Genomic DNA, 72,089 nt, shown 5'->3' with positions numbered 1-72,089 from the left:
CCAAATTCATTGATTAGCTCTAGTAGTTTTCTGGTAACATCTTTAGGATTCTCTGTATGGTATCATGTCATCTGCAAACAGTGACAGCTTTACTTCTTTTCTGGTTTGGATTCCTTTTATTTCCTTTTCTTCTCTGATTGCTCTGGCTAAAATTTCCAAAACTATGTTGAATAATAGTGGTGAGAGTGGGCAGCCTTGTCTTGTTCCTGATCTTAGTGGAAATGATTTCAGTTTTTCACCATTGAGGACGATGTTGGCTGTCGGTTTGTTTGGCCTTTATTATGTTGAGGTAAGTTCCCTCTATGCCCACTTTCTGGAGGGTTTTTGTCATAAATGGGTGTTGAATTTTGTCAAAAGCTTTCTCTGCATCTACTGAGATGATCATACCATTCTCCTTCAATTTGTTAATATGCTGTATCACATTGATTGATTTGTGTATATTGAAGAATCCTTGCACTCCTGGGATAAACCTCACTTGATCATGGTGTATGATCTTTTTAATGTGCTGTTGGATTCTGTTTGCTAGTATTTTATTCAGGATTTTTGCATCTATGTTCATCTGTGATATTGGCCTGTAGTTTTCTTTCATTGTGACTTCTTTGGTTTTGGTAGCAGGGTGATGGTGCCCTCATAGAATGAGTTTGGGAGTGTCCTGCCTCTGCTATATTTTGGAAGTGTTTGAGAAGGATAGGTGTTAGCTCTTCTCTACATGTTTGATAGAATTCGCCTGTGAAGCCATCTGGTCCTGGACTTTTGTTTGTTGGAAGATTTTTAATCACACTTTCAATTTCAGTGCTTGTGATTGGTCTGTTCATATTTTCTATTTCTTCCTGATTCAGTCTTGGCAGGTTGTGCATTTCTAAGAATTTGTCCATTTCTTCCAGGTTGTCCATTTTATTGGCATATAGCTGCTTGTAGTAATCTCTCATGATCCTTTGTATTTTGGCCATGTCAGCTGTTACTTCCCTTTTTTCATTTCTAATTCTATTGATTTGAGTCTTCTCCCTTTTTTTTCTTGATGAGTCTGGCTGATGGTTTATCAATTTTGTTTATCTTCTCAAAGAACCAGCTTTTAGTTTTATTTATCTTTGCTATCATTTCTTTTCTTTTTTTTTTTTTTTCGGTACACGTGTCTCTTACTGTTGTGGCCTCTCCCATTGCGGAGCACAGGCTCCAAACGCACAGGCTCAGCGGCCGTGGCTCACGGACACAGCTGCTCCGCAGCATGTGGGATCTTCCCAGACCGGGGCACGAACCTGTCCCCTGCATCGGCAGGCGGACTCTCCACCACTGCGCCACCAGGGAAGTCCCTCCTTCATTTCTTTTTCATTTATTTCTGATCTGATCTTTATGATTTCTTTCCTTTTGCTAACTTTGTGGTTTTTTTGTTCTTCTTTCCCTATTTGCTTTAGGTGTAAGGTTAGATTATTTATTTGAGATGTTTCTTGTTTCTTGAGATAGCATTGTATTGCTATAAACTTCCCTCTTAGCACTGCTTTTGCTTCATCCCATAGGTTTTGGGTCGCTGTGTTTTCATTGTCATTTGTTTCTAGGTATCTTTTGATTTTCTCTTTGATTTCTTCAGTGATCTCTTGGTTATTAAGTAGTGTATTGTTTAGCCTCCATATGTTTGTATTTGTTACTGATTTTTCCTGTAATTTATATTTAGTCTCATAGCGTTGTGGTCAGAAAAGATACTTGATACAATTTCAATTTTCTTAAATTTACCAAGGCTTGGTTTGTGACCCAAGATATGATCTATCCTGGAGAATGTTCCATGAGCACTTGAGAAGAAAGTGTATTATGTTGTTTTTGGATGGAATATCCTATAAATATCACTTAAGTCCATCTTGTTTAATGTATCATTTAAAACGTATTTCCTCATTTATTTTCATTTTGGGTGATCTGTCCATTGGTGAAAGTGGGGTGTTAAAGTCCCCTCGTATGATTGTGTTATTGTTGATTTCCCCGTTTATGGCTGTTAGTATTTGTCTTATATATTGAGGTGCTCCTACGTTGGGTGCCTAAATATTTACAATTGTTATATCTTCTTCTTGGATCGATCCCTTGTTCATTATGTAATGTCCTTCTTTGTCTCTTGTAATAGTCTTTGTTTTAAAGTCATTTTGTTTGATATAAGAATTGTTACTCCAGCTTTCTTTTGATTTCCATTTGCATGGAATATCTTTTTCCACCCCCTCACTTTCAGTCTGTATGTGTCCCTAGGTCTGTAGTGGGTCTCTTGTAGACAGCACATATACAGGTCTTGTTTTTGTATCCATTCAGCCAGTCTGTGTCTTTTGGTTGGAGCATTTAATCCATTTACATTTAAGGTAATTATTGATATGTATGTTCCTCTTACCATTTTCTTAATTGTTTTGGGTTTGTTATTGTAGGTCTTTTCCTACTTTTGTGTTTCCTGACTAGAGAAGTTCCTTTAGCATTTGTTGTAAATTTGGTTTGGTTGGGGTGAATTCTCTTAGCTTTTGCTTGTCTGTAAAGGTTTTAATTTCTCCGTCGAATCTGAGTGAGATCCTTGCTGGATAGAGTAAACTTGATTTAGGTTTTTCCCTTTCATCACTTTAAATATGTCCTGCCACTCCCTTATGGCTTGCAGAGTTTCTCCTGAAACACCAGCTGTTAACCTTATGGGGATTCCCTTGTATGTTATTTGTTATTTTTCCCTTGCTGCTTTTAATATTTTTTCTTTGTATTTAATTTTTCATAGTTCGACTAATATGTGTCTTGGCATGTTTCTCCTTGGATTTATCCTATATGGGGCTCTCTGTGCTTCCTGGACTTGACTGACTATTTCCTTTCCCATATTAGGGAAGTTTTCAACTATAATCTCTTCAAATATTTTCTCAGTCCCTTTCTTTATCTCTTCTTCTTCTGGGACCCCTATAATCTGAATGTTGGTGCGTTTAATATTGTCCCAGAGGTCTCTGAGACTGTCCTCAATTCTTTTCATTCTTTTTTCTTTATTCTGCTCTGCAGTAGTTATTTCCACTATTTTATCTTCCAGGTCACTTATCCATTCTTTTGCCTCAGTTATTCTGCTATTGATCCCTTCTAGAGAATTTTTAATTTCATTTATTGGGTTGTTCATGATTGTTTGTTTGCTCTTTAATTCTTCTAGGTCCTTGTTAAACATTTCTTTTATTTTCTCCATTCTATTTCCAAGATTTTGGATCATCTTTACTATCATTATTCTGAATTCTTTTTCAGGTAGACTGCCTATTTCCTCTTCATTTGTTAGGTCTGGTGGGTTTTTACGTTGCTCCTTCATCTGCTGTGTGTTTCTCTGTCTTCTCATTTTGCTTAACTTACTGTGTTTGGGGTCTCCTTTTCGCAGGCTACAGGTTCATAGTGCCCATTGTTTCTGGTGTCTGTCCCCAGTGGCTAAGGTTGGTTCAGTTGGTTATCTAGGCTTCCTGGTGGAGAGGACTAGTGCCTGTGTTCTGGTGGATGAGGCTGGATCTTGTCTTTCTGGTGGGCAGGTCCACGTCTGGTGGTGTGTTTTGGGGCGTCTGTGACCTTATTATGATTTTAGGCAGCCTCTCTGATAATGCATGGGGTTGTGTTCCTGTCTTACTAGCTGTTTGGCATAGGGTGTCGAGCACTGTAGCTTGCTGGTCGTTGAGTGGAGCTGGATCTTGGCGTTGAGATGGAGATCTCTGGGAGGTTTTCACTGTTTGATATTATGTGGGGCTGGGAGGTCTCTGGTGGACCAATGTCCTGAACTTGTCTCTCCCACCTCAGAGGCACAGACCTGATGCATGGCTGGGGCACCAAGAGCCTGTCATCCACACATCTAAGAATAAAAGGGAGAAAGAAAGAAAGAAAGAAAAAGATAAAATTAAATTAAATTAAATGAAAAAAGTTATTAAAATAAAAAACAAAAAATAATTATTAAAAATTTTTAAAAAAATATTTTTAAAAAAGAAAGAACAACAAGCCAAAAAAACAAATCCACCAATGATAACAAGTGCTGAAAACTATACTAAAAAACAAATAAAAAATTGACAGACAGAGCCCTAAGACAAATGGTAAAAGCAAAGCTATGCAGAGAAAATCACACACAGAAGCATACGCATGCACGCTCACAAAAAGAGAAAAAGGGAAAAAAAAAAATATCGTTGCTCCCAAAGTCCACCTCCTCAATTTGGGATGATTCGTTTTCTATTCAGGTATTCCACAGATGCAGAGTACATCAAGTTGACTGTGGAGATTTAATCCACTGCTCCTGAAACTGCTGGGGGAGATTTCCCTTTGTATACTTTGTTCGCACAGCTCCCGGGGTTCACCTTTGGATTTGGCCCCGCCTCTGCGTGTAGGTCACCTGAGGGCGTCTGTTCTTCACTCAGACAGGACAGGGTTAAAGGAGCCGCTGATTCAGGGGTCTGGCTCACTCAGGCCGGGGGGAGGGAGGGGTACGGATGCCGGGCGAGCCTGTGGCGGCAGAGGGCAGCGTGACGTTGCACCAGCTTGATGCGCACCGTGCGTTCTCCTGGGGAAGTTGTCCCTGCATCACGGGATTCTGGCAGTGGCGGGCTGCACAGGCTCCCGGGAGGGGAGGTGTGGATAGCGACCTGTGCTCGCACACAGGCTTCTTGGTGGTGGCAGCAGCAGCTTTAGCGTCCCATGCCCGTCTCTGGGGTCTGCGCTGATAGCCGCGGCTCGCGCCTGTCTCTGGAGCTCCTTTAAGCGTTGCTCTTAATCCCCTCTCCTGGCGCACCAGGAAACAAAGAGGGAATAAAAAGTCTCTTGTCTCTTCGGCAGCTCCAGCCTTTTTCTCGGACTCCCTCCGGGCTAGCTGTGGTGCACTAACCCCTTCAGGCTGTGTTCACTCAGCCAACCCCAGTCCTCTCCCTGGGATCCGACCTCCGAAGCCCGAGCCTCAGCTCCCAGCCCCCGCCTGCCCCAGCAGGTGAGCAGACAAGCCTCTCGCTCTGGTGAGTGCTGGTCGGCACCGATCCTCCGTGTGGGAATCCCCGCGCTTTGCCCTCCACACCCCTGTTGCTGCGCTCTCCTTCGTGGCTCTGAAGCTTCCCCCCCCCACCCCCTGCCACCCGCAGTCTCCATCCGCGAAGGGGCTTCCTAGTGTGTGGAAACCTTTCCTCCTTCACAGCTCCCTCCTACTGGTGCAGGTCCCGTCCCTATTCTTTTGTCTCTGTTTTTTCTTTTGCCCTACCCAGGTACGTGAGGTTTCTTGCCTTTTGGGAGGTCTGAGGTCTTCTGCCAGCGTTCAGTAAGTGTTCTGTAGGAGTTGTTCCACATGTAAATGTATTTCTGATGTATTTGTGGGGAGGAAGGTGATCTCCACGTCTTACTCTTCAGCCATCTTGAAGGTCCTCTCCTCTCTTGTTGATTTTATACCAAGTAGTTTATATCTCTTAATCCCCTTCCTCTATCTTGCCCCTCCTCCTTCCCTCTCCACATTGGTAACCACTAGTTTGTTCTCTAAATCTATGAGTCTTTTTCTGTTTTGTTATATTCATTCATTTTTATTTTTTAGATTCCACATATAAGTGAAAACATACAGTATTTTGTCTTTCTTTGTCAGACTTACTTCATTAGACATAATGCTCTCCAGGTCAAATCGTGCCATTGCAAATGGCTAAATTTCATGCTTTTTTATGGCAGAGTAATATTCCATTATATCTTCATTTTCCATTCATTTGTTCATGGACACTTAGGTTGCTTCCATATCTTGACTGTTGTAAATAATGCTGTCATGAGCATCGGGATGCATATATATATTTAAAATTTGTTTAGTTTTGGCTGCACTAGGTCTTCATTGCTGTGCCCAGGCTTTCTCTAGTTGAGGCAAGCAGGGGCTACTCTTTGTTGCAGTGCACGGACTTCTCATTGCAGTGGCTTCTCTTGTTGTGGAGTATGGGCTCTAGGCATTCAGGCTTCAGTAGTTGTGGCACATGGACTTAGTTGCTCCGCAGCATGTGGGATCTTCCTGGATCAGGGCATGAACCTGTGTCTCCTGCATTGGCAGGTGGATTCTTAACCACTGCGCCTCTGGGGAAGTCCACATATATTTTTTTGAATTAGTGTTTTTGTTTTCTGTTGGAACTCTGTAGATGGACCATGTTATGCATGTTTGCCTCAGTTCTCACTTTGTCCCTTTAGCCTTCTAGATTACCTGCCTGACCCAGGTAGAAGCAAATATTAGAGGCGTAAATCCGGATTACAAAATTCTGAAATTCTCATCTCTCTACGTATATATGCCTTTAAACGTCAAGTTTTAGTTCCCTCTGTCCCTGTTATCCAATAAAATGGGCATAGACAGCTAATTAATAACTGAGAAAAACCATTAGAGTTAAGAGTTTTCAAATCTCCCGATAAGGAGAGCCATAGCTTTCCTTTGCAAAGGTGATAGGAAAGTATTAAAAAATTGCTTTGACCTGCTTTTTACACTCATGATTTTGATGGGCAAACCATATTAGATCCATTGTAAAGAGCTTAAGCAGATCTTTGCCTTCAGATGCTTCTTCCGTTTATGCACATATTTTTCTATAGATATATTAAAATATTAAAAATTTTGGAAAATGTATGCCAACCATCTAGAGGGCCTATTTGTTCTTTAAAAATATATATAATAGCCAGAAAACCTTTACAAATGTGTCCTGGCCATGATAGAGCTTACTATGGTGTAGAACTTGTTCTTCCACCATAAACAACTAAAAGCTTGGACAAAATAAACAAATCTTTTCAAACCATGCAGAATTGGGACAACAAGCCACTCAGGACTGTGATCACTGAAAGAATAGAAAAATATGAGCCCTATGAATAGTCCAGTCTCTAGAGGCAATTTTCAAACAGTGGCAGAGGGAGGGGGAACTCAAGCACAGCACATTACACTCACTGAATTGAGGAGATAGAAACTGTAGTGCTGAGGCAACTTGAATTTTAAAACAAAGTGCCAGTGTAGAAAAAGCTGTGCAGAGAGAGAGCAAGCGAGCTTCGTGAACCTGCATGGGGGGTCCCTCAAGTCTTTGAATGAATACCTATCTGTGCATTTGCTCATGAAGCCAGGAAAAGAACATGTGTCATAAGAGAGCTATAAGGTGAACAATTCCATTAACTCATGTAGGACAGAGAGTTAACCAGATTCCATCTAGCCAGACTAGAGAGACCTCCTGGAACACTTGGGGTAATTAGTAGATACTTCAGAAGAATCATGCTTCAATAACAGGACTAAATTAGTCTCAGAGTAAAATTCCTGTTTTACTTGCCCTAAGTTTTTAAAAAGTCTTAGAAGGATTAAGCTGTAACTTATCTGATAATTAAAACTAATTGCAAAAACAAAAATATCCAACAGTCAATAGTATAACATCCACAATGTCCAGCAACAAAATCATTAGATATGTGAAAAAACATATGTGACTCATAACCATGACGGGAAAGTTAGTCAACAGAAGCAGAGCCAGAAATAGCAGAATTAATGGAAATAACAGATGAGGACTTTAAAATCACTACTACAAATATTTTCAAGGATTTAAAAGAAAACATGAACATAACGAGGAGAGAAATGGAAGATATAAAAAGAACAAAGTGGAACTTTTAAACATTAAAGATATATATCTAAAATGAAAAAATCACTGGATAGGTTTGAAAGGAGCCTATAAGCTACAGGTGAAAAACAAGTGACCTTGAAAACTTAGAAATAGAAAATATTCAAGCTGAAAAACAGAGAGAAAAAAATACTGAACAGAGTTTTAGTGAGCTATGGGACAATATTAAGAAATTTAATGTGCATGTAATTGGAGTCCAAGAAGAAAAGAATGGAGCAGAAGAAAAATATGGAGAAACAATGGTAAAGAACTTTCCAAGTTTGATAAAATATATAGACTTGCAGATATAAGATAGTCAAAAATGGCAAGCAAAATAAACATGAACAAAACCATGTTGAGGCATATCATAATTAAAATGCTGAAAACCAGTGTCAAACAGCGAATTTTAAGAGGAACTAAAGAAAAAGATCATATTCTGTACAGTGAAACAAAGATTAAAAAAAACACAAATACATACCACTACCAAGTAGGATTAATTCCAGGTATGCAAATCCATCCTTCTTCAAGCCACCATGACTGGGGTTTTCTCATTAAAGTTTTAGCACTTCTGTTTAGTGCAGATTGGGCTTGCTCTGAAGTTAAAAAAATAAAAAATGGGAAATGTCTGTCAGTCCTTTCTTCTAATTGATTCTTTTCCTGTTTCTGCCTGTTTTGGTTCACTCTTCATTGCCTTCAGATACGTGTTTTTTGAAAATACTTTCCCATAATTTATAGGTGTTATTTATAGAGGGTTCTGATAGTAGCTATTCATCAGTATCAGAAGAAATCATTGATAATTGTCTACAGCAAAAGTAGTAATTACTTATTGTGGAATTTATAACATCAAATTAAAGTCTCAACTGTAGAATAAAGGATAGGGTAGGAGAATTGTAAGATTCTTTATATGTGAAGTATAACATTATTTGAAAGGGGACTATGGTTAAGTTAAAGACACATTTTGTAAGTCATATAGCAACAACTAAAATGATAAAACAAACAGGTATAACTAATAAGCCAATGGTGGAGATAAGATGAAGTCCTAAAAAATACTCAATTCATCTAAAAATAAGAAAAGAGTAAAGAAGGAACAAAGAGGAGAAGGAACAAGTAGAATGAAAATGGCAAGAGGGTTGACTTAAATCCAACCATATGATAATTAACATAAATGTAAATGGCTTAAATGCTCCAAATAAAAGGCAGAGATTATCAAGATGGAAAAAATCAAGACCCAATTATATGCTATTTGCAGGAAACACACTTTATTAAATATGAAAACATGGATAGGAAAAAGTAAAAGGATACCATCAAACATGAATCATAAGTAAGCTGAGGTGACTATATTAATGTCAGAAAAAGAAGACATCAAGACAAGGAATATTACCTGAGATAAAGGTTATTTCATAATGATGAAAGGCTCAGTTCATCAAGAAGACAGCAAATGTGTGTCTAACTGCAGAGCTAAAAGGAGAAATAAGCTATTCATAATTACAGTTGATAAAGGAGCAGACAGAATATCAGTAAAGGGGTAGGGGGGAAGTCTTGTAGGACTGAACCCGTAACCTGTGGAATTTGATGCTATCTCTGGGTAGATAGTGAGCTGAATTGTAGGACACCCAGCTGGTGCCTGAGAATTGCTTGTTGGTGTGGGGAAAACCTTCCCCCCAACCACATTGGAATTGGTACCAAAACCTATTTAACATGGTTCAAAACTGTGTTAGGAGTTAATGAGATGAGTTAGTATAGTATATCCCCAGCTTGTTTCACAGTATACCAAAGTTGTGGTTGTACTGTGAAAAAGTGGTTCCTTAGGCAAACATTTTGAGAAATGGTGCATATGTAATCCCTATCTGGAAATCCCTCCCCAGGCTTTACTAAGTTTTGCAGAAAAGAACTTGTTTAACTTCATTTAAACCAGTGTTTTCTAAGCTTAGTTAACCTCTAACATGGAATCCTCCATCCGTACCAAATACTCATCAACATATTCTGAGAGTGTCTTACAGAATCCACTTTGCAAAACCTGCACTTAAATATTGTTGAGTTGAATAGAGGGCCCTTCAAAGTTAGACAAAGTGGATTTATGATAGATTCTGTTAGTGTCATTTCCTCATATCTCCTAGCAATACTCTGCCATCCAGGAGTCAGAGATGGGGAACATTGGGGCAGCCTAATGTGAGCAAGATCTGAGGTGGAAGTGGTCAACTGTAAAACGAATGTCACTAACCCTTAGTGCCCGTGGTATTGAAACTGAGAAGAAAGATGAAAGAAGCTAGATAGTGATGGGAACTAGGAAAACAGGGAGGCTGGTGGCTTTTATGAAGATGGAGAGCAAGTTTGGTAGAAAGGAGGGAGAGGGAAAGGCAGAAGGTGGTGGACAGAGGGAATTTTGAGAACTTGAGATAATAAGGTGGTGACAGCCTGAGCCCATTCTTCAGATTCTTTAGGGATTCGTGAAATGTAGAAGTTGTTTATTTGGAATACACAATCAAAAATCATCTCTAGTCATAGAGATGACTGGAAGTTTACTGCAGAGACAGTAGATCAGGTGGTTTTCAATGTGTGTTCATATTTGCCATATCTTTAGCAAAGACCAAATGACATCTAGTCTGAGAAAGCTGACAGCCAACCTTAAATTATTTTGCAATGTAGGATCTGTGTATCTATAGACTGTGGACAATTGCTCATTACTCATATTGATTTATATCAGGCAGTGCAGTGAACATACAATTAATAGTTGACTTCATTGGCAGCCAGCTGTTAGTACCATAATTTACTATGAGAATGGTTTGGTCTGGGGATGAACAAGAATTATATGGGGAACTGTATTTTTTAACATTTTAAAGGTCAAACTCAACTCTTATTAATTTAGTCAGAGGTTTAGGTTGATTAAAAAAAAGATTTTTGCTGATGCAGGATCTCTCACATGCTAATGTGAGGCTAAACTTAGGTAAAGTCTCTTTTATTCTTTGATTTAAAGTTGCCTTTGAATTTAATGGTTAATGAAATCCGGATTTGGACTGGGTGCAAAATATCTGAAGATACTCTTGGAGAAGTTTTCAGAGTCTCAGAGAATCTGAAGTCAGAACATAGCAGTTATTTGGCAGCAATAAATATTTTTTGCTTCTTGGAAGAAATACTTAAAGTTACATCAAAGAGATAATCATAACACAGTTGTGGCTTCAGTTAAAAATCATAAGCAGAGGTTTGTCTATAACCATATTAGTATTTAAAAAAACATTTATTGTGTGTCTACTATGTGCCAAGTTGCCATGCCGAGTGCTCTACTTGTTGCTCCCTTTCAATTCCCAGAATAGTTCTGTGAAGTGTTCTCGTTACCACCTCTCTTTTAGAAGGGAAGAAACTGAAGCCTTGAAGGCAAAGTCATACTGCTTATGAATGGAAGAGCATGAATCATAATCTAGGCAGCCTCACTCTAGAATCTGCTCTCAAGTCCTACATTAGACTGATCTAAATGCAGAAGGAACTCTGAGGAAGTCGACATTTGGGTGTTTACCAAGTATGGTCTCTCTCTACCCTATAGGAATCTAAGATCAAAGCGTAGCTGAAGAATAAAATCTTTGGAGGCAGACGACTTGGGTTCAAACTTTAGCTTCCCATTTCTTGGCTGTTATTTAACCTCTATAAGGCTTAGTTGCCCCAGTTGTAAAATAGGTTATTATAAAAATAATATCTGTCCTAGGTTTTTTTTTTTTTAAGATTAAATGAAATAATACATGAGAAGTGCTTAGCAAGTATGAGTAGCACATCGTAAGTTCTTAATAGATTTAGCCTGTGATTTATTATTAATTTTGATGAGTGCACAACAATGACAAACATCAGAAAAAATGCCAGAGATACGGTCCCATAGTAAGCTCTTTCAAAGCTAACATGGAACAGGATATTAATGAGGGCTTACTCATTATACCATTTGGGGGGGTTCATTATTTTATAAAAGTACTATATGGCCCCTACGGGGACAGTTTGAACATCGAAATGATCATAATGGCTTTTTACCCAGTGAATAAAACAGGAATTTCTAAGACCACACTGATAGAAATAAATGTTAAAACTTGGTAAAAATTTGATGAAGAACAGGATATTTATATAGTTCCATAGTATCTTTCTACAAAGCATTTATTAATTACAAAGGAAAAATAGTAACTTTATAGTGGAGAAACCAAGTGATGAAAGTTAATATCATAGTAATGGTGCAGACCAACACATTCCTCTTAATATGATGCACTGAAATGGACATAACACTACTTCTATGTTAATACTGCCAAAAATGCATAACGATAATCTAATAATGAGAAATTCCCTGATAAAACCAAATTGAAGACCTTCTACAAAATAACTTGGCCAGTTTTCTTAAGAATGGTCAAGATAATGAAAGAAAAATATAGACGGAGGAACTGTTCCAGATTAAATGAGACTAAAGAGACATGGCAGCTAAATGCAATGTATGATATGTGATCAGAGATTTTTTTCCTATAAAGAGCATTATTGGGATAACTTTTGCAGATTAGATAATAACATTAAATCAGTGTTACTTTCTGGATTTTGGTGATTGCTTATGGTAGAGAATGTCTTTTTTCTTAGGAAAAGCATATATTTATTGGTGAAAAGATATCATGTCTGCAACTTACTTTCAAATGGTTCAGAAAAAATCACACCTCCCCACCACATCCATACACAAAATAGCAAAGCAAATGTGGTGTAACATGTTGACAATTGATGCATCTGGGTGAAGCGTGTATGGAAGTTCTTTGTACTGTTTCTAAGCTTGAAACTATTTCAAGCTTATCTGTAAATTTGAAATTATTTCAAAATAAAAAGTTAAAATTATTTCAAAAAGTACAAAATAGGAAGTGAGTTATAGTGAGTTTTGCTTCAGTTAGCAAACCAGATTACCACAGTCAATTTTTTTCATTAAAACTTTTAAATTTCCCTAGGTGCCTTTCTCTGTTTTGATATACTTAATTTTTCTGATTTTCCCTTCTTTTCTAGGTAAGAATTCATAGTGAGTCACTTATGACTTCATTGTGCTCTAATTTAATAAATTTCTTTTCCTGGAACATTTTACACTGGATTATACTAGTATTTTTCATATGGTCAGGTTTATTTTCCATATGAAGACATGAAGTCTGCTTTGGTTATTTTGGAACATTTAAAAAATGTACATGTGGTAGATTGAATTGTTGCTCCATTTCTTCAACTCTCTGTGTATCCGCACTCTTTGCCATGTGACTCTGGAGTGCTTGCCAGTAGAGATAAAGTGTACTTCCTGCCTCTTGATTTTGGTCTTGATCACGTGACTTGCTTTTTGCCAATGTGATGTTATCAGGTGTGATGCAAACAGACACTTGTTGTTGCAAATGGCAGGATTTCCTTCTTTTTCATGGTTGAATAATGTTCCATTGCATATATGCACTGCATCTTTATCCATTCATCTGTTGATAGACATTTCAGTTCTTTACATATCTTGGCTAATCTTGAATAATGCTGCAATGAACATGGGGGTGCAGATATCTCTTTGAGATCCTTTTTTCATTTCCTTTCATTTCCTTTGTATATATGCTCAGAAGTGGAATTTCTGGATTATATGGTATTCTGTTTTTAATTTTTTTGAGGAACATCCACACTGTTTTTCACAGTGGCTGTACTAATTTACATTACTACTAATAGTGCACAAGGTTCCTCTTTTTCCACATCCTTGCCAACACTTGTTATCTCTTGTCTTTTTGATGATTACCACCAGGGCACTTTGAAGACAGCAACATGACATCACAGAATGAGGAGTTGGAGAGAGATTTGCACAAATACCTTTTGCAAGTTGATGGGAACTGGTTTTGGCTTCTCCACTGGAATGGAGGAATCTATGGTAGTGTTTAGGTTTCTGGTTTCAACAAATGAGTGGATGTAATGCCATTCACTGAGAGGGTGACACTTTTTTGAGAAGCAAATTTGAAAGGGACAATGATAAGTTACATTTAGGACATGTGTCTAAGTTACAATTTTCTATTAGAATTAGTTAAATGGATCTTGAGCTTAGAAAAAAGTTCCAACACAGAATTTGGAGTCATTGGAATATAAATGGTTTTGGAAACCATGAAAGTGGCTGAGACTTTCTGGATAGCAAGACTGAGTGTGTAAAGAAAATAAAACTGGGGATTTCATTGCCCTCAAAGTTGCCAACTAGATACATTCTGTTCTGTTCTTCCTTTGCTCCATTTTAGGCCTTGAGGATTATTTATAAGAGAACCAGGTTGTGGGACTGCAAATCCAGCCTCCCAAACTAGAGCTGTGTGTCTGCTTTGATCTGTGTTTTAGAAAATGTAGTAGTTACTGTGAAGACATCTAGAATGATACTCTGTTTCTTGTTTTCAGATTGAAGGCTGCCAAGATCAGGTAATAAAAGGTCAGAGCTTTTAAAATTTTACTACATTTTAGAAGAGGCAAGCTGTTTTTATTGAGTAGGTAGAAAAATCACATGAGAAGATGGATCGGTCTACACTGTGGTTCAAAAATTGCTGCAACTAAGAACGTAACAACAGCCTGGCTCAGCAAGAACAGAATGGGGCCAATACAAATATCATCATTCCCTTGCCTTTTTTTCCAACTGCGGGAGGAATTGAGGCAAGAAGGTGATATTATGCAAAAAGGAAGATTCTGGTTTTACTCATCTAGAAATAGTTATGATACCAGGCAAAAGTTGTTTTAACCTCCATCAGTTTAAAATTCTAAATCCCCTTCCTCGTTCCACATCAGCTTCCTTTCCATTACACTGCCCTTCAGGCATTTTTGATAAGGGCAAGTTGAATTGGGAAATCATTTAGTTGAGTTTAAGGCAATACACATTGAAGTTCAGAGTAACTTCCATATAGTTACGTTATTCTTAGCAGTCCCTGGATGGGAAAGTCTTCCAGGGATACTCTTACAGCCTATGGCATGGATATCCTTTGTAATGGGAAAGTACAAAGCCAGAGATCATATCTCAGTATGAATACATCCTTCAGTCCCTGTTTCTGGAAATATGTGGGTAGTGGAGGAGAAAGAAGGATTAAAATGTGCAAAGTCAGAAGCCAGTCTATGGAAGATTTTTCCAGTCATCAATCATGTACAAGTTCTAAGTGAGGAATTTCATTCTCATCAAAGTGGAAGTTTTTTCTTGTCAGAAATATATTCAATAAGACAGTGTTTACAATTATAAACCCCTCATGATACATATATTTTTCTCTTTTGATGAGAATGATAAAAATAGTGTTTCTCAGAATTCTTGTGTTATACAGACATAAACTTTAGCAGAACCACAAATAGCAGATACCTCTGTGTGAAGTGGCTGGTTCTATGCACCTCCATTGATTACATCATGTCTCAGCATAAGTCATGCATCTTGTTTTGACAAATTCTGTTGGTTCCAGATTAAATGGTACACAGAATTGCCACCAGTAAAAAAGCTTGTTGCTTTCTAAATATTGTCTCAGAAAAATATGTAGTTTTAAAAAATAGAGGACCAGCAGATTGTATTAGTGTGATTTCTAAATATTTAATACCTTGGGTTACTGTGTATGTGTTGGTTTGTAAATTGGCCCCCATATGCAGAGGGCAAGGAGGGACCAAAGAAAGAGAGGCAGCCACCCGATTGGGAGGTGGCATATTTAAATAGTAAGGGAACCTAAACAGGAGGCTTGTCATTGGCGGCCGCAAGACAAGTAAGTCTCCACACCTGCCCAACAGAATCTTAAAAGTTTATATATAGAGGCCTTAATGGGGTTCAGTCACACATACCATCCAGATGGTCTCAACATCACATTGCTCTCTCAAGGCTGTGTCCTTGAAAACGGCTCCAACTGTGCAACCAGTGGGTGTAACGTTCACTCCAAGGACAGGGGAGCGGGTGAGGAGCCTCCGATTGCCCCAGTCCACCTTGTGGGTCAATTAGAGGTCACCCCTTCTCAATAACCTCCATCAACAGTATGCTAACTTTTTCCATTATATTTACCAGCAGTTTATTGTTAGTACAATAAACACTAGTAATAATTAGTAGGCGATACTAATTTTTAAAAACATCTAGTTACTTCACTGAGCTCTCATACTGATGGATCATTTTTTTCAATTGATTTTCTTAGGTTTTGTAAGTACTCACACTATCGTTATTTGCAAATAGCAGTAATTTTGCTTCCCACCCCCAATTTTCAAATAGCACTTGTTTCTCTTTCAGACACAACTCAATTATTTGTGGTGACAAGGGATAGAATTTATATGGCTAAAAGGAATAGATAATTAAAATCTAAAAGTCATTTTAACCTAATATTTAAAGCTCTTCTATTAAAATCTTTTATAACAAATACACAAACAATTAATGTTGCCTGTGTTTCACCCTAATTCTTTTTCTCAGCCTAGGATAGGTTTTGTCTTTAAAGTTTTGAACAGAAGAGACAAAGAGTTGTGATCAAATTCATTTGGAGGGAAACAGATTTGGTCATGCAGTGACACTTTTTACCTTTCTTGTAGCCCATAAATTTTCTTCATTGTATTGGTGTTATTCGTGAATATGTCTTCCCTTTTTTACTGCACTATAAGATTTTTCAAAGACTGGATCCTTATCATGTTCTTCCTGTATTTCATGCTATGTCCAGTGTTTTGTGCAAATCATGAGTGTACTGATGGGCTTTGTTTTCTTCCAACTACTGCCATTCACCATGTTCTTCCTTCCCCGCCCCTTGACATCTTGGGTATATCTCATATCTTTCTTTTTTAAAAAATTATAAGCACACTGATTTTTAGTAATCAGGATATTTTTCAGTTTTTAAAAAGTCTGGTCTGGTATAAACTAAAACTTTCATTTCACATCCAATCCCAAGCTCACCCATTTCTTCTAGCTCAGACTTGACTTGTGGCACAGGAACCTGAGTGAGGAAGGGAGACTGGCATGTTATTTCACTTTTCCTCCTGGCTGTGTCACACCACTATCTCTAATTCTGGTGCTTCTGCTCCTTTCAGGGCTGGATGGGGGAGGAGGGAAGAAAGAAGGAGGGGTGTGGATTAGGGTCCCCTGGTATAATTCTGCCATGGTGTCCTGGAGTGCCAGGTACCCACATGGTAGGGCTCTCAAAGGGGACATTTATGGGCTCTTTGGAACCCTTCTGTGGGGATCTGCCCATTTCTTTGATCAGTACCATGTACTTTCAGGCATATTTCTGATGACTTTCCCTTCAATTCTTGCTCTTAAATTCAACTTCTACCGCAGACATTTACTTCTGGGATCTGCTCTCTCCAGGAGGCCATGATTGAACCCTATTTCATTTGACGGCATCCACTTGGCTCATAGGAAACATATCATCTTTGCCATGTGAAACCCTAGGGGTGTGGTTTGCCCAGTTGCTCCTTTCCTTCCTTTCCTTGCCATAGTTGGCATAAGTAGATTGCCTTCTGTCTTCCGAATTCACCAGGTAAGAAGCAGATACCAGTCTTCAAATTCATAATTCCTCAAGCTCTAGGAGACACGCTGATTTCTTCTTAGAACTTTCTCACTGGGCCTTCTTTTGGTCCTGTGGCAGCACTGGGGTTAAATATTATGTAGCCGGTAAACAACGCTCTGGGGAGTGAGAGTAGGGTTGTTCTAGTGATAGGGGTTGATAGTGCTGGTTGATAGCCATTTAGTAAGGCTGGCATTGATGTGACTATTTCCCCTTTTTAGATTATGAGGGTACTTATTGCCTATTGTTTTTAGCTTTGGTGTTTCAGCTAAGATTTCATGACTACAGAGATTAACCTGTCTAATGTTCTCTTATATACAGTATTCACTCAATCAATATATGTCATTTAATTACGGATTAATTGTGAATCTGTAGGCAAATTATGGTAATATCTAAATTAAAACTAAAGTTATGTTATGGAATTTGATTTCCTTGAGTGATATGTCTAGAGACTTTTACAGTCCTAATTTGTATTAGAACAGAAAACCTTAAGTGACTCCTTAAGGGATTTCGGTTCTGTTTTGAGAATACTGAAAGGTAAACTGAGGCATATAACTCTTTGACATAAATCTCAGCAATACTTTTTTTGATCTGTCTCCTAGAGTAATGGAAATAAAAACAAAAATAAACAAATGGGGCCTAATTAAACTTAAAAGCTTTTTCACAGCAAAGGAAACCATAAACAAAACAAAAAGACAACCTACAGAAATATTTGCAAACAATACCACTGACAAGGGATTAATCTTCAAAATATATAAACAGCTTTTGCAGCTCAATATCAAACAACCTAATCAAAAAATGGGCAGAAGGTCTAAATAGACATTTCTCCAAAGAAGAGATACAGATGGGCAAAAGGCACATGAAAAGATGCTCAACATTGCTAATTATTAGAGAAATGCAAATCAAAACTACAATGAGATATCACCTCACACTGGTCAGAATGGCCATCATCAAAAAGTCTACAAACAATAAATGCTGGAGAAGGTGTGGAGAAAAGGGAACCCTCCTACACTGTTGGTGGGAATGTAAATTGGTACAGCCACTATAGAGAACAGTACGGAGATTCCTTAAGAAACTAATAATAGAGCTGCCATATGATCCAGCAATCCCACTCCTGGGCATATATCCAGAGAAAGCCATAATTTGTAAAGATACATGCACCTTGATGTTCACTGTAGTGCTATTTACAATAGCCAAGACATGGAAGCAACCTAAGTGTCCACTGACAGATGAATGGATAAAGAGGATGGGGTATATATATATATATATATATATACACACATACATATACACAATGGAATACTACTCAGACATAAAAAAGAATGAAATAATGCCATTTGCAGCAACATGGATGGACCTAGAGATTATCATACTAAGTAAGCCAATCAGAGAAAGACAAATATCACATGATATTGCTTATATGTGGAAACTAAAAAAATGATACAAATGAACTGATTTACAAAACAGAAATAGACTCACAGACATACAAAACAAACTTATAGTTACCAAAGGAGAAAGGGGGAGGGAGGGATAAATTAGGAGTTTGGAATTAAAATATAAACACTACTATATATAAAGTAGATAACCAACAAGGACCTACTGTATAGCACAGGGAGCTCTACTCAGTATTTTGTAATAACCTATAAGGGAAAAGAATCTGAAAAAAATATAAAACTGAATCACTGTGCTATACGCCTGAACCTATCACAACATTGTGAATCAACTATTGCAATAAAATTAAAAAAAAATTTTTAAAAAGCAAAAAAAAGAGTTTTTTGAAAATACATTGATGCAGAATTTCGGCACCAAACCAAAGGTGTTTAGGAGCGTGCCACTGATAGGAGCTAGGGGAAGCAAAGCAAGGAAATTATTTGATTGGCTACAGCTTGTTGACTTATTTAGGGAAGTCTAGTTGTCTGTTTTTGATTGGTTGTTCTGAAGTTTCATTTTCTCCAGTTCAGTTGCGTTGAATCTGGCTTAGGTTTTGGTCTGCTTATGTAGGCTGCCAAGGTACCAGAGCCACTCCAGTCTAATGGCCTCCTTGTTTAATTACTTTTATAAGAATCTCTGTACATGTGAAAACAAGTAAGGAACAAAGCTCCACCATGAGTCTCATAGTCTGCTTAAGCTAAGTGAGTTGATACCACCTTACTGCTTTGACAAAGTTTGATTCAAGTGCTTGCTTTAGCAAAATTTAAAATCTTTACACATCTTAGACTTGTGACAGTGCTAAAAAATAGTTAAAGCCACAAATATCAAATTCACCACTGCTAAAGTGAATTTTAGTTGGTGGGTCTACTTTTTATTAACCTTGTATTATAAAGACATAGAAAACTTTTGATCTGAATTTGTAATTCCTCTCTAAAAGACAGTGTAGTACACCATTCATTACAATAATATAATTTGCAGTGTTTAGAATGATAGATATTTGCTATAGTTAAAGTAAACTGCTCCTCAAACAATCCTATATTCTATCTTAATATGAATAGCCAATTGGTCAAAAATTAAGAAAATAGGAAAATGTGTATGATTTAGAAAGCTTGTTAGCAATGAATCCAATGAAATATTAGAATAATCCTTTGAAGGAAATACTTAGATTTAGCTTTTTTTTTTTTTTTAATTTATTTTTGGCTGTATTGGGTCTTCGTTGCTGGGCGCGGGCTTTCTCTAGTTGCGGTGAGCGGGGTCTACTCTCCGTTGCGGTGCGTGGGCTTCTCATTGCGGTGGCTTCTCTTGTTGCGGAGCATGGGCTCTAGGGCGCCCAGGCTTCAGTGGTTGCGGTGCACAGGCTTCAGTAGTTGTGGCTCGCGGGCTCTAGAGCGCAGGCTCAGTAGTTGTGGCGCACAGCTTAGTTGCTCTGTGACATGTGAGATCTTCTTGGACCAGGGCTCGAACCCATGTCTCCTGCATTGGCAGGCGGATTCTTAACCACTGTGCCACCAGGGAAGCCCTAGATTTAGCTTTTTAACATTCATCAAATCATATTAAGTTTTCATGGGCTCTGTGGATTTTGCTACCCCTTGGGGCCTTCAGGCCATAGACTATATATATATTTTTGTCTGAAACTATTGTTTTTCTTAGTAGCTCAAAATTCAATCATTTTCTCTATGGGAGCTTTACCCATGGTTACCTCCCAATAGTCATTAAGACTAGAAAATGCCAAATACATTAGAAAATAAGGATCTTATGAAGAAGATCCAATCCTTAAGGAAGGTTTGGCTCTTTAGGCCCATCATTCAACGCATTCAGCAAGTAGTATATTTACTGCGTGCCTATAAATGTTAGTATTTTTATCAATTCCTAGGACAAAACATGGATATAATCTTGACTACTGCTAGGCTTATCATATTTTATAATTTGGTACGAAGGCTTTTTTAGCCTTACATGCCGATTTTCCAAAATTACCCACTTATCACTCAATGTTTCCATTGGCGTGATTGATATTCCCATTTCTTCCTACAAAAATAGAGAACAACTATTGCCACCTTAGTCACTGTCTCACTTCATTTTTTTATAGATTTATTTTATTATTTATTTATTTATTCATTGGCTTTGTTGGGTCTTTGCTGCTGCACACGGGCCTTCTCTAGTTGCGGCGAGGGGTTGCTACTCTTAGTTGTGGTGCGAGGGCTTCTCATTGCGGTGGCTTCTCTTGTTGCAGAGCATAGGCTTGAGGTGTGCAGGCTTCAGTAGTTGTGGCATGTGGGCTTCAGTAGTTGTGGCTCGTGGGCTCTAGAGTGCAGGCTCAGTAGTTGTGGTGCACAGGCTTAGTTGCTCCGCGGCATGTGGGATCTTCCCGGACCAGGGCTCGAACCCATGTCGCCTGCATTGGCAGGTGGATTCTTAACCACTGTGCCACCAGAGAAGCCCTCACTTCAATTTTTTTTTTTTTGCGGTACGAGGGCCTCTCACTGTTGTGGCCTCTCCCATTGCGGAGCACAGGCTCCGGACGCTCAGGCTCAGCGGCCATGGCTCATGGGCCCAGCCACTCCGCGGCACGTGGGATCTTCCTGGACCGGGGCATGAACCCACGTCCCCTGCATCGGCAGGTGGACTCTCAACCACTGTGCCACCAGGGAAGCCCCCTTCACTTCATTTTTGATGTCTCTTTCTTATACCCTCAATTTTGTTGCCTTTCAAATATTTCTAAATGAACAAGTGAAAACAGCAAAGTTAGGACTTTATTTTTGAACCTGATGGCTCCATATTCCCAACATTTTTATACACACACAAGACACACACACACATCAAAAGAAACACAATTAAATGTAATTTTTAGTAGGAAGGCTAAAAGTATTACAAATAAAATTAAATGTAGGGTGTGCACTCTCCTTGGACCTTTCTTTGAAGTTCTCTTTTCTCTTAGCCCCATGAAACCTGTGGTTTAAGTTAGAGCTTCTAGGCATCTTACACTTGGCAGATGCCTCCACTTTTGGGACGCTAAGCTAGGCCGGGCTGGGGCTCAGAGAGAGGGAAGCATTGAGAAGAAGCTTAGACATCCTCCACACTAGACCTTTGGAAGACGGGATGGTACTGTTTTGTTTACCTACTTCTCATAATGTTACATCTGGATGGCTAAGATCAGCTATATGGTATGGGTGAAATTGGGCAACAAGATGGTTCTTTGTTCTGTTTCTAGTTTAGATCTTAAGCTAAAGTAGCAGAATGAATCCACAGGCTTCTACATGGTCTAGCCCAGTTAATATCATGCATGTACTTAGACTGTCCCTTGTGCTTTACATCTCTCCTCAACCTACTGCAATAGGAGACAACTGTTAAGTCCTGGAGGGTTCTAGCCTAGCCTTTGTTATCATGAGGAGACCCAAATAACAGACCTCCTCAGCATTTGATTGAGAAATGATGTTCAATCATATAGGTGTCTTTGCATAGAAGGTCTAGTTTATGTTGGCAATATGATATCAGGACTTAAAAGGGATGAAAAGCTCATAATAAATAATAATAAATGCCTGATAACACATAACTATTAAACACTGGGGCTTGCTCCTTTATTATTTATTTTTGTTGCAAAGATAAAAACACATGCTATAAATAATTTAGACAATTTAGAAATGTTTTAAAAAGTGACTCCCATACTTTTAATTTTCACAGATAACCATTGTTCAAAATTTCGTATCTATGTGTCTGTATATATATGTATATGCACATATGTATTAAATATGTAACAACATAAAGAATATACCTTAAGCATCTTTTCATATCAGTACTCATAGGCCTTTTCATATCAGTATACATTCTTTCTAACAGCTGCAGAAGATTCAGTTATGTGTAATTAATATCCTATTCATTAGTTTTAAAATATTTTTATTACAAATTTTGGTGTATTGAATATTGTTGCTTATATTGGGTTGGCCAAAAAGTGCCTTCAGTTTTTAAGTAAAAATAAAAGACACATTTTTCATTTTCACCAAGAACTTTATTGAACAACATATTCACCCTTTTGTTCCACTACCTTCTGCCATTTTTCAGGCAACTTCATAATTCCATCTTCCCAAAACTTTTTATCTTTTTGAGCAAAGAACTGTTCCAGGTGGCTTTCACAGTCTCCCAGGGAATTGAAATTTTTTCCATTAAGAGAATTTTGTAAAGACCGAAATAAATGGAAATCTGAAGGTGCAGTGTCTGGTGAATACAGCGGATGAATCAGAACTTCCCAGCCAAGCTGTAACAGTTTTTGCCTGGTCATCAAAGAAACATATGGTCTTGCATTATGCTGATGGAAGATTATGCATTTTCTGTTGACTAATTCCGGATGCTTTTCCTCGAGTGGTGCTTTCAGTTGGTCTAATTGGGAGCAGTACTTGTTGGAATTAATGGTTTGGTTTTCCAGAAGGAGCTCATAATAGAGGACTCCCAAACCCACCATATACACATCACCATCTTTGGATGAACCGGCCTTTGGTGTGGTTGGTGGTGGTTCATTTCACTTGCCCCATGATCTCTTCCATTCCACATTATTGTACTGTATCCACTTTTCATCGTCTTGTCACAATTTGTTTTAAATATGGAACGTTTTCATTATGTTTAAGTAGAGAATCGCATGTGGAAATACAGTCAAGAAGGTTTTTTTCGCTTAACTTATGTGGAGCCCAAACATCAAAGTGATGAACATAAACAAACTGGTGCAAAGGATTTTCAGTGCTTGATTTAGATATTTTGAATATGTCAGCTATCTCCCGCGTGGTGTAATGTTAATTGTTCTCAATTAATGTCTTGATTTGATCACTGTCAACTTCAACTGGTCTACCTGACCATGGAGCGTTGTCCAGCGAGAAATCTTCAGCACGAAACTTCGCAACCCACTTTTGACGTGTTTGATCAGTCACAGCACCTTCTCCATACACTGCACAAATCTATTCTTGTGTTTCAATTGCATTTTCACCTTTCTTGAAATAATAAAGCATAATATGCCAAAAATGTTGCTGTTTTTCTTCTATCTTCAATGTTAAAAAGGCTACACAAAAATTCACCAATTTTGATAACTTTTTTTTTTTTTTGCGGTACGAGGGCCTCTCACTGTTGTGGCCTCTCCCGTTGCGGAGCACAGGCTCCGGATGCGCAGGCTCAGCGGCCATGGCTCACGGGCCTAGCCGCTCCACGGCATGTGGGATCTTCCCGGACCGGGGCACGAACCCACGTCCCCTGCATCGGCAGGCGGACTCTCAACCACTGCGCCACCAGGGAAGCCCCTGATAACTTTTTTTAAATGCACGCTGATACGACAGCTGTCACCATACAGTCTAACAGAATTGTTTCAAATGAATTTAAAGATAACTAAGTGCTACTAGAGCCATCTTATGGAAGAAAATGAACGAACCTTTTGTCCAACCCAATATATGTGTACACACATCTTTAATTATACTTATGATTATTGGAAGTAAAATCACTGGGGGCAGGGATCAAAGGGTTAGCACATTTAAGACTTTAATAGATTTTACCAAATTTCTTTCCAAAAGGAAATGTAAGAATGTGTACTTTTCTGATAATATGTGAATATTTCCCCACACCCTTGGACATTTTAAAACTTAAAATCTTTAAAATAAAATCTCCATTATTTGTTTTAATTTATATTTTAAATAAGGTCGAGCCATGCTAATTGACTACTTTTAGTTCTTCTTCTATGAGTTTCCTGGTCATGTCCTTTGCCCATTTTCTCATTTTGTTTTACCTTATTATTGTTGCTTTGAAATAACTCTTTGTGAATTAAGAGGTTTACTTTCTGACTTGTGTGTTACTTTTTCTTTTTTTTTAACAATTTGTCATTTATCCTTTGGCTTTGTTTATTTTGTTGTCATTATTTTGCAGTCAATTTAAAAATTTTACTCTGTTCTTAAATCTGTCATTCTTTTATGATTTTTTATGATAAATGAGTCAGTCTTTTGTTATTTTTAGTTTTCATAAAATGTGCAAACAAAAGCTTCCCTATCACCCTAAGATTATAAAGAAGTTCACTCGCATATTATCCTAGTACTTTTATGACTTCATTTTTTTACATTTCCATCTTTGATTCAGTCTAGACACTAAGTTCCAGGAGGGCAAGACCCTGTTTCTTTTGTTTGTTTCTACATCTGCAGTGCCTAGTTTCTAAGTGATGCATGAATGAGTTTAGTGGAAAAACAAAGTGAATTGGCTTTTGGAAAATGAACTTTATGGAAATGTGAAAGGTTTAGAGACGTTCTACCTTTATGTTTCTGCAAAAAACAAACAAACAAACCAAAAAAAACCTATGTAACCAAAACAGTTCAGGTTCTAAAGAGAAGAGAAGATAGGGTAAACTATTGGTAGTTTGAGGGGGAGGGACACCAAAAACACAGACCCTTTGCATTTCTCTGGAGAAGGACTGCGTACGGGTTTTGAAGTCTTACGATTTCCTGATCACAGTACCCATGACTCCTTCTGAGGTGTTCCTTGACAGTTGTGTAAATGGTGAGAATAACTTTACAATTTTGAAACTAGGACTGCTGTACCTATTTCCAGAGTTTATTGTTCATTCTTGGATATGCATTAATGTAAAATATTTGTGTGAAGGAATATGAACCCAAAGTTGAAGTTTGACTATTCAGCCTTTGGTCCATTATCCGGGGGATTAGGTCACTTCTGTTTCCCCCTTTGGAAGCTTACTTTCAGAAATTCAGGCATATTTCTATGTCTCAGGGGGAAAAGGCTGGCTACTCAGTTTCCTAGTGAGAGCTGTATATTGGTATTCTGTCATATAAACTGATTTTAGAACTTGGAATATTACCCAGGAACAAAAATCAAGGTGTAGTTGTTAATTATATTTTCTATTCCATCTGTACTGAAATTGGGAAAGACCTACAACCTGGACAGTGGACTTGATACAGCTATAGGTGGCCTAAACAAAAAGGAGTGCTTTATTTTTCTCTCTGTTTTCTCTAGTTTTGCTGGTGCTCCAGGAGTTACACAGTGATCTTTTTTGCCAACACTTTTCTTTTTTGTTGTTGTAGATCTCATAGTTATTATTTCTCCTAATTTTTCACAAAGTAAACTTTTTCAACGTTTCTTGTATCTTCTTCACCCCTCCCCCCCCCCCAAAAAGCTATCATCAGCTATCTCCTCACATTCATTTTTGTTGTCTTTATCTTCATTTGTTAGTTGAAAGGCAGGAAAAATTGCCTCTTTGCTGGGACATGGGTGTCAGGATGTTTTAGGAGGATGAGCTAGGCAGGAAGGCCTCCTAGCTGTCGTAAACCAGAGGGCAAGCAATTGGTCCTAAAAGAGTGAATGGAGCTAGAGTGGATTAAGTATACAAGTAAGAGATTCAGTTGAGGGAAATCAACTAAATTGGAAAGGCTATTCATATTTGTAGGGTTCAAAGTTCAGGAGATCAGAGTTTCAAAAGCAGTGATATTAGTCTTCTTCAAATATTCCCACAGCTCATTCTTTCACACCATTTGGGTTTCTGTTGGGAGATCTCCCTGCCCACTTATCTAAAATTGCTCTCCTCATCTCTTGTAACTCTGAATCTTTCATTCCTGATTTATTTTTCGTTATCGCTGATCACTATTAGAAATGATTTAATGAATTGATTTTCTTATTCATTGTCCCACTAAACATAAGATACATGAAGATAGCAACTTTGTTTTGTTCACTTCTGTAGTCACAGCACATACCTGCCCAAGAGTAGACTTGGACGAATATACATTGCATGCATGAATGAATGAGTGAATGAGGGAGTGAATAAAACATAATCCTGTTTGTCTTCTTATAAAGGAAGTTGCCTAATCTGTGATAAATCTGTATCATATATTATCTTCAAAGCAGAGAACAGTAATTGTTTTGAAAAATAGGCTTATGGACAACAGCTTTTTGTATTCAGTATAACTATTCTACCCTGTTGGTCATAGATTGGCAGAAAGGTGAGAATGGATGATACAAATTCAGGAGTCCTTCATGCTGAGGAAACCCCTAGAGTTATCTGGGAATGGTTAACCAGTTAAACCTAAGAAGAAGTTTCCTTTGAATTGACTGAAAAGCCTTATAAGGTTAGGTCCAAAAGGTCTTGGTAGGTAATGACATAAGGGACAATACATGAAAGGTGCTTGAGCCAGCTGACAGACTAGAGGAACAAATTTTCTCTGAAAGGGATTGTGGGTAGTTTCCTCTGCATTGCCATAGTTACCTTTTGGTAACACCTCAGCCGTGAGTAATATGATGAAGCAGTAATACGATGAGATCTCTGCCATTTCTGGTTATTTCTTTAGGGTAGATTGTGGAATTACTACATCAAAGGGATTAAATATTTTAAACTGAATTAAAAGTTTTTTCTCCATAATTTCTTCAGCTGAAAATAAAGGATGCTAATATTTGTCCTGTTGACTTAACCAATGTTGCCAGATGGTTTAAACTCATGTATGTAAGAGTGCTTTATAAACATATGGTGCTGAGCAAATACCAAATATGTTTTTTTATTGTAATGTATATAGATTTTGCTCTCAGAAGTACCATAAGACACTTCTTAGAGCTTAGGCATATTTGGTTTATGTGGAGGAAAATAGCAAATTTTCATTAGGTGTGCAACTCTGAAATAGGAAAGTATGGATGTTTTGTTCAGAGTGTTAAAACGTTGATAGTATGTTATATGATGATGTTCAAAAGTGCATACCTTCTCCAGAATTATTTTTCCCACTTAGTCTTTCTAGTGCATCTATAACTGATTACAAGCTCCCTCAAGGTTTTAGCAAGTGAATCACTAGCTACTTGGCAGGCATTTGGAGGGCTCTGGAGTGAAGGAGTGTGGAGTTGCCAAAGTGAGCTGATTGTAATCAATGTTCTGTGATTAATGCAGGGACATGTTCCTCCATTCTTTTTAGTATTGATGGGAGATTATGCTTAGCAAATGGAGAGATGGATGAACCTCTTTAAGAGTTCTTCTTGGAGGTATCATAGATGTTTCTAATATCTAGTTATGCCCCTGGTTTTACAGAGCAATACATTCCTGAGGTCTTCACCGTGAGGTAACTTAGCAAAGTGACAGCAAAATTCTTCACCTTGGTAGATAGCACTGTCACTATCTCATGACAGCAACTAAGAATCACACTTAGTCTATTTCCCACACTCATGATATAGATCACCAACTCTTACCAGTTCTACTTCTGAAACATATCTGCAATCCATCTACTTCTTTTTACTGTCCTGCCATTATGATAGTCAGAATGTTGTTATTTCTCACCCGGGCATTGCTGTAGCCTTGTCTCGTCTTCCTGATTCCACACCCACTCCCTTACAATCCGTTCTCTACCCAACTGTTGCTGTGAGTGATCTTTTAAGAACATAAAGCAGGTCACATCATGTTCCAGCCTAAACCTTCAAAAATTTCTCATTGCTCTTCAAATAAAACCAGCCCCCTTAAAATGGCCTACAAGGTCCTGGATGCTCTGTAACCCCATTTTATCCTTCTTTCTGCACCCCAGCCAACCAGCCTCTTTTCTGATCCTCTGACCCAGCAAGCCCTCTTGTGCTGTGAGGCTTTCCTGCTTGCTCTTGCCTCAACCTGCAGTGCTCTTCTCCAGCTCTTTGTGTGTTAACTTATCTTCATATTTCACTTTCAGCTCAAATGACTCCTACTCAGAGATGTTTTTTTCTGATAACTCAATGTAAATTGGCCTTCTCTATGACTGTCTCATCACCCTATTTCCCTCAAAGAACTTATCAGGATGTGTAATCATATTTTAAAATTTTGTTTACTTGCCTAATTCCTTTCTCCCCTCCTGGAGTATAAGCACGTGAGGGCAGGTTTGCATACTCATGGGGCTGACCCTAATGCTTAGCAAAGTCTATGGCATGTGGTTAGTGCTCAATGGTTGAATGAATGAATGAGATCCAATGTGTTTTATCCATCAGTTAAATTTGTTGAATGGGCAGCTAAAAGCAATAATCAGTGATGCTTAGCTGGAATTAGTGAGGAAGCAGCGTGGAAGAATGAAAAGGTTTGTGGATAAAGACTCAGGAGCTCTTGTTTTTAGTCCTGACTCTGTCACTAATAAGCTTTGTAAGCTCTCTAATCTCTACTTTCTGTATCTGGACAGCAGTTTCAAGCTCTGATATTTATAAGGTTCTTTAGATACCTTGGGCAAGATCTTTCTGATGTAAGATGCTCCCAAGCTTTTACAAAATAGGTACCCTTAAAATTTTATGGGAGCCAGTCCATGACCTTTAAATGGGGTATCCTTTCCAAGAATCAAGAGGCGCAGTATCAAGGTTGGGACTGGGCATTTCTGGATATTATTTCCAACTTGAATCCTTTAGTGATTGTGAAGAAGAAATGTCTCTCTAGATTATTCAAGGATGCTGAGGAATGGGAATTGCCCATGCTTAGTGGGAATGGAGGGATTGCCTTGAAATTTGGTTATCTTTTGGGCTGGCTTCCAGTGTACATCTAGAGGGTTTTGAACAAATTTCTTAAGAGAACTACTCTTTGAAAGAATTAAAACCATTTTCACTCATGTAATGTGGAATTTGAGTGTAAAGAAGAGAGACACACCCTCTTCTGTCATTCTTGATAGAGGCACATCTTAAATGATGAATTCCAGAAAGAAAAGTTGAATTATACTATCATAGTATTCTGGGAATGTCTCTAAAGTGTATATCAGAGTAAGATTTTAGGAATGCTTAGAAGTTCTTGCATTGCCAATTTAACTGTCTCATTATAAATGTAGATATTATTTCTCTACAGTTTGAGTTTAGATATAATAAACTCTTTGAAAATCAAAAAGATGGTAAATAAATTCATACAGCTCTTGTGGCAGTATTACTTAAGACATTCTTTTTAAAAAATTTTCTAATTTTATATTGGCGTATAGTTGATTAACACTGTTGTGTTACTTTTAGGTGCACAGCAAAGTGATTCAGTTATGACATAAATCACAGCAATATTTTTTTTGATCCATCTCCAAGAGTAATGGAAAAGTAAACAAAGGGGACCTAATTAAACTCAAAAGCTTTTGCACAGCAAAGGAAACCATAAACAAAACTTAATAAGACATTCTATGGTGACCTTATGATGATTGGGAAGGGATTGGTACATTATATGTAAAACCAGATCCCAAATATTTAGTTGCCCTTTCTTTGCTAGATCTTTCATTATCCTATATCTATTAATGTTTCACCTGGGCTAATAAATTCTTAGATTATTAACAATTAACTTTAATGCTAATTATAATGTTAATTAGAGACATCTTAAAATCTCAAAGCAGGCTCCAGTCTCCATATTAGATATTAACCTAATCAGTGACTTAATTCTGTTGCCCAGACTTTGTGAAAGAAGAAATTGAGGCAAAAAGAAGGGATATAACTTAGTCTGTGCCCTAGAGAATGTCAGTAATGGAGTGGGAGACAAGAAGTTAGACCCACCAGGTCCCTGAGTGGTTGAGTTGCTCTTATCAGACTTTAGACATTTTACACTCATGTAATGAGGAACTAATTGATTTAGATTTGTGGTCAGGAGCAGGCGATGGAGCAGGAGATGGAGTGGGCAATGGTATGGTACTTCAAACAGCCATGATTAATCTTGGCGACATGGAGGTGCAGAGGGAATTGTTAAATAGGAAGTAGAGGAAGATGAAGAAAGATATGAGGGGTGCATGAGAGTTCTTGTCAGATAATAGCTTTGGGATTTCTGGGTTGTAGTAAAAGAGGCTCTACATGCATCACCTGCTCAACTGCACACGCTCTCTGCTGAGCCCTCCAGGGACCTCTTTCCCTGTCTTTACTAATTTCACTGTGGTTTTGCTTCCTTAGCTGGTGATGATTACCCAGTGGGGTCTGCAATTGTCATGACATAGATGCCAATATATGTTGAACTACACACAAAATAAAAGTCCCTGAGTAGGCCCAAGATGAAAATAACATTTTTTTTTTTTTGGTCTCTTGGAGAGTCAAAGCCAGATTAGACAACTCAGTCCAAGAAGAAACTCCTTTACACTCATTAGGATGGCTATTATTAAAAAAAACCAAAAAACAAAAAACTAGAACATAAGTGTCGATGATGTGGAGAAATTGGAACACTTGTGCTTTGCTGGTAGGAATGTACAATGATGCAGTTGCTATGGAAAACAGTGTGGCAATTCCTCAAAAAATTAAAAATGGAATTGTCATATGATCTAGCCATTCCACTTTTGACTATATACTCAAAGGACTTGAAAGCATAGAATTTAACTAAGGAGATGAAAGATCTGTACATTGAAAACTATAAGACATTGATGAAGAAAAGAAGACGTAAATAAATGGAAAAATATTCTATGCTCACAGATTGGAAGAAATAATATTGTTAAAGTGTCTATACTACCTAAAGTGATCTACAGATTAAATACAATCCTTACCAAACCTCCAATGGCATTTTTTATAGAAATAGAAAAAACAATCCTAAAATTTGTATGGGACTACAAAAGACCTGGAATAGCCAAAGCAATTTTGAGAAAAAACAAAGCTTCCTGATTTCAAACTACATTACAAAGCTATAGTAATCAAAACTATATGGTACTGGCATAAAAATAGGCACAGAGTTCAATGGAACAGAATAAAGAGCCCAGAAATAAACCCATGCATATATGGGTTAACAACAAAAGAGCCAAAAATATACAATGAGGAAAGGATAGTGTCTTCAATAAATGGTGTTGGGAAAACTGGAAAGCCACATATAAAATAATGAAATTGGACCACTAACTTATACCATACTTCTAAATTAACTCAAAATAGATTAAAGACTTGAGCGTAAGACCTGAAACCATAAAACTCCTAGAAGAAAACATAGGTGGTAAGCTCTTTGACATTGGTCTTGGAAATTATTTTTTGCATTTGATATCAAAAGCAAAGGCAACAAAAGTAAAAATAAACACGTGGGACTACATCAAACTAAAAAGCTTCTGCACAGCAAAGGAAACCATCAACAAAATGAAAAGGCATCCTATGGAATGGGAAAAAATATTTGTAAACCACATATCCAATAAGGAGTTAATATCCAAAATATATAAGGAACTCATACAAATCAGTAGCAAAAACCAAATAATCCAATTAAAAAATGGGCAAAGGACCCGAATAAGCATTTTCCAAAGAAAAATACACATGGCCAACAGGAACATGAAAAGGTGTTCAACATCACTAATCATCAGGGAAGTACAAATGAAAACCACAATATCACCTCACACCTGTTAGGATGGCTATTATCAGAATACAAGAGATAACAAATGGTAGCAAGGATATGGAGAAATAAATCCTTGTGCCCTATTGGTGGGAATGTAAACTAATACAGCCACTATGAGAAGAGTATGGAGTTTCCTCAAGAAATTAAAAATAGAACTACCATATGATCCACAATCCAACTTCTTGGTATATATCCAAAAGAAATGAAATTATTATCTTGAAGAGATATCTGTACTCCCATGTTCATTGCGGCATTATTCACAATAAATAGGTTAGTAAAAGGGTACAAACTTTCAGTTATAATATGAATAAAGACTGAGGATCTAATGTATAACATGGTGACTATAGTTAATAGAGCTGTATTGGATAATTGAAATTTGCGAAGAGAGTAGAACTTAAATGTTCTCACCAAAAAGAAAAAAAGCACATACATGAAGTGATGGATTTGTTAATTAATTTCACAAGGGGAAACCTTTCACAATGTATTTGTATATCAACTCATCAGGTTGTATACTTTAAATATCTTACAGTTTGGTCAATTATACCCCAATTAAAGCTGAACAAATGAACTGAAAGCAGGGATTTGAATAGATATTTGTATATACACATCTTCATGGCAGCGTTACTCACAGTAGCCAAAAGGTAGAGGCAATCCAACTGTGCATCAATAGATAGATGAATGAATAAACAAAATGTGATATATGCATACAGTGGAATATTATTCAACCTTAAAAAGGAAGGAAATTCTGATAGTGTTACAATGTGGATGAACCTTGAAGACATTATGCTAAGTAAAAAGGAAAAATACTGTATGATTCCACTTATATGAGTTCCCTAGAGGAATCAAATTCAATTCAAATTGTCACCTTCATGGTGACAAGGGACTGGCATACTTACTAGAGGGCTAAGGATAAGGTGTGGTAAGAAGAGCCACACTTTGAGAACTGGTGTTATTTATTTTTGTTTCTGAAGAGTGATCTTGCTCCAGGCATTCAATTATTGTTTGTATTATGGTAAAAGTGCCTCCCCAGTCAACTTAAAATTGATCATAATGCTCAAGCCCATCATGATATCCATCACCCTTGCTCTGACAAAATCTGCCTTTATACTATTATTAGGGAAAGTGGTGTTTTTCTATCTTTCGTTTCTTTTCTCTTTTTTTTCTCTTTCATTTGCCAACAAAAGAGTTGTCAAAAGTAATGTTTATAATAATTTAACGGATTATTTGCTTATTAGGTATTAATCATTCTGCCGTGCCTAGGGCCCATGCTGCTGCTTTGCTGCTAGAACAGTGATTCTGATCTCAATTAGATTATGTCTCTCTCCTTTACCTCCCCATAAATCATTCCGGCAAACTGAAATTAACAGCTACTGGAGCGCATTAATAATCTGCCTCACACATTGGAAAATGCATTAGCCGGAACCCTCCCATCGCTCTGACTGTTAAGCACATCATTTTGTTTATGAAATATAAACATTTCATGGAAGAGCTCTCCCACATTTCTCTGGGCCTGTGACAGCTAAAATGATTGCACACGATTGCCAGTCAGTCATGCGCCCAAATAAAGTTTGTTTAAAGTCATGGTTCTGTGACTGCCCCATTTTCTCAGGCATTTAAAAACCTACATTTAAAAAAAAATCCCCTGTGATCATGAAAATAATAATAATAGTACCTTAAAATTGATACCTCATGTGTACATTCCTTTGCATCGTTTACAAAGTGCTTTCACTTTCTTATGCTTGTGAGCTAGCAGGATGCTATTATTATTCACATTTTATTTTTCCCCATAGGGGAACTAAGGCTGAGAGATGATTTGATCAAGGTCACACAGCAAGTGGTTGGAAGGACGGTCTAGAGTCCAGGATTTGACTGTAAGTCTCATGTTCTTTTCAATGTTCTACATTCTATACTGTAAACCACACTCTTTGTGTATCTATGTTCACACTCTTTCTATTTGTTCATTTTATAATGCAGCAATGTGTCCCTTGTGGAGAAATAAGGGACCTGCCTTTATTCTGACAGATTAAAGATCAAAATCAAGAAAAGTCAGAGGTAAAAGGATTATTTTCTTTATTTTAATTTACTGCACTTATTCATTGCGTCAGTTACAGTATATTCACTGCTGTACAATTCAGTGATGATGTGCACTGCAGAGTACTTAAAATGGAGATTTGATATATTATCAACAGCATTTTTGGGAATTCCCTGGTGGTCCAGTGATTGGGACTCCGCGCTTTCACTGCCGAGGGCCCGGGTTCAGTCCCGGGCTGGGGAACATCCCGCAAGCTGCGCGGCTCGGCCGAAAGAAAAACCCAGCATTTTTTGTTTGTTTGTTTAAATTTAATTTAATTTGTTTTTTATACAGCAGGTTCTTATTAGTTATCTCTTTTATACATATTAGTGTATATATGTCAATCCCAATCAAAACCCAGCATTTTTTACTCCTATATAGATAGCATCTCTGGATGATTCAAGAACTTAAACACCTTCCTTACTTCAACAGTAAATGTCTTGGTCTTAATTTATTTTGATGGCAGAAAAAGTCAGATGGCAGCAAAGTTGATCAGAATTTTTTGTTGTTGTTATGCCCAGTTTTACTTAGTGAAGTTAAACTGATTACTGCCCAACTAGTATCTAAGTTCATCAGAAATATTGACTGCAGCATGTTTTGGCTGATTTAATTATGGCAGGTAAATAACAGTCTTAGCTACTGAATGGAAGAAACAAAAATATAAATTTGTTGGAATTTTTTAAAGATTTATTGACAATCCAAACTTCAGACAAATTTGCATCTAGTCCCCATTGTTTTTATTTATTATTGTTTCTATACTCTTGACTAGTCCCAGAATTGTCACCTCTGTGTGGTTAACCTCTCTAAACTTCAGTTTATTTATCTAGAAAATAAATATAGTAATATACCCTCCTTATCTCAGAGGATCAAACAGGAAAAAGTATGTGAAATGCATTTCACTAGAAAAGTTTTTAAGATTATATATCATTTTAATCAATTATTTTGTGGCCAAGTAGTTGAACAAATTCTTATGCAGCGTATTTTTTCTAAGGGGTTCAGGTAGCTGAGAAGACATAGTCTCTTGACAGACTGTTGATTGATGCTGCAGGTGCCTTCCTCCCTTTGTCCCCACCCTCCCAAAGACTCACTCATTCACTTTCTTGCTGAACAAGAACAATACCTGAACTGTCTTTTGCCTGACATCTATAGTTTCATGAGTATGTGTTAATAGGCTGGACATACCTATGATTAAGTTTGAATACCAACCTGAAAAAAATCAAAATTTATTGATTGTAGACCTTAAGAACTTTGAGAACATGATTGGTGTCTTTGGGATCCCAGCACCAAGCACAATGTTTGGCCCGCAGTAGGCATGTAATGAAAGTTTATTTCATGAATCGAAAAATGTCACATTTCAGTCGTGCTTCTATTGCACAAAACATTTTCCCATACTCTCCTTTTAGGTTGCTTACAGGTCACAGAAAACAACAAACAAAAAAACCCACAAACGAAACCAGTCTCATTAATCTCCGGCCAAACCAAAACTCTTGTGCTGGTTTCATTCACAAGTCTTAGCTAGTAATATATTTATCTGTTTCAAAAGACTTTGCTCCTGAGAATTCCCTGGTGGTCCAGTGGTTAGGCCTTGGTGCTTTCATTGCTGGGGCCCAGGTTCAATCCCTAGTTGGGGAACTAAGATCCCACAAGCCATGTGGTGCTGCCAAAAAAGAAAAAAAAAAAGAAAAAGAAAGAAAAGACCTTGCTCCCAAAAGGATTTCGATCTGTCATAGTTGATGATATTCAAATGACTATGCAAAAGCTTTTCACAAAGGTGTTACACCTTGTCAATCCATCTTGTAAATCCATCTTGTAAATATTATTACAAGTGTGTTACTTAAGTGTTTTCATTAAGGGAAAGAAATACTATGCAGATGAAAGTCAGTACGAACTAAAAATTTTTTTTAAATGAACCTATTTAAACGATTGAAGTCTGTGTGTTTTGAAATACATTGGGGAGCATGTAGCATATTATTGCCTCTTTGGGTGAAACTATAGTGGCGCATTCTGTGAATGCTTATTAAGCATTATCCTGATCTTAATTATTTTCTTTTATGCCTCTGGACCCTGTAAAAAAATCACCATTGTAGTTTTCCAGAAGTCTTCAGTGGCAGGGTAAGATCTTTCAGCCAATAGTAATTTTGAGGTAAATAATTACTTTTAAAATGATGCAGGAAATTAAATAATTTTTGCACAATCTATGTTACTCTTCAAGCAATCTTTAATGAGTGCAATATAATAAAGCAGTAATTGAATTGGTAATATATTTATCATTCCTGTTAAAAGCTCTTTCTTCTGCCCAGCAATAGGAGAGGGTCATTTGGAAAGTGAGCATTAAGTATGCGTGATACATACAGTATCACACAGTACTGCCAAGTATCTTTTGGAGAAGCAGCTTCTATGCATGTGTAATAACCAATCTTTAAATGTCAAAGTTGCAGCCATTTTAAGAAAGAAATCCATATTTTGGACTAAATGTCATTTCAGGTAACCAAGCTATTTGAAAGCTCTATGAGGATTTTTAAAAAAGAGGAAAAAAGCCAGATCGTCATAAGCTTTGACTTATTTATTTTTGCATTTCCGTAACTTGATAATGATCAAACCAAACTTCCCAGAAAACTGAAAGCAAAATTGTACTCTGAGCCGAGATCTGGTGTTTCTTGCTTCACCCTGAAGGAAATCTTCAGTTTAGTTATAAATCCCTGAAAATTAGGTTTTATATTGGAAATGCTGAGAGGCTTTCTGCCATTTTAACAACCAGAGCTAGAACTGCTTTAAAAAGGTTGTATATGCATATAATATGCATATATCAGGAGGTTATAGCTATCTTACCAGTGATAAAACATAACACTCATAAAAATTAGTTTCATATACTGTGTGTTAAATAAACTTTACCTGTTCCTCTTTGCCTTTCTCTTTACACCCACTTACCTACCAACAGGGGGGTAACAAAAACTATGCTCTTTTTTACCCAGGAGTAAAACTTGGTGCAATCAAGTTCCTGGCTCTCCTGGCTTGTTGTTTCTTAGAGCAATTCATCAGATACCTAACAGTATCTGTGCAGACTAGACCCCAGCCTCTTTTTTTTCCTTTGTTTTATTAAACAATAATTTCTTGATATCTTGTGAGTAGAATCTTACACAGTTTTCTTTTAGGGCACATTCAGTACAAACCTATATGCAATACAGCTTATATGTGTGGCAGGTTTACGCACGCTACATTCAAGAGGAGAGCCATCCAGGGATGGGGCTATGACTGGGCGTGGAAGGGAAACTTCACGTGGGGAGAGGATTGGACTTTGAAATGGATTGCCCCCGATTGCCCTACAACAGATGACTTCTACTATTTGCGTCTGTCTCCAAATTTTATTTGATATTGTGGAGAAAGAGTCACTGTATTTTGGAACCAAAAAGAGTTAAGAATCTAGTCAAGAAGTAGTTCTTTTCTACAAAGATAGACAACAGGGGAAAAAAACCCTATTAATTCTTATTTCTAGTGCATCCCTTGTCCTTTGCAGGAGAGGCAATAAATCTTTGCTCCCCAACTGAACAGCAAAGGGGAAAAAAATAATGTTGGGAGTGCCTACAACTTGTCAGATCAAATGTTAGTGAATCATGTCTTTGGAGGAGATGGTTTGCTGGAGAAGAGCTAGCTTGCTTGCTTGCTTGCTTGCTTTCTCTCTTTCTCTTTCCCCTTTCCTTCCTTTCCCTTCCCTTCCCTTTTCCTTTCTTTCCTGTCCTTCTTGCTGCATGGGGCTGCAGGATGACAGCCATCATCATCATGTTTATTACACCATATTTCTCCCCCTCTCCTCCTGTCTTCTAACACATAGACAATGCTTGGGAATTACTGACAAGTGACTTCTTGCAGGAGTTAGGAACAGGAAGAAAGACTCTAAATACCCTGTATTACTGACTGTGTGTCACGTACCTTTATGATGACTCTAAAGTCTGCTTGCAGCTAGAATTTTGTGCCCTTTGAGCTGAAAACAAAGTCAAAATGGTAATTGATATTTTTTGTCCTTTCATTATTTCATGAGCATTATCTTCATTAACTAAATAACATAACCCATTACTTTGAATGGTCAAGGTTTGGGGGTGTATATGCTTTGAAATTCAAGTTTTCTGTTTCCTTGCGATGAAGACAGCCTATTTTATATTTTCATAAAGAGAAGGATGCCTGAAGGTGAATGATGGATGAATCTTAAATGATTGGTGTCCAGTTTGAACAAGCACCTGGAAGGTGGGCTGTTTGGCTGCATTCCTACAGATCTTTATTATTACTTAGCATTTGGTATTTGCAAAGGGTTTCACACTCATTTTTATAAGCTATTCTTCATACCAATCCTGAGAGGCAGGTTCATTTTCCTCAGTACTCCGCTGAGAAGACTTGGCAGAGGACTAGTTAGCTTCTTGCGTTAAGGCATGTGGGACCTTAAACAGGGCAGTGGTTAGTCTGAATACGCTCAGCCATTGTGTTTCCAGGGCGTATTGGCGAGTGCTTGTTTTCATAGCTGAATTTACTTTGAAAGAACACTTTAATTTTACTAAGGCACAACTTCCAAAGGAAAGAAATGCTGATAAAGTAGATTCTGTACTATAGCAAAGAAAGGCATCGATTCCCTGGAATATTCAGGGATCTCAGATATTTGATCTACATTTAGGGTGTTTAGAGAAAGAGTACTGGAAATCAGTTTAGCTGAAATCATTTTTAAGGGACATCATCCTTCTCTCCTTTTTTTTTTTTAACCTTTTCTCCTTTCCCTGCTCCCCCTCCCCTTTCCATCTTTTAGCTTGTGGTCTGAGCCTTATCCTTAACTCCTCATTTCTAAAATGTTGCTGTAAAGTCCTGCCTGAGATAATGTTGGTAAAGTGCCTGGTAAATTTGTTGGCTCACAGTATATCGACATATCTTGTTATATTAGTGGTATTGTGTGTTCCAGGATCAGTGTTATTTTTACATCTTTAGTTCAAATTAGGCGTTAGCAACAATATGTACCCAAGATTCACACAGAATAAAGAGGAGGACTTGGTAAATATCCCAATAGCTTAGGTATATTCCTTCCTTCTCAATTTTATAGGTGACTTAGGCAAAAATCACTGTTAGACGTTTACGTTAATATTAATTTATTTTGGAGGTGGGAGTAGTTTGCTAGAGAGAAAAGCTGAATTACCTTTGGCATTATGGAGTAAAGAATGAAGTCTGAATGTGAGACAAGCATCCTTATAATGTGGCTTCTAATATATCCATTGCTTTTCTGTCCATACATTCAGCATAAATTTTATCAAGTGGCCATTGATCAGTACTTACTTTTCTTTCTCCTAATCCTCACTGTAACAGGAAGGATTTGAGAAATGACCTACAATTTATGATGCTTTATCAATGTTTTTACTTACTATGGAGGAAAGTGTGAGGAACATATTTCAAGATGAAGTGGGTTTCTAGTTAACAGGACAAAATGAAAGCAAAGTCATAGATCAGTGTAATATGTCAAGCACAGAAAGGATTCAATTTATTGTAAATAATACCCAAGTTGCAAAAGAAATACAGCAACAGAAATCAGTTTATTCTATATGTGAAAAAGGAAAATTACCAGGAAGAGGTAATAGGCTCCATTTATCCCTTGACAGAAATTCATATTGTTTGTGCTTATCCCCTCTGGGGGATCAAGGACTCTGTCTGTCTTTGGGATTGTTAGAAGGATGGGCAAACATATTAAACTTCCTATGGCAAAGTTATAATAACCAGCACCTTTAAATTCAAAACATTTTGCTGCTGATATACCAAGGTACCTCAGGGGACATTCCACCATTTAAGCAGTGTTTCTCAAAGAGTGGTTCCAAGTCTGCCTGCACTGGAATCATTCATAGTGCTTAATTAAAAAATAAGCTTTCCTGACCCCATGATAGAACAATCAAATCCAAATCTATGGAGTTGGGAGGGGAGGAATTGGATGAAGGCAGCCAAAAGGTACAAATTCCAGTTATAAGATAAATAATACTAGGGATGTAATGTACAGCATGATTAATACAATTGACACTGCTGTATGTTATATATGAAAGTTAAGAGAGTAAATCCTAAGAGTTCCCATGACAGGAAAATATATATTTTTTTATTTCTTTACTGTTATATCTGTATGAGATGATGCATGTTCACTAAACTTATTGCGGTGATCATTTCATGATGTAAGTAAGTCAAATCATTATGCTGTACACCTTAAACTTATATAGTGCTGTATGTCAATTGTATCTCAATTGAATGAAAAGAAAAAAACCCCAAATCTATGGGGTCTGGAGACTGAGAATCTGCATTGTAAAGTAAATATTCCAGGTAATTCTTATGCTAGGCTTGCTAGATTTAGTAAACAAAACAAAATGCAAAAAACAAGCAAACAAAGAAAAAAAAAAGAAACCCAGGACACTCAGTTAAATTTGAATTTCAGACAGACAACATTTTTAGGGATAAGTATATCCCATGAGATTTTGGGAACATATTTGTACTAAAAAAACACTTTATTTTGATCTGAAATTCAAATCAAACTATGCATCTTGTCTTTTGTATGGCAACCCTATTTGACACACACTGAAGTTTGAGAAACACTGATTTAAGGGGTATATTCAAATGTTCAGAACCAGCACAAAGCTCTGGCCATAGCTGAAAACTTTTTGGGAGATGAAGGGTGGAGGGATTTTTGCTGATCTGACTCTAAATGACTAAGAAGAGCTTTGTAAACTCTAAAGCGTGCAAACATGGGGTCAGCAAAGCCTTGCTTCCATCCTGTTTTACCAGGTAAGTGTTTTCCCACAGGAAAAGCAACAACTTTAGGAAATCTGCATGTTATCAGCACACAGCTTGTTATCTTTTTAAAGCTTGTTCTCTTAACCGTAGGGGAAAAGAGAAGGGAGGATGGACAGGTGCTTCCTAGATGGACATTTTTACAACCTTCTTTGGGAACCTATGATGATTTTCTAAATATTGGGCTAAACAGTTTGTTAACTCCTGTTCAGCTCTATCCATGTTAGGGAAGTGAAGTTATTCCTTGGTTAACATCAGGCTGTATTTTTTGTAAGGAAACTTTTTGGAATTCTTGGTGCAAGTTTTAGTTTCTTTCAGAGGAGACGAGGGTTTGATGATTTTTTTATTTCGATAACAATCCAAACAATCTTTCAGGCTGAAAGGTTTGCAGAATTGTGAGAAAGTGATTGCCTGGGACATCTGTGCTCACAGGCATGCTCTCTCTTCAGAGGCCTGCTGAGGGGTGACTGTGGAGGAGTGAAACCATCTTTTCATCACCCACGTTTGTATGAAACGTGCTTAAAAACATGCTTCATGAACAGACTGGAGAGTCCAGTAAAGTCTGATCCATGGTGGGCTCAAGAACATTGATAGAAAGAACATTCCTGCTTCTGACTTCATTTTACTACAGTTTCTTTCCAGCTGAAGGTAAGGCCTTTCATTGATTTTGACTGGCTGGGACCATATTTCTGATTTACATCTTCTGAGTCTACACTCACTGCAAAGAAGCCCAGATAAAGTGGAAGCAAACAGAGCCTGCTGGAGAAACCCTCAGCATGAGTAATATACTATTTACCTTAATGAAAGCACTATCAGAAACAGGAGGGCCAGCCTTTTTTGTTATTGCTACACACAAGCAGTCTGCAACCTGAAGGAATAATTGCTGCTCCGTGTCTGAACCTTTCCTAAATAATTTCAATTCTATTGACTTTTTTGGCCTTTTAACCAAGCCATCAGCTTTCTAGATAGCTTTGCTTCCATTTCTAGAAATCCATAGCCTGTGGAAAGAGTGAGTAGCTCAAGACATCTTATAAACCTTACTTCATTTATCCTTACCATAGCCTTGAGAAGTAAAAGGTCTATAAGTCCTAATGACCCCAGTTTTCATATATGAAGAATGAGGTACAGAAAGGCTATAAATGATACAGAGGCTGAGAGTTCCCTGAAAAACTAACAGTCTTCATACTTTTATATGTGATTATTAATTATAAGCATTGGTTGGCTCTAGTACTAGGTGACCTATGAATAAAATAAAACTGCCTCTTTCCTGGAAGATTTGTAATATATTAGGAGATTTTATTTAGAGTCTATATTCTTACCATGTTAGAGCAATGTGCAGAAACCGAGGTCCCCTCTCAATATTGCCTAAGGTCTTTGAGTTTATCAAACACAGGTGATACACCATTAGAAGATGTTTATACGGGAGCTTTGGTGAGATGAATGCTTGTAGCCAACTGATCTAACTGAAGTTTTTCTTGGTGTGATCCAAGGGGCTTTAGTACCTAAATGATCAATGATTATACGGTCTTTTCTACCATATGGGTCCATTGGTGGGATGGCAAATATTTTCTGGGTTAGGAAAGATATCATCCCTTTATGATCCTGTTGCCGTAACTCAGACACTGGGTCCAAACCCAGCTCTCTAACCCTTGATCTAAAAGGTTGCAAATGAAATAGTAGACCATGGAACTGGTGAAAAGAATAGAAACACAGAGGGATTCATGAACCTACTTGAATAAGGAGGACATTTGAGACCTCCACCTCTGGAGGGTTTTGCCAGTGTTCATAGACAGGGGTAGTTTAGGTGGCAGATATATATGTCAGCAACTTTGGCTAGTCTTACTCCTTAGTGGTAATATAAGAAGGGTTAACAGTTGAGTTGAGGAGAAGGTCACTACCTATGAGCTGAGTCTTCTGAACTCTGCTATGTTTATTGTCTAAGGAAGAGACCTGTGTCTATTAGATACCTTTCTGGGATAAGTGACAGGTCAGATTAGATGGGCTGGAGAGAGAGAGGGCTAGAGGACTAAATACAGAAAAACAGAGGAGGCGGGCTGTGTGCAGCCCCAGCTAGATTTATTTTAGCCCTTATAAATAAAAACATGAGCAGAGCCTCTCTACAGAATTATTTACGAAAGAATTTTAAGCTATGGGCCCTTTCCAGGCTAAGCACTGAATGCTAAAGTTCATGATGTAGAATGACTTTGGCTCCTGTGGCCCCAATTTGGACAAATCTGCCATTAACACCAGCATGGCAGTTATTTTACTGGGGGTGACAGATTGTGAGGTAGGGAGAGTAATTCAGACTATTACCCAGGTGAAGGCACGAAAGCTCAGTGATATATGAAGACCACTTAAATTCATTGTATCTTGTACATCACATCTTTGATAGATTATAGCTGTGGCATTAAAATGGAAATGGTTTCTCTGAGGCCTGACAGGGGCTGGGGTGACCTGTGACCTCCCTCTGAGGAATGTGACTGACCGAATTATCAGTTAAGAGAAAAATCTACGGGGAATAGACTCACAGTGATGGCGAATCCCCCATGCATATATATCTATATCTTTTAAACCTCTGGTTTGATTGAAAGCTTCAGTACTCAAACCTTGTTTCCACCTCGTCTCCCGGATCCTCCCCCCAGCGCGCCTGCCGCAACCCATGCTCACTTTCTCAGCTCAGATTTCATACCGGCAAGGCCCCTAATATTGATTGAAAAATTGTTATTAGAGATAGTAGGCCTCCTGCATGCTGCCTACTGATTTAATTTGGAAAACATTTAATTTTATGAAGCGGTAAATGATGGTGCCCTGCTCCCCTGTGTTAGGGAGCATCTGGCTCTTCACCTCCTCACCCGCCCAAGTCCCCGGCGTCCTCTTGGCAATCATGTGCTCCCTTCCCCTTTGCTTAACAAGTTATTTCAATTTCTAAACGAAGGCTGAACAAGAGAAAGACAACATGCAAATTGAGCTCCAAGCCGCCATTCACACGTGAAAAAGTTCCCCTGGAATTCCCTCAACTCAGCCCACCCCCGCCTCTCTGCATCTGTCATGAAAGAAACAGAGCCCTTGTTCTCCTCAGATTGTTTTCACCAATGACCTGACACCACCATCTATAATTAATTACATCATTTACATTAGACTATTGACTAAACAAATACATAAATCATAGGCAGAGTCAATAGGTGCAGACATATTTAATCATGTTCTAAATAATGATTACTGCTCCCATAATGCAATAATTATTTTCAGCAGCTGACTTGAATTAATCTTCTGTCAGTGTGCCATCTGAAAAAAAAAAAAAGACGAAGGTGAAGAAGGCAACGCCAACGATGGAGGAGCTGTTCTGTTTCTCTCAGTGTCTCTTTTCATTCTTCCCTGCAGGTTCCCTCTGCTCTCCCTCTCTCTTTCTACGACCCCTCTAGGCTTCTCTTTTCCTTTTCCTCTGCTTTTCATGGTCCCCTTTGTCTCCTCCTGTGTTCATGTCTGCGTCTCATACTTGTTCTTTTTGCCACCTGTCTCCGCGGCTCTTTCTCCCCCGACATGTAACTTCCCCGTTCTTCTTCCTTTGCATTCGTCCTGCGGCTGGACCGTGACCCTGGCGGCATCCAGTCCCCATTTCCAACCCCTGCCCCTCTTGCCCCAACCCTCCTGCCCTCCAATCACCTTCATTTCTAAATCTCTGTGGACAGTTTTAAACGCTAAAGACTCAGAGAAGCAGTTTTCTTAATAACTTATACAGATTAGATTTTCCTTCTCTCCTGTTTGACAGCTTTTCCTAAATCATTTTCCACTTTAGAATGGAAAATTGATTAAAGAGATGGGGCAGTTATAACACAGGAGTACTCTACAAATGCAATGCTCATAATTTTTAGACTAATTTAGCCTTTGTCATCAGAGAGAAGAGAATAAATTAGTGTTTGTAGGTGTACATGGGTCTAACTTAGAAATGGAATCAACTCTTCAAAGTATTTTATTTGGGATAGAGCATACTACAGTTAGTGGGTGCTTTGCAAATAAAATAATGCCTCCTATTCTACTTCATATTTGGCTATCAGTAGGCAAGGCCAATTATTAAGAAGTGACAGCCTGAAGGAAAGACATTAGGCCACAATTTATTTAAATACCAGTAGTTTGAAGTACTAATTCTAAGAGACTGCGTTAAGGATAAACGCAGAATAAAATTTTACATGCTGTCTTGTCCTTAGCACCATCCCTTGCTTTGTTTTTGTAAGTTTATAGACAGTTGTTACATCAGAGGAAAAGTCATTTTGGGTCAAATAATACAAAAGAGTTGCAAATGTTTACTGCCTGTAGTTAGTTTTAATATTCTCTCCTGAAAGCTTTTCTGCAACGACCTTTTTAATTAATGCTTGTCCTCGGGGATTTGTGATCAAAAAAAGTCCCGGATCACTATCAATGAAATGGGGAATACATTTCCTAACCTCTTTTCTCTATTCTCATCCCAAAGGATGAGCCATTTTTGATCCTTTGCACACTCATATGTTGTGTCTGGCTGGCCAGGCCCCTCTTATTCTTTCAAGCAATGACATCCTTTCTGGTTGTGGTACATACTTGCCAATTTAAGGGGCGTGTAATAGGAATGTGATTGGAATTTGTCCTGATTAGCGATATAAGGGAAGACAGCCTTGGCAGGGAATATTTAGAATCACAGGTAATAGAATATTCATTCATTCAAAAAATATCTACTGAGTGCCTGCCTGTGGCAGGTACTGTGCTAGGTACTGGTTAACCACAATAATCATCAGTTCATAGACATTATTAAAGCTACTTTCCTAAACTCCTCGTTAAATTCCATAGAAGCAAATTTAAATAAACAATTATTTTGAGAATAGCACACTGTACAATTGAAATTATTGAATATACCAGCTAGGATGAATTTTTTTGGTGTCATATGAGCCAGGTGTGTTCCAAACAGTTCAACAAAGGTGTGAGACTAATGTGAAACTCAGTGAAAACTATCTGAAAATGTTAGATGTGGGGTTTGACTTTTTCCCATTTACATGTCTGTTCCCTAAGGAAAAAGTCAGAGGATAGAGAGGGATAGTTAAACAAGAGACCTAGTAAAGGGAAAGAGAGAGGCTAGTAGGAAGAATGAAATAATTTCCCCCTGTCCACTGACCAAAACCATCACTCACTGTGGAAGTACTTACCTCAAACAGATCCTGCCTCTGAAATGAGAGCACTATTTTGTAATTTCTCCAGGGAACAAGTGGAAAGGGAATACACAATTTACATGAATTGTTTGAAACTTTGAGGTGTCATTTATTCAATATATTGCTTATTTATCAAGAACAACAAAAAATATCTTAGTGAAAAGGGTAAAGCTTGCAAGGCAAAATGCAGTTTTCTTATATGAAAGCAGGGGGGAAAAATCTACTTCCTAGGGATGTTGTGAAGTTTAAATGGCAACATATTTATGGAAATGCAGTGCATCTGACAATAGGCCATACACATAGTAAGTTCTCATAAAATGGGCTCTGATGCTGTTACTACAGAATGATCAAGTATAGAGTCTTAGGGTACTTGTAATTAATTGAAGGATGGGTTGATTCTTTTTAGATAGTTTTGAGTAGAACAAACCTTTGTATATGGTGTATTTGTATATTTGTATGGTGGTTCTGATCCACCCCCAAGATATATGTGTGTGTGTGTGTGTATGTGTATGTGTGTGTATATATGTGTGTATATATATATATATATATATATATATATACATATATATACACACACATACATATTTTGACTGTACTGCATGGCTTGCCATGGCAGTGAAAGCCTGAAATCCTAACCACTAGGCCACCACAGAACTCCCCTAGGTATGTTTTTATATATACAACTACATTGTTAGTTAATCTTTTATTATTTACCAGAATCATTCACGCAAAAACCCGCACAAAACTATGCATATTCTGTGTGTTAAAGAAATTCACTTTCTAGGACTGGAGGCAAGTACACAGACAATTTTTGTAAAATTATGAAATGCAATGTAATATAATGTTCAATAATCCTTTGTTCCTGTAGTGACTGGAACTTCCCATCTCTATAGTGGTACTGTATAGGACTTGGATTAAGTATACTGTTAAACCAGATTTAAAGTCAACACAGAGGTAAATACAAACTAAATTTTTCTAAATTAGCATGGCAGTCACTTCCTCTACTTGGTCTGTGACTCAGTGGTTTATTCTAACACACAAGCCATATGCCCTCTAACTTGCTTGGGGAGGCCTGTTCTTAGTTGCTGTATAGTCAGTGACATACCATTTTTATGTATAAGCATCTTCTGAAATGCAGAGAAATTTGGGGGCAGTTATAATAAACACTTCTTTTGGGACCCATGGCAAAGAATTTGTAGTACTTCATAACCTAGCACATCAAGGAGCTTATATAAAAATGGAGGAATTGTGCATTTTGGCTACCGATTTGAAATATTTATAAAGGAAAATGAAAAAGGAGTCCACCTTTCCATCAGAGCCTGTGTTATAGCCTGGTTAATATTGCATGATGAGTGACCTATAAATAAACAATAAATAGAAATAAACATAGTGAATATAAAAATAATTATTGATATAAATAATAAATGAATAAAACATAAGTTTAGGGCTGAGATGGAATGGAACTAGATATGAAATTTAATTGAGCTTGATTTTGAGTTTAAGTCTTTTGGGACCAGTAGTTCAGTAAGGATTTCAGGAATTTTTTTCCTTTTAATTTTAAATGAATGTGCTCATAGATCCTGGCTTCTCAGGTCTGTCAACCAAAGATAACTATTACTGTAATGCTAAATAGCTGCCTGGGGAAAAGTATTTGGCCTGAGGATGGGTTTAGACCAGGGGGACCAGAGGTTTCCATTTTAAAAGGATCATCCCCTGCTCAAACAGTTTTGATCTGTCTTTTAAGAAGTCTTTGGGGAACTGTACATTATTCCCTTTTCTCCAGGAGAAAGCAGCAGGAGGAAATTCTTTTCTTCAGTCTTGGGAGAAGCCTTCCAGATCATTAACCAACTGGGCTATCGGAACCAAATTTTCCAGAGGAAGTTGTTTGGGGGAAAAAAAAATTTTAGTCCTCTACCTGCTCTACCTGCTCTACCTTTAATTCTCCCAACAGTTTAATTCAATGAGGCAGGCTGTAAGAGTTCACATCTCTGTTTTAGAGGGGAAACTCAGAGAGATTAACCCTTGCCCCGGGTTACAAGTGATGCAGCCAGCCTTTAGTTGGTCGGTCTGACTCCAGAGGCTACACTGAAAGGGGCAGGACACATGGCGAAATCAGAGGCCAAATCCTATGGGGAATTCTGAGGTTTTCCACCAGTAAGCCGGTGAGATAAGCAAAGGTAGAACTCTATTCCTCCCTCTCCCCAGCTATCCCACTGTCCCTATGACCTCCCTCTTCTACTTCTTTTCCATGCTTTTCAGGTACATTTTGCCTCCTGCCTAGTTTCCTTTTGGATAGTTAATATTCCTGTCTTATACTTCACTAATGTATCCTTTTGTAGTATCTAGTTTGCCATTAATATCATTCAGTGTATTTTTTCATCTTACACATTATAGTTTTTATCTCTAGAGGCTGTTTGGATTTAAAAAAAACCTTCTATGTCTCTACCTAAATTTTGAATAATTATAAAAACTGTTATAAGGCTTTTGCCTGGTAATTCTAACATCTGGGTCAATATCAATTAATTGATCTTTTTTCCTCTTCATTATGGGTCACATTCTCATGCTTTTTTGCATGCCTGGTACTCTTTGGTTCAATGCAAGGTATAAAAATATTGTTGCATTTTGTTCTGGGACACAGTTAAGATACATTTGGGTTTTGCTTTCAAGATTTGTTAGTAGGACCAGAGCCATGTCTAGTCTCTGGCTGATTATTCCTCACTACTAAGGCAAGACCCTTCTGAGTACTCTGCCCAATGCCACATCAATTATGAGGTTTTCTAGTCTAGCTAGTAGGAACAAGTACTATTCCTGGCCCTGTGTGGACACCAGGCACTGTTCTATCTAACAGTGAGCAAGATAGAAGACCCTGTGTCTTCCTTTATAGTCTATTGGGAGTTAATGCTGAGTGATAACTGCTGAGTGATGAGAGAACTATGATGGTATATCAGAGGCAACCATGGCCAGACTAGAAGGATCAGGGGAGTTTTTTTTTTTTTTTTTTTAAGAGGAAGTGATCTCTAAATCAAGTTTGAAATCCGAATAGGTGTTATCCGGGCAAAGAATAGGGAGAAGTGCTTTCCATGTAAAGAAAATGACATATGCAAATGTCTAAAGCAAGATAGAACAGGGCCAGTTTGGTTTGAAGGATTGAAACAAATCTTAGATGGCTTTAGTGAGGAGTATGAGGACTAAGGGTAGGAGGCTGCCATTTCAATTACTCTTCATAAGCAATTGAATACAGCATTAACACAAAAGGCTCCACAGTCAGACAACCTGTGTTCAAATTCTTGGGGACGATAATATTTATATATTATACTAGGATTAGGTTGGGTGACATATAATAGAAAATCCAAAAGATTAGCAGCTTAAGAAAGATGGAACTTTATTTCTCTCTGTGTAAGAGACGTCATCAGAACGACCTAGGCTCCTCCTGTCTTCTTTTGACATCCTGATGCATGGTTCAAAATGGCTGCTGGAGCTGCACCCATCACATCTGTTTTTCAGACAGAAGGAAGGAGGAAATGGGGAAAGGGCAAAAGCAGAGATGACTTTTTAAAGAAACTATCTCTGAAACCCCTAACACCTCTTCTGCATAAATCTCATTGGTTAGAAATTATTCTCATGGCCTTCCTAGTTGTAAAGGAAGCTGAGAAATGTCATTTTAGTTGGCAATATTGTCACCGTGAATAAAATTAGGGTTCTATTGCTGAGGACAAAAGGGAGAATGGATATTGGGTGAGCAAGAAACAGTTTTTTTCTATGTCTTTCAAGCTTAATGTAAGAATTAAAAAAAATGCATGTAAAACATGTGGCATAGTCTCTGGCATGTGCTAATTGCTTAGTAGATGTTATCTCTGCAAAGCCAATTCAAAACAACCCCTTTTCGGAAGCATTGTATAAGGGCAATTAGCTTTAAACTAAAGGGTCTCTTACCTACACTTGAATGAACTGGTTTTTCTCCTCATTGCTGTGGCATAGGTGGGAGTCTGTGACACCATGCATATGACCAACAGCACAAGATCAAATAAATAAGTCTCCTTCATACTGTATTGGTATAATATATCCCACATCTAATTGCCCTTTGTTGACTTGAAGAGTTATTAATCTTTGTTAGAAAGACATGCTAATTGTACCTGATCAACCTGACAGAATAAGTAAATCATAAAGCCAACCAGGTAGAAGTCAAACAGAAAGAAAATGAATTTTTTTTGGTCATGGGGCCACCATATTTATTCATGAGGTGAAGCAAACAGTCATTTTATTGACTCAAGTTCTTTCATTTACATCTTATCTCAGGCTATTTGCTTTAGTAGTTTAGCACCCATCAGTTAGTAGAGAAGGCTGTCTGCTTCCACCTCATATGCTGGCATCAGCATCATCATCATCATCACCAACACCATTACCTTCCCTATGGTCATGATTACCCCCATGCAGGGATGTTTTTCCACTAACCTACAATTAGCTTAGCTGGGGATGGTAAACAAAGGAAGTGCAGCCCTACTTCCCCTTGGCCTGCCTGACTGGGGATAGATCTAGCTGGAGCATTAACTAAGCACTAAGAGATAAAGCTATCGTCAGCTGGAGCAGTGAAGCTGGGAGGCAAGTCCATTAAAAACTGGGGAGGCTTGACTTATCACTACACGTGACTATCGACAGCTTCTACAAAAATTCCATCTTCCTTGCCTGGGGTCAACTTGACCTACTGCAGTGAAAACTGGCAAGGTTCTGACCCTTCACATTTATCTCAGCTAGAGCCAGATAGCCTTGCCCTGTGGCCTAAAAATACCCTGCCCTTCCCAGTATCCTCTTTATCTCTCTAGCAATAATGACAAAAATGAGCCTGGGCCTTGGAAACAACATGCGGACTTGGAAAACTGTGCATTCCCACCCCTGCAGCCCAAACACACTAGACCTTTGTTTTCAGGAATTGTGAACACAGAAGCTCATGCCCAGGGTTGAGCTGAGGACACCTGCAGGCTTTCTCAGGCTCCCGCTGCCCCAGGTTGCAGCTGAAGTCCGCTGATCACCAGGCCAGTTTGACAGCACTTTTCATGGTTCTCTCTTCCCCTTCACTGGACTAGTGGAATTAGGAGTCCAGAAGCCCTTGTTCAAGTCCTGTTTTGTCACCAAACTGTTGGCCTTGAGAAAGCCACTCAGATTTTGGGGTCTCCACTTCCTCATCAGTAAAATAAGACAATTGATAAATCGTTTTCTAAAATCTTCCAACCTCTACAAGCAATGATTCTTTTCTCTTGCTATTAACTTCCTAGCTTTTCATCCAACTGCCTCAGATTTTGCCTGCTTAAACTTCCGCTGGTGGTTTGCTTTATTTAACATCTTGTATTTTCTCTTCTGTCTCCACCTGGGATGTCAATGATCCCAATGTCAACGTGATCCCTGGGTTGGTGGGTAAGTCATTGTGGTGAGCACCCCTGTATCCTCCACGGCACACACGAACTGCCCAGAGTTTCAGAAGTTCCCAGGGATGATCTGACATAAACCAAGATGATGTTTTTGGCCTCAAAGTGCTTGGAGCTCCTGGTATGTTCCTGGCAGTTTATAAAATTAAAGGAACAGAAGAGCTTTCCAATGTGGTCTCAGTAAACATTCCAGAAAGCACAAAGCCAGCAGAAAGAAACCTTGTTGCCTGGTTTCAGATATAACAGTGAGGCTTGGGACTAATCACCTGGACTGTCGTTTCAGCCATACTGAGAAAGGACAATCGCAGTGTGCTCGGTATAAAATGAGATTTAGGCTTTTGGAGGGATCGTGCTTGTTTGGCCAACCCCAGCTCAACCCTAATTTGGTTCTGTACAGCACGGTGTTGACCTGCCTGATTTGGAGTGTGTCTCCAGAAGTTAGCTCCTTGGGTCGGAACTGACACAAACTTGAATGAGCTGAATGTGGCCTGAAACTGATGCTGTAGATGGAGCCGGAATGTTTTAAACAGTCCATAAGCAGATTGTTATTAATGAACTTTGTTAATTTTCAGCTTAAGCTGTATTTAAAAATGACCTTTTACAGTGGTGCTTGAGAAGCACAGTCTATACCAATGTGAGCAAGCCTTTGACTTGATTAGTTCCCAATACCTTTATCTTGATGAAATTGCAACTTACTAACATTCTCAAATGAGATGGAACTATAAATGTAAGTGGGTTTTAATACAATCATTTTTGAGGGAATGTCAAACTTCATTGCACTGCTCTCTCTCCTTCCCCCTTCCTTTAATGGAAGAATTCAGTGAAGGACTGAGCCAGATTAATGAGCAAGGGATGGAGAGGATTTTAGAGCCAGGGAAAAGACCACATAGCCGATCAGTCTCTAATATAACATTTTAGTAGGCTATTCAGTGAGCTAGCATTATTGAACTACCCGATTGTATTTATGTACCTGTAGAAGGAAAAACAAGGGAGAAACAAGGGCTGAGTTTATGAACATGAGGGAGACAGGAAAAGAGCAAAATTGTCAGTCCGAGAAGTTTGTGACCTGGAACCAAAAAGCATAATTAGCTAAGAAAATCCACGTAATTAAATTAAATATGAATAGCCACTGATTGGGAATTGCACCACGGACAGAATATGCTTGCTGTTAATGACCCACAATTTATTTACACCTTAAACACTGTGTTTCCTTACTGCTCTAAAGTAGTAAAATTGCCTTCTTCCTGGTGAAATTTATTGCCATTTAAACATGCCAAAAGGGCATTCTGGCAGTCATTACAATAATCTATCATTTCTGCAACTGCTGGTATCCTGTTCTGTGGTCAAATTCAATCTGAGAAGGGTCAACAGAATTTTTCCACCAAATGCTTCCCTCTTGACTATCATCAATTTACTTTTGTCAACAAAAAGGGCATTACTACGGAATGAAACAGAAGATCCCCTTAAGACCTCTGGCAAACACCGTGAGCTTCTCTGTGTCTAGTGTCTCTTCAGCCTGCAGATCTGTCTTTCTGCATGTGTCTCTATGCATGGTTGGGTCACTGCATGCAGAAGCATGAGCGGGAACCCTGCCACCTGTCTGCTTTTCTTGCCAATGACAAAAGAAGTGTACCTGACTGGAGCTTACATTCTTTATAGTTTCTGGTTTCCTATAGGACTGGCATTTTCTTTGAAGGAGGAACTTTTTGGGATTTAGAGATGAATTGTTGCTATTGCTAGTCACAGTGCTTTTCCCCTCTCTTCTTTTCTGTATCCCCTTACACCTCTTTGTCAGTTTTGATATGACATTTCTTGTTCACACAGTTCCAACCACTGTACACAGCAAGGGATGCTGGCTCTGTGATATAGAAAGGAAAAAAAAAATCCTTTGTTATGGAGGTGAGCATTGAGATTTTCTCCACTCTGGAAAAATGAGATGGAAAATTAAAGAAAAAGAATGAGGTTAATTCAGATCTTCACCTGTGTTTTTTTCTGACAAACTTGGAAAAGGGGGCTGTTGCTTTTTATGGGAGTAAGGAGAGGGACTTAGATAAGTGGAACCATTTCTGTATTGTCTCCCTTGGTTAATGTTTGAGGTTATAGCCCCCATTCCAGCTTTCCATGGCTGGGAGTGCAGCACAGCAGAACAAGTGACTGACCTCTATATTATAACTACGTGGTGGTGATCACATTGCCCCTCAGCCATCACCTGGTCACATGGGCTGGAAACAGGTTATGATTTATAACCAACAGATTTAATCTTTTTTTAAAAAATTATTTTATTATATTTATTTTTGGCTGCGTTGGGTCTTCCTTGCTGTGCGTGGGTTTTTTTCTGTAGTTGCAGAGAGTGGGAGCTACTCTTTGTTGTGGTGCGCGGGCTTCTCATTGCGGTGGCCTCTCCCGCTGCGGAGCACGGGCTCTAGGCGCTCGGCCCTCGGCAGCTGCAGCACGTGGGTTCAGCAGTCGTGGCTTGTGGGCTCTAGAGCGCAGGCTCAGTAGTTGTGGCTCGCGGGCTCTAGAGTGCAGGCTCGGTGGCTGTGGCGCACAGGCCCAGTTGCCCCACAGCATGTGGGATTCTCCCAGACCAGGGCTCAAACCATGTCCCCTGCATTGGCAGGTGGATTCTTTTTTTTTTTTTTTTGCTGTACGCGGGCTTCTCACTGTTGTGGCCTCTCCCGTTGCGGAGCACAGGCTCCGGACGCGCAGGCTCAGCGGCCATGGCTCACGGGCCCGGCCGCTCCGCGGCACGTGGGATCTTCCCGGACCGGGGCACGAACCCGTGTCCCCTGCATCGGCAGGCGGACTCCCAACCACTGCGCCACCAGGGAAGCCCGGCAGGTGGATTCTTAACCACTGCGTCACCAGGGAAGTCCCAACAGGTTTAATCTTGAATGGTCAGACTGTAAACTCGAGGATGATATAGTGTTTATAGTGTGTTTTTTGGCGTGGGCAGGATAAAAATTAACTTTTTATTGTTAGTAGCAGTCTTGTATTCCTTTGATCATATAAAGTTTACTTTCACATTTTATCAGTTATCTATATTTTTTTGCAACAAGTCCAAGCAGGCTATCTCTTCCTAGGAAAATGGATTTTTATTGGGATAGATTTGCCTTTTTAATTATGTATAAGGATGTTGACAAGCTGAATGTTGCGCTTCTTTGGCTTTTTGATGCCTATCTTACCATTACATTTGTTAGGTTTAGTTTGTGTTCAGTTTGTTTGCTTTCAACTCTATATATCATATGGGCAGATTTGGAATTTGGGTTAATTTAGCTGTGGCCATTACTTTTTTTCCCCAAGTTATTAAAGTTCTATTTTATATTTTATGTTTTTTAAGTTTTAAGAAACATTTTACAAACCAAAGAGTACAAGGGTTTCTCTTAATTTTATCTAGAAAATTTATATTTTTAGCTCTCATATTTGGTTGATTATCTATTTTGAGTTTTTAATTACATACTGTGGAGATAAGAATTGAAACTCAATTGTATATGGCTATCAAATTGTTGCAACATCATGTTTCAAGAAGATTATCTTTTCTCCATTAAGTTTCCTTAGCAGCTTTGTTGAAAATCAATTGACTACATATATGTGGGTCTATTACTCAATTTTCCGTTTTGTTCAATTGATGCATGTGTCCATGCTTTTGTCAAACCATGCAGAATCTATTACTCTAGCTTTTTTTTCAATTCTAGGCTGCAGCATAACAAAGAATGTATAATTCCTGCAGGGAAATCTGAATCTATCAGACCCAAACTGTGCCAATGTAAGCATTTTAAAATTGATCATCATCTCCTATTTAGTTTAGTTAGAAGAGTAGGGAGTAGCAACCCATAGAGAAATGGATATTTTATGGAAGTCCTCCAAGTAGCTAATAATAGAAATAACCATGATTTATTATTGTTTATTAAGGCTAAGTAGTCTGCTAGGTGTTCAATCTACTATCTATATTATTAAAAAGCTCTTCTTAGGTATTAAAATTCACCTAATTAAAAAATAAAGCTTATACAAGAATTATCCCAATTTTTACCAAAAAAAGAAATGAAGCTTAAGTAAGGTAAATGACTTGTTCAAAGTCACACAGGCAAAAACATTAGGAAATAGAACAGGGATTTGAACTCAGAGGTGTCTGAACTCAGTGTCTGTACTATTAACCTTATGCTAGGTACTCCTAAAATAAGCAATGTACAGGGTTCCCTGGAAATCTCTGGAACAGAAATCTATTTCTGACTATTGTAAATACATTGTATGATTTTTAGCTGTCAATTCTTTTTTTTAAATTCTTTTAATTTTTATTTTATATTGAAGAGTAGTTGATTAACAATGTGTTATTTTCAGGTGTACAGTAAAGTGATTCAGTTATACATACACATGTATCTATTCCTTTTAAAATTATTTTCCCATTTAGGTTATTACAGAGTATTGAACAGCGTTCCCTGTGCTATACAGTAGGTCCTTGTTGGTTATCTGTTTCAAATACAGTAGTGTGTATATGTCAATCGCAAACTCCCAATTTATCCTTCCCCCCGACCTTTCCCCTTTGGTAACCATAGTTTGTTTTTTAAGTCTCTGAGTCTGTTTCTTAGAAAACATTTTTTGTTACAAAAAATTGATTCTAGAAAATATAAATAAGAAAAAAGAGGGCTTCCCTGGTGAATCTGCCTGCCAATGCAGGGGACACGGGTTCGAGCCCTGGTCTGGGAAGATCCCACATGCCGCGGAGCAGCTAGGCCTGTGAGCCACAACTACTGAGCCTGTGCATCCGGAGCCTGTGCTCCGCAACAAGAGAGGCCGTGACAGTGAGAGGCCCGCGCACCACGATGAAGAGTGGCCCCCGCTTGCAGCAACTAGAGAAAGCCCACGCACAGAAATGAAGACCCAACACAGCCAAAAAAAAATTAATTAAAAAAATTTTTTATTATGATGAGATTAAAATCATTAATAATCCTACAACAATAGAGATAATCGTTTTTATTTATTTATTTATTTTTTGTGGTACGCAGGCCTCTCACTGTTGTGGCCTCTCCCGTTGCAGAGCACAGGCTCCGGATGCGCAGGCTCAGGGGCCATGGCTCACTAGCCCAGCCAGTCCGTGGCATGTGGGATCTTCCTGGACCAGGGCACAAACCCGTGTCCCCTGCATCGGCAGGCAGACTCTCAACGACTGCGCCACCAGGGAAGCCCCAAGATAATCGTTTTTAATATCTGGGTGTATAACTCCATACTTCTTTATCTCCCTATATATATTTACAGAAAATATAGGCACACTATGAGTTTTATATAAGATGTTTGTAGGACTGCCGTTCATAATAGTAAATACCTGCAAACAACCTGAATATTCGTCAAAATAAATTATAGTTCATTTATACAATGGAATAGTATATTGCAGTCAAAATGAATGAGCTGAAGCTGGCCACAAAAATAGATGAATCTCAGCAACATAATTTGAAGCAAAAAATATTTCTCCAAAGATTAGATACAGCATGATACCCTTTTTATCATTAAGACAAAACCAACAAAACCAAAAAATTTTGTACCTATGCTTTAGAAATACAGATAGATGTGGTAGAAGTTGGAGGGTTTACTGCAAAGGTGGCAGTGGGAGTGGAGTAGTTGCCTGCTGTCCAACTCTGGGGAAGAAACCCAGAGATGCTAACACTCGACAAGCCAGTTTCTCTCTTTTCTGTCCCAATTCTCATCTGCTCCCAAGCCATCGGTATCTCAATCTTGGCACTACTGACGTTCATGACAAGAGACCTCTTTGGTGTGGGAGCTGTCCAGTGCCTTGTAGGATGTTTAGCAGCAGCCCTGGCTCCTCCCACTACCTTCAGTAGCACCCTTCCCCCTAGTTGTGATAATCAGCAAATTCTCTAGACATGGCCAAATGTCCCCTGCCAGGCAAAATTGTCCCAGGTTGAGAATCACTGTGTTAGGAGAACGCACATCAATGGTTACTGGCTCAAGAAGAACATGACTGGTAAAGTAGATCTTGTTTTAAAAATTCTCTGTTTTTAAAAACGTAATCACTACTTAGGACTATCCATCCTATAAACACTACAAAATGTAGTTCCCCATTTGGTTGATTTTGGTGTTAGTAGAGCCTGCTGAAATAACATAGCACAACCCACTAAAATGACTTGGTACAGAAATGGATTTTGCTGTTTTATTAAAAAGTCCTTTGTAAAAGCCACTGACATATTTTTGTTGGCTCCTATGGAGCTCTGTTCTGCAGCATCATTGATTCTCTAGGCTGTATGGTAGGGGACCCATCCTGCTGGGTGACCTCAGGGAAGCCACTGTGCTTCATCAATCCCATATGGGAGAAAAAAAGAGCAGTCATAACAATTAAACTGGCTAGCCTAGAAGGCCTTCTGAAGAAAGGTCTGTGTGAGGACAAACTTGTAATATTTATTGTGATTATCAGCCCCTCAGGGGCCTTTTGAAGAATTCTGTCTGATTTATCAGGCAGCTGCCCCATGGATATGCATGAAGGGAGAGGGGAAGGATTGGGGGTGGGGTGGGGAGAAGTGGCGAGTGTGACCAGGTTGATGGCAGTGCTCCAAGGGTGACCTCATATTTACCCCCAGATGTTCAAATCATTTCTAAATATCATCACAATCTTGGTGTGATGCCATTTTCTGTTCTCGCTAAACTTTGGGAAGCAAGGAAGACTTCAGAATTTTAATGCTCACTTTAGCCTGTGAAAGACATGGTAATGTTCAAAAGTAGCCTGACCTTTTCATTGTTCATTGCTGATTGGTTGAGTGACCATTTCTATTCCCCATTCCAACTGCTTCAGCAACTTTCTTGTCTCCTCCCCTTCTTAGCACCAGGTACATAATTCTGTGGAGGCCCTGACCTTTTCCAGTATATTTCCTTACCAAGATCTTGTTTATCTTATTCTAGCCCATTGTTTTTTCAAGGTGAGAACTAAATGATGGAATTAAAGCTTAGCAGAAAAATCAAAATCAATGAATGCCAGTGTCTAGAATTATTCTTTCCTCAACAACAACAAAAAGAAACTATGTGATAGGCTAGCTTGTATAAGAAGCTGGGCATTGTCCTTAACAATTCAAATAATGTAGGTAATGAAAATGACTTTGAGGAGGAATAGTCAGATTCCAATTAATTCCAAACAAGAAGGGGATATATATAATAAAAATAGCCGTTTCAAATACTTTTCAAGCATTTCCTTGCCTGTTATTAGCAGTAACTCTGGCTGTTTCTCTACTTCTTATTTAAGAAAATCTTTAAGGCTCTAGTTACCCAAATAATTTTCTCAGTGGTTGGATTTCGTGAATATACTGGCTAAAAATTCCCACCACTAGCATCACTCTTGCCCATTAAGGTAGGAATATTTACCCTAGAAGCCCTTACTGGAGTTCGTATCCGTTACCTGAAAAGGGTAGAGGCATTGAGGAAAGGAGAGGTACAGCCATCTTCCATGAACACACTTTCAAAAAAATAGCATTAAATGGTTGACTAAATTAACCATTTTGACATTGAAAGCAGAGAACAAGCTCTGGGTTATGGGATAGAGGAAAGACCAACTTTAAATAAACCTTTGTTTTCTGATATTGACTCTAAGAATATCATATTGAATCCATTGTTTACCACTGGCTAAGTCCATTCTCAAGCTGTCCATATTTCTCTGATTATAGAATAAGACATATTTGTGAAAAGAAGCTGGGGTGTTGAATCCATCACTGAAGTAGTGACAACCCTGTCAGCTTTAACTAGACAGAGGAAGCAATCGTTTAGTATGATCTTCACCACTTACAGATAAAGTAATCACTAAACACATGTTAGATGACAAAAAGATGTCTCTTCAATGACAGTTCCCTGAAAATGAAGAGCTGAGGTTCACCAGACAATAGAAAGCCCCTGAACCAATACAAATCGAGGCTTTTCCTCTCCCATGTTAGACACTCCATCCTGACACTTAACAAGTACTAGACTTATCTCTAAAGGGATTAGCTAAGAAATTATTGCGTGCAGCTTGCACTCTACTAAGCTATCTTATACACCCTTATCAAAGACCATTTTGAAGTGGGTAGAGATTTACTAGGTGTTTTATAAGCAATTAGTACAACCAACTAAAGGAATTATAAGAAAGAAGTTCATTTGGAGTGACACTGAAAAAAGAACAGTCAATTTTTTTTCTTCATTTTACATGGAATAAAGACTGATTTAGACTGTGAGCTCCAAGAAGTCAGGGACTGGATCTGTCGTCTTCATGCTGTATCCTCAGCCCCCAGGGTGTACACATTAAAATTTGTAGGATAAATGAATCAATGAATAAATGCTTGCGTTATATCAGTTTCCATGTGCAATTTCATTGATAAATGGAATTATGGCCAAGTTGTGAATTCCTCCATAGAATTAGAGTTGCTAACATTTATTGAGTATTTACTATGCTCCAGGTACTTTTTAAAGTGCTTAACGTGTATAAGCACATTTAATCCTCTAACAATCCTATGCAGCGGGAACTCTTAATCACAATTTTCATATGAGGAAATTGAAGCTTAGAGAAGTAAAGTAGCTTGCAGCTGGAACCAGAATTTGAATTCAGGTCTATCCAATTTAGATAATCCACTGTACTATTTGAGTTCCATTTAATTGTTTACTAAAATTAATTCTAGACTTGGGGATTCCACTACTCCAATGAGGTGCAAATCCTTCTCGAAATTCCATCACATCGTTTCCCCTTCTTTTTCCTTTCTTCCTCTTTGCTCTTCTTCTTCCCCTTTCCTTCTCACCTTCTTGCCTTTCTCTAACCCAGTGGGGTAGTTGACTTTAAGGAATAGGGTCCACATTGTCAAAGAGAGCGAGGGAAGAAATCATTCCATTCCCCTCGTAGTTTCCCTTTTCTTAACTCCTTTTCATGTTGCTGCTTGTGGTAATGGAGGATGTACCATAAGTAAATAAAATCCAAGAGACCAACTTAACTTTTAATGTCTAGATTTTTATTTTTTATTTTGAGTTTGGAATCCTAACTCCATCACTCACTGTCTTTCCCTGCTTCTCTTTGCCTGTTTCTTCATCTGTGAGATGCAGGACTTCTGATGGTTGTGATGATGAAATGACATATGTAGTGCTGCCGTAATACTTTGCTCAAATTGTGAAAATTCAGTAAATGTTTAGTTTTTCCTTTTTCCTCACTGTGTCTCTTCTTAGAAAGTGATGACCAAGTTGTGATGTCAGGGAATAGGGCAATAGAAGGACTATAAGGATGAAACAATTTATGTATAGTTTCACCCAGATAAGCCTTGTATATTTAATGACACTATGGTGCTTTCTCTTGAAGAGTCTAAAACCACTTTATACTCAGGAAGGAGTGTCCCTCTTGGCCAGGCTCCACCTGATGGCCCATTTTAATTCCTCAGTAGGAGTCACTAAATGAACCAATGGTACATCTTCTAATTCTTTGGGTGGATTTTGAAATTTGTCTTCTTCAGGTCATTGTTTGAGTCACCTGATCCAGAGCTCCAGGGAGTCCCCTGGAGCTGTGCCCAGTCTGTGGGTTTTAACATTCCTGGAAGGAACCATCTAGTGTCTGGTACAGTACTACAGTAACCTGACCCTTTCTCTTGGCCCATATGGCTGGTACCAAGACACCTGAAAAACAGAAAAGCCAAATGAAGAAGACATCTGCCCACAATTATATCAGCTTTAGCTTTGTTTGGTTTTAGAAGAGTTATAAACAGGACATCATTGTAGGAGCAAGTTCAAGTTTTTTGGGGGCCTGAAGCTTATACAGTTCAGGGGATATGATTTAAGAGGAAATATCAAACTGTCCCTTGAACATATTGCTAAAGCCCCTGGCAAGGCTTTGGAAGGAGCCCATGCAATTTGAGAGACTCTGCAAATAAACTTCATTAGCTTTGCGTTAAATCCACCCATGGTCACATGATTAAATCAGTTAAAGCCTTTTTGATCAACAGCTTGGACCTCAGCTGGGCCCATTTTATTGGGAGGTCATGCTAATTTGTATGAAAAATCTGTTCTCTTTTTACTTTCTTTTTTACCTGTTTGAAGACAGTTTTTCCTGTCTTGGAATTACCAGAAGCTTCCAAATATCATTATAGAAACTTCTAAATATCACTGTAAAGGGACCCTTGACAAATAGATTATAGTTGTTGATTTGTAAGAGTAGCTAATATATTTGAGTATTTACCGTGTGCTAGACTCTGGGATAAAAACTTTACATGTAGTTTCCTGTTTAATTCTCACACTATCTCTATGAGATATCTGCTCTATATTTTTCTCACTCGATAAAGTAACTTGCTCATTCTCATGCCCAGTGGATGGAAGAAACAGGGTTCAAACCAAGGCCTGTGTGATTAGATTAGGATCCAAGTTGTTAACCACTTTGCTGTAGTTTTAGGATTGAATATGTAGTGGGTGGGCGATACTAGTTGTTCTATGTGCAGTGGAAACAGTACACTTTAAAACAGTTTGGGCAGTTTGGGATCCAGTTCTCCTCCATCTCATTTGCTTTCCTTCCCTCTTCCTTAACTAAATAACTGTGCAGCCGTTAATAAATGAACCTACTACTTCTACACCTCAGATGCCCCAGCTGTAAAATGGGATAATACCTTATCTGCCTGAAAGCTGCTGGCTAGGTCATATATTCCTTGAGGCTTAAGTTCTATAATTACTCAACCACTGCTCAAGTTCCTAAACACCTGTCTCAGTATTTGCCTGATTTCAGATCTTAAATAAATAACTGACATCCAAATGTTGTCCCAGAGTTTAGGATGGAGCCAGCCATCAAACAGAAGTCTCCAGTGGAATGAGCCAGTGCTCAGACTGAAAAACAAAGATCACTCTGAAGAAGTTCAAAGAGAGGAAGAAAAAGGTATGTTCCTAGTTAAATGCACCCATGTTGAACTGAAGACTCAGAAAAGTTCTTTTCATTTTATTTTATGTTGGACTGACTTTTAAGAAAACAATCTTGGAAGTGTTTATTTTATAACTCTAACAGCGTCCAAGAAAATGTGGACGGCCAAACTCTGAAAAAGCACAGTTCTGAATAGAACTCATTTTCAGTAAGCAGAAAGCCCTTTCCTGTCCCGAACCTACATGGTCATAGTGAAACTGTCCCCCCAACAGGAGAACAAAATACACTGTCAACTGGGTAAGGCCTCCTGCGCTAAGAAGGCTTCCTCTGATGCTTCTTGAATTGGACAATTTGAAAGCTTGTTCTCCATTGCAAAATGGGAGAGGAAGCCATATTCCTTATCCTTTTGATTAGTGTTGCAGCTCAGATTATGATTTGGGAGTAGGATGTCATCTTAAACAGACCCGAATGGACTACAGTTTGTGTTTTGCAGCACTGCTGATGTGTATCAGGACAGTATTTCTGCTCTTTGTGTGTTCTTTAGTATTTAAGCAGTTGTAACCGGACAGATATTTCGTAGATCTTAGCCTATGCTATCGAGATTTGTTCAAGATAGCTTTAGATGGTATAATGGCCTGTGTGTGTGTGTGTGTGTGTGTGTGTGTGCGTGCGCGCATACTGCCGATATCCAAAAAGCACAGAACAAAACTGGAAATGACTGAAGTGATAACACCACTAGTTCTTAATACATATATGCACCTTGTATTTTTTGTTAGCACTTTAAAATACTTTATCAAAGTACTAATAGTTTACCACAAATTTACATTGAGGAGAAAATCCTATTGCTGTTAATCTGTGTTTAAATTTTTGATGAAATCTATATGTGGATATTAAAAAATATTTATCATAGTTTAGACTGGGATTTTTTTTAACAGATTTGTACCCAACTTATTAAAAAGTGACAATACTTAAATGGAAAAGAACATCAGATTACAAAATTCTAAAGATAGGGTTCTAATGTAAGTTCTGTTACTACCTACTCATGTAACTATGAGCAAGTCCTTCAATATCACTGAGTCTCAGTTTCCCCATTAGCAGATTGGAATAATGATAACTTTGCCTCTTTCATAGACTGAAGCAATGACCAAATGAATTAATATATATATGGAATTTAAGTGCTATGAAAATGCAAGGTGCATTTTGCTTCAGATATTGCTTCAGATTATAACTCCAAAGCATAGAACACATAAAGAACACAATTAGGCAGCAAGAAGTGTGATAACATTTAACCTCGTGGCAAGAATAGCTTATTTCTCTAGTTTTCTGGCCAGATCATACACAGGCCTATGGTTATGATATCTGTACTGTAGATTAGAAGAGCTGCTTGGAGATATATAGAGAGTTTATAAGGAAATACGTGACAGCTGAAATATGGAGTTCTGTAAAATATTACACCAATTCTTACAAGTGCAGATGGTTAATAGAAGGAGTCTAATGCAATACATAGAGGTTTTGGACCTGGTTGTACATCAAAATATGTGGAGTTTTCTAAAACCACAGACTTGTGGGTCTGTTCCCTGGAGATTATTGATCCAGAGGTCCACAAATCCTGGGCATTTGTAGAGTTGAGAACCAATGCTGTGGCTATATTTACTGGCCAAAGTCATTACCATGGAATACGGTGAGGTGCATGTTTCTGTTGGTTCTAATTGGAGTTTGCAATGATGTCAGCCACATTGCATGACTTGTCATCAACTCCCAGGTCCTCACTCTTATGTTCTCTTCATCTTGCATGCCTTTTGGGTAATCTTCTTTTCGGCCCATCTCCTGAGCTTTCAGCTTCTGCTCTAACCATACAACCTTCTTGACGTTCCTTCTGAGCCACCCACTCCTGATTGAAGCCATCACAAGTTCCACCAACCAGAAATGCTTCCTTTACAAGTAATCTCTCTTAAAACCAGTCTGAATCTCAGCCTTCCGTGATACCTTTCCAGATTGAGGAGTAGAGAAATAAGGATGCCTGCCACTCTACCTCCCTGGATTTTATGAATAGGGAATAGTGTGATGAAAGCAATATTTTATGTTTTTTTTTTTTGACTGCACGTGCGGCATGTGGGATTTTAGTTCCCAGACCAGGGATTGAACCCACTCCCCCTGGAGTGGAAGCATGGAGTCTTAACCACTGGACCACCAGGGAAGTCCCCTGAAAGCAATATTTTAGATAGATGAAGCTAGCAGTGGGGTGCAGAATGGATGCAAAGGAGGAAAGCGTGGAAGCAAGGACATCACTAGAATTTCATTGCTTTGGTCCAGAGAGATGATGGGAGAATGATGCAGTTTCCTAGTTGACTGAACTAGGGATGAGAATGGGAGTGAGGAACAGGAAAGGTGGAACCGTTTGAGGAGAACAATCAATTTCATCTTAAATATTCAGGGAATTTAGTGGTCATAATCCTTTTTGTTAAATAGTGAACCACAAATGCATTTTCAATGGCACATAGTATAGCAGAAATGGCCTGAACCAGGTGAAAGAAAATTTGAGGTCTTAATACTAATCCTCACTGGCTGTGTGTTCTCTGGCCCCTCATTTACCAAGTCTCTGCTTCAGTCTCTTCCTTTGAGGATCATAACACCTGCTGTATCTACCACACATGAGAAGGAAGTGTAACATACATACCACATTTCTGGTTTTCTTATATGATAAGGTAGTTGAATAAATTCCACTTGAGGAAGAAAGGACATCTTCAAACATAGCCCAGGGAACAGACATCATGAGCACTGAAGCTCATTTCCACCCCTGGGTTATGCATTTTGCTCCTGGATTTTAAAGCCCTTGTCCTTGCAATCAAGTTGCACTGGGTTTGTTAATAAATGACATCCAGGGAATCACACTGGCATTGGGATTTGTCTATTCAGGCAGGGCTTCCTGGAGTGAGGCAGCATGCTGCCCTCAACAGAGAACTCTGTTTATCACTTTGGAGATGCAATAAAAATAACAAATGTCTAGAGTAAACCTAATTCACTATGCTACTTAGTATTTGAAATACATAAATATGTCAAGCAAAAGACCTCTAATAGACCCTTTTATCCTGGTAATAGTGTACATATAATTTTCCTCTCATTAGTACAAAAACTACCTAGGGAACTCTCGGCCCATCCTTCATCCATTTAATCTGCATTAGCTTACTTTTACCTTGTGTTTAATCTGCTTTCCCTCAAGGTATTTTGAATAAATCAATAGGAATACATGATTGTTTAATGATTTTTAGAAGAGCTCCCTTCGACCACAGCTGCATGATTTGGAATGACTAATTCCACTTTTTACAATTGATCCTTCCCTGTGTTGACCATCCATTTCTGCCAGGCTATTGTGAGAGAATTCTACAGCAGACTGCTCCCTACTCTCGGGGCTCCTGGCGGCCGGATGGTGTGCTAGCTGGCAGTTCCACTACCTCATCACCATCTGATTAAGCATCACATAAAGGCCTAGTCTCAGCCCCCCTGCTCAGCTGCTGTTTGGGGGCAATTTTCTGGGAGCTTGAAGGTGGCCAGTTTCAAAATCTTTCTTCCATTTCTCTTTTCACTGTTTATGCCTGGGAGCTGGACTCCCCTTTAAATGTATTCAGAATTTCCTGAATATGCTGATAGAATGATGGGTACAGATATGATGAAGTAGCAGTAATTCACTTTGTAGAGGCTCATAATAGCTGTCTAGGTTTATCTTGTGTGTGTGTGTGTGTGTGAGAGAGAGAGAGAGAGAGAGAGAGAGAGAGAGAGAGAGAGAGACCTTGGAATTCCTGTATTCCTGTTCTATATGGTTACTTTTGAGAATTCTGAATTGGGTCTGAGAGATTCTAGTCTCATCCTGGGTCAGTTGCTTGAATGCTCTGAGTAAGGAGCTATGGATGGTGATGGGCTTGGAGAAGCAGAGAAAACTGACCAGCAAAGAAGGATGAGGCAAGAGAGGCAGACACAGGAGACTGTGTGATGCCCTTCAGGGAGGGCGAGAGCCAAGAGAGTGACTGCTGCCTTCCTGCCAGCTTTTCAGGTACTGGTTCTGCTCCTCTGAGACCTGGTGGTCTTCCCTCCCTGGGGTTCTCTGACTCTCTGTTTTCTATAATAAATAAATCTCCTTTTTTTTTTCTTAAGCAAATTTGATGTTTCTGTTACTTTAACTCAAGGAACTTTGTTTTTTATTTATTTTGAAATTTTGAATTTTATTTTATTTTTTTATACAGCAGGTTCTTATTAGTTATTTATTTTATACATATTAGTGTATATATGTCAATCCCAATCTCTCAATTCATCCCACCACCACCACACACGCTACCACTTTCCCCCCTTGGTGTCCATACGTTTATTCTCTACATCTGGGCCTCTATTACTGCCCTGCAAACTGGTTTCATCCGTACCATTTTTCTAGGTTCCACATATATGTGTGGAAATATATACAATATTTGTTTTTCTCTTTCTGACTTACTTCACTCTGTATGAAAGTCGATAGATCCATCCACGTCTCTACAAATGACCCAATTTTGTTCCTTTTTATGGCCGAGTAATATCCATTGTATATATGTACCACATCTTCTTTCTCCATTCGTTTGTCAATCGGCATTTAGGTTGCTTCCATGACCTGGCTATTGTAAATAGTGCTGCAGTGAAAACTGGGGTGCATGTGTCTTTTTGTATTATGGTTTTCTCTGGGTATATGCTTGGTAGTGGGACTGCTGGGTCACATGGTAATTCTATTTTTAGTTTTTTAAGGAACCTCCATACTGTTCTCCATAGTGGCTGTATCAATTTACATTCCCACCAACAGTGCAAGACGTTTCCCTTTTCTCCACACCCTCTCCAGCATTTGTTGTTTGTAGATTTTCTGATGATGCCCATCATCAGTGGTGTGAGGTGATACCTCATTGTAGTTTTGATTTGAACCTGCTCAACATAATAAAGGCCATATATGACAAACCCACAGCAAACATCATTCTCAATGGTGAAAAACTGAAAGCATGTTCTCTAAGATCAGGAACAAGACAAGGCTGTCCACTCTCACCACTATTATTCAATGTAGTCCTAGCCACAACAATCAGAGAAGAAAAAGAAATAAAAGGAATATGAATTGGAAAAGAAGAAGTAAAACTGTCACTGTTTGCAGATGACATGAGAATACATATATAGAGAATCCTAAAGATGCCTCCAGAAAACTACTAGAGCTAATCAATGAACTTAGCAAAGTTGCAGGACACAAAATTAATGCACAGAAATTTCATGCATTCCTATACACTAACAACGAAAGATCAGAAAGAGAAATTAAGGAAACAATCCCATTCACCATTCCAACAAAAAGAATAAAATACCTAGGAATAAACCTACCTAAGGAGGTAAAAGACCTGTACTCAGAACTCTATAAGACACTGATGAAAGAAATCAAAGATGACACAAACAGATAGAGAGATATACCATGTTCTTGGATTGGAAGAATCAATATTGTGAAAAAGACTATACTACCCAAAGCAATCTACAGATTCAATGCAATTCCTATCAAATTACCAGTGGCATTTTTTACAGAACTAGAACAAAAAATTTCACAATTTGTATGGAGACACAAAAGACCCCGAATAGCCAAAGCAGTCTTGAGGGAAAAAAACGGAGTTGGAGGAATCAGACTCCCTGACTTCAGACTATATTACAAAGCTACAGTAATCAAGACAATATGGTACTGACACAAAAACAGAAATGTAGATCAATGGAACAGGATAGAAAGCCCAGAGATAAACCCACACACCTATGGTCAACTAATCTATGACAAAGGAGGCAAGGGTATACAATGGAGAAAAGACAGTCTCTTCAATAAATGATGCTGGGAAAACTGGACAGCTACATGTAAAAAAAAAAAGAAATTAGAACATTCTTTAACACCATATACAAAAATAAACTCAAAATGGATTAGAGACCTAAATGTAAGACAGGACACTATAAAACTCTTAGGGGAAAACATAGGAAGAACACTCTTTGACATAAATCACAGCAAGATCTTTTTTGATCCACCTCCTAGAGTAATGAAAATAAAAACAAAAATAAACAAATGGGACCTAATGAAACTTAAAACCTTTTGCAAAGCAAAGGAAACTACAAACAAGATGAAAAGACAACCCTCAGAATGGGAGAAAATATTTGCAAATGTATCAGTGGACAAAGGATTAATCTCCAAAATATGTAAACAGCTCATGCAGCTCAATATTAGAAAAACAAACAACCCAATAAAAAAAATGGGCAGAAGATCTAAATAGACATTTCTCCAAAGAAGACATAGAGATGGCCAAGAAGCACATGAAAAGCTGCTCAACATCACTATTTATTAGAGAAATGCAAATCAAGGAACTTTGAAGGCAAGAGAATAGTGTTGATTGGACTCTAATGATATAAGACTTAATTAAAGTGATCATATTAGCTTAGATTCTTATCCCTACTAGACTCAGGAGGATAATCTTGGAGACTTCCAAGTTCACAGAAAAATAGATAAACAAACTGTATTCACAGTTTTCTGAAGAAGTGGCCACTATTAGCAAATGAAAATAAAATAGTTGATTCTCTATTGTTTGTTATATAGACAATAAGATGTAATGTGTATTATAATTATTAGAAAACAGTGCATTTTAGCAAGGATTTAGGTATTGAACATCAGTTTCTTTTGCCTTCTGAGTCTATTATGTACCTTACCAAGCCTGTTTACTCATTTGTTGTATAACACAGAGATAATTTCTTCTTCTCAGGGTTGTTGTGAGAATTAAATGGATAACATATGTCAAGGGCCTGGCTCACAGCCGATATTTATTTCAGCACAGGGGACATGTATAGAGTGGTCTCTGATGTATCCCAGTAATAATAGCTAAAACTTAAGGAGTGCTCACTCTGTGCTAGGCATGACTCTGCATCCTTTTGCATATTAGCTTATTTAGTTAAATTCTCACAGCAACCACATGAGGTATATAGCACAACTGATTGTGTCCTGCCCAGTGCCCTCTGCACTCACCTGCTCACCTGCAAGGACCTTACTGCTTGCAGCCGCTAGCTCCTGCAGCTCTCTGTCTGACCGTGGGAGGCTGCCAGGCCTGCAGCTGAAACAGCAGGAGTGGCAGATCTGCGAGTCACACCTGGGCAGCCTGGCTCTGGAGGCCACATGCCCAACCACCTTGCTTGTCTAAGACTAAGCAGGATCCAGGGAGGTCAAAGCCAAACCGTAAACATCTGCTTTCCTTCTTGGCTGATGGGATCTGGGACAATGGAATTGTATATCACTATACTTTAGAGCCTCGGTCTTCATTTTTTTGTAGGATAAACATTGTGCTCAGAGACATGGAAAGACTTGGCTAAGTTCACAGTATTCAACGCAGATTAGGAATGGAATTAGATATAACTCATTCTGCATATTTTGGGGGCAGTTTTAAAACTTCAAAATTTACATTTTATTTTGCGTCACATAATAAAATCATTGGTTAAGTTTCTATAAAATAGCAAGAATTTGGGCGTAGGAATCAACCAGGCTTCAGGCTGTAACTGCTATGACAGTGAGTGAGGCTGGTAATGGAGAAGGACTTGGCAAATCAGCTGGACAGGATTCTCTTTAATAGCTCCAATGATATCCAGACCTCAGCCACCTCAAGCTATTGTCAGTATAGGACCCAGATGTACTTTTAGAAAATAGGAGAATGGTTCTCATTATCAGTTAAGATTATTTTAAAAATCTTTGGGGAAGAACAATGACAGGACTGAATGTCCACGGGAGAAAAAAGCAAAGTCAGTTAATATTTTTCAAACCACCTCCCATGCATAGGCAGACATCAATCTACTAATGTAAGGGAGCTTGCCCTCTAAAGGACACCTGTAACTCCTGGTACCCGAAGCTGACAGTGCTTCTTTCTCTCATCTCACCTGATTTCATTCTTCCTCTCCAACACCCTCCCATTAGGTTGTAAACACCTTGGTGACTAGCCATGCCCTGCGTTCATGCTTTCTGTCTGCCTACACTGACTACCATCGATGGCATAGGTACCTGGTTAAGCATTTTCCAAGCATTCTCTCATTTCATTCCTTCAACAGCTTTAGGAGGTAAGTATTGATACTATTATTAACTCCATTTTAGAGATGAGGAAAATGAAGAAATTGAGGCGCATAGGAGCCCTATAGAATGTAAGTGAGCTGCGGTTCAAACCCAGTCACTCTAACTAAACAATTCTGTGTATAACTTCCCACCTTGGACATATTTATCGACTTGAGGCAATTGCTGAGCATAAAAGTTTCTTTGTTCTGTAATCATGAGAAGGAAAATATGTGCTAGACTCTTTTTCGTGTTTTAAAGACTTAATGTTTTAAGAACAGTGTTAGGTTCACAACAAAATTGAGAGGAAGCTACAGAGATTTCCCATATACCCCCTGCCCTGACACATCCATAGCCCTGCCATTATCAACATCCTCCACTAGAATGGTATGTTTGTTACAACTGATGAACCTACGTTGACACATCATAATCACCCAGAATCCATAGTTTACCTTAGGGTTCACTCTGGATGTTGAACATTCTGTGAGTTTGCACAAATGTATAATGACATATATTCATCATTACAGTATCATACAGAGTATTTTCACTACACTAAAAATCCTCTGCACTCCACCTAGTCATCCCTTCTCTTCACCTTGACCCCTGAAAACCACTGATCTTTTTTGCTGTCTTCATAGTTTTGTCATTTCCTGAATGTCATATAGTTGTAATCATATAGTATGTAGACTTTTCAGATTGGCTTCTTTCCCTTAGTAATATGCACTTAAAGTTCCTCTATGTCTTTTCATGGCTTAATAGATACATTTCCTTTTCAGCACTGAATCATATTCGATTGTCTAGAGGTACCACAGCTTATTTACCCATTCACCAGCTGGAGGTCATCTTGGTCACTTCCAGGTTTTAACAATTATGAATAAAGCTGCTATAAGCATCAACATGCAGGTTTTTGTGTGGATGTTAAGTTCTAGATACTTTTTTACACACGTGTTTAATCTGCCACAGTTTTGTGAGGTACTTCCTTCACATTTTGTAGGTGAAAACTTAGGAACTCAAACAGATGCATATCCACCCAGAGCCACCCAGCTGATAGGAACAATGCTGGACTATACACCCAGGCTTGCCTGACTCCAGAGATGGCATTTTAACCCTCTCCAGCACTGTCTGTCTCAAAGAAGGGATGACTCTGGATCTCTCTGTCCATATATTTTTAAGGGGGCTTGCATAGGTTGCTGACTAAATAGAGTTACACTTCATTTAAATTTAGTGGAGGAAAGCTTTGGACATGCTAAAATGAAGGAGTGGGATTGTGCAGGCTCATGCTCCCCTAACCGTAGGTAGTAGAATTAGAAGGTACAGAATATAATGAAGGGGGCTATGGGGAAGTTTGCTCAGCTGGAAGGAGGAGAGTGAATGGGGAATCATGTTGGTGAATCAGGTTAGGAGAACCTACACTGACAGAGGGGAGACCCTAGTTGAGTCTTTGTTAGTGTTTGTTAGTCTGGAGGGTACTTCCCTTCCACGTGGGTTTCAGAGAGAGAGGGTGGCTGATTCGAGAAGCAGTTTATTCAGTAAAGAGCTGGCAAAGGCTTGTATTATTTGTAGTCCAGAGATGGTCTCTGTTTTAAAATTTCTCAGTGTCTCTTTAGCCCTGAACTTCAGTGAAGAACACACTGGGCTTGGGATCAATTAGAACTTAAGTCACTGAGATAGAACAGCATTTGGAATTCTTCACTTGAGGTTGAAAGAATTGAAATTCGGTTGCCCCTTGTCCTGCCTTCTCAGGCTAGTGCACACTCTGAATTAGGAAGTTGCTGTCCTGCTGTTTGACTTTCCAGCTGGAGGAAGCCCTAGCTGAAAGTCAGTTGACCACCTTTGGGCACTATCATATCCTGTCATAAGCCAGTATATTAATAATGTACTGACTTTGTTAAGGAAAACTGGACCAGTGAGTCACTTTTTTCTTTTTGAAGGAAGTTTGGAGCTGAGGTGCTATTATTGTATTAGAATAG

The 72,089-nt window shown here is 38.5% G+C and overlaps 1 long non-coding RNA gene across 1 annotated transcript; it reads left to right on the top strand.

Annotated features, from left to right (window-relative positions):
- The first annotated feature begins 33,536 nt into the window (after nucleotides 1-33,536).
- Nucleotides 33,537-62,040, top strand: LOC307185595. The gene is made up of 4 exons (XR_013828102.1): nucleotides 33,537-33,592; nucleotides 33,696-33,773; nucleotides 41,034-41,232; nucleotides 61,931-62,040. It is a non-coding gene; the product is annotated as an uncharacterized lncRNA (long non-coding RNA).
- Nucleotides 62,041-72,089: the final 10,049 nt, after the last annotated feature.

This window comes from Stenella coeruleoalba, assembly GCF_951394435.1.
Source record: "Stenella coeruleoalba genome assembly, chromosome: 4".
Lineage (NCBI taxonomy): Eukaryota > Metazoa > Chordata > Mammalia > Artiodactyla > Delphinidae > Stenella > Stenella coeruleoalba.
This window is presented reverse-complemented; position numbering and strand designations above follow the sequence as displayed.